Below are 72089 nucleotides of genomic sequence, written 5' to 3'. Positions count from 1 at the left end.
CCACCTTACCCCGCTGAGGGCAAGATTACGGTTGGAGCACAATTATTTGCAGGAGGAGCTCAAACGCGTACATGAGATTGTAGTATTTTATGTGCTCGGCTCTGCAGTGTTTAAATTACAGTGTTTAAATTACTGCAGTGTTTAAATTACTGCAAATTTTTTTGTGCAAACTCACAGTAATTTACACTCCCCATATTTTCTATGGTTGGCGTTGAGCATCAAAGTGCACTCATATTACAAGTTGGGATCTTTTGAACATTTTATGCTCAAAGTTTGGGCTGAGAAAAAAGTTGCACTAAGTACCCCTAAATCTCCACTTAGCTCACCTCGAATCACCCAGCTACACTTTTAACCCCTAAACTATTAACCCCTAAACCACCACATAGCCCATCACAAATCACCCCGCTACACTCAACCCTAAACTGCCACATAGCCCACCGCAAATCACCCTGCTACACTATTAACCCCTAAACCACCACATAGCCCACTGCAAATCACCACACTAACATTAACTCCCTAATCACCAAAATCCCTATCGCAAAATACCCCCTAACCTATTAACCCTCTAACCTTCATAGCCCCCATTGAAAACATACCACCTAATCTCAAAAAAACTATCATTACAGAAAATAAAAAGAAAACAATTCCGATAAAAAAAAAGTAAGACCTATCCTAAAACTAAAGTCCCCTTAAAAAAGCCGACTCCTAGAAACCCCTAAATTAACACTAAAACCTACTCTAAAAACTGCCCTGAAGACCGCCGCCATAGATGAAGAGGAGCACCCCTGGAGCTGATCATGTAGGAGTTGAATTCAAGTTAGGCGAATAGAAACTTTGGGGTTCAGCGTTAAGATTTTTTTGGGTGGGATTTTTTTTTATTAAAAAAAGAACTGTAATCACTTTAGGGCAATGCCCTACCCTGTCCTTTTCACTGCAATCTTTTTTAGGATAGTTTTTTTTTTATATTATAATTTTTTAGAATAGGGACTTTTTTTTTATTGGACAAAAGAGCTTAATCACTTTAGGGCAATGGGGCAATCTTTTTTTTTATGGTAGTTTTTTTTTTTTTTTTTTTTTAAATAGTTTTTTTACTGGCAAAAAAAGCTATAACAACTTATGCCCTTGCAGTTACCAATTTTAGAAAGAAGACTGAAAGAAATAGCTTTATAGATTATTCCAGCGCACACAAAAAGAGCTGGAAAGAAAATATCCCGTATAGCCAGTTCCTCCGTATGCGTAGGAACTGTACTCATGAAAACAATTTCCAGTTGGAATCAGAAATATTAGAAAATAAACTAATTTGGAAAGGCTATGACAAGAAACTTTTGGGAGATGCATAAAGAAAAAGCTCTACAAAAAGGATAGGAAAGATTTATTGATAAATAAGAAAAATTAAAATAGTAACTACTCAAAAAAGAAGGAGGGGGAGACAACTATAAGATTCATAACAACATATAATGAGGGAGCAAAACAAATTAGAAAGATCCTCAATAAACATTGGTCCATCTTAAAGGCTGATCCCATTTTAGGAAGCCAATTAGGAAACAACCCAGAGTTAACATTTAAGAAAGGGAAAAATCTTAAAAACATTTTAGCCCCTAGCAGATTGAAAAAACCAATGGAAAACAGTATTAATAACTCTAGTTGGCTGACGGGTAAGAAACAACTCTATTACATTTACGAACTCTGATCACTCACAACAGTTTAACATCAAGATTAGGAGCAATTGTCATTCTACATATGTAGTGTATCTCCTTGAGTGTGGGTGTGGCCTGTATTATATAGGCCGCACGAAAAGAAAAATAAAGAGGAGAGTATATGAGCATGTAAATAATATTAAAGAGAAATATCCCAAACATAGTGTGCCCAGGCATTTCATGGAGGCACACAACTGTGACCCCAGTAGCTTACGTATACAGGTCATAGATTGGGTGCCCCCTAAAGAGGGTAACAGACTCCTCAAACTGCGTAAATTAGAAACTCTTTGGATCTATAAGATGAAAATGTTTGACTCCATTGGGGGATGAATATTGACATAGATGTGGCAGCACACATGTAAGCACATGACAGACAATATCCCTGTATATACGCATCAGTTAGGATGTTAGCACATTCAAACTAGAATTCTGTATTAAGTTGCATTTAAATTAGCAGATTTTAGCAGATAATTTTAATGTATGGTTCATCATTTTTTAGCATGCACAGGTTATTTTATACTGTGCTCCAGTTCATTCTTTTTTTAATATCTCTCACATGTTTTTAAGTTTTATACAATTTATTGTTTTAAAATATTATGAAATGATAATCATTTTGTGTATATTTTTAAGTCATTTTGTCTTGTAATTCTATGTATCCTTTAATGTATGGATCGGAAGCCAAATAGTTAAACCTGGATTGCACACAGAAAGGGGTGTGCTATCCAATAATTGAGGTAAAAATCTGATTGGTTAATTAAATCCATATATAGAACAACATTACAGTTATACTCACCTGTCCTCTTGAGAAAGCCCGTTCGTTAAACGGGAGAAACGCGTTGATGTTGAAATACACACCGCATAGGTGAAATTTTGAATGTACCTGTTATAACCGTTTGCTGTGGGGGTCCAGCTACCACTTCGAGGGCTTGTGGCTATTGGTCCGGTCAGCATCGAGTTGTACATCTTTTTATCTGCCTTTTAAATTGGAATCTTGTAAGTGTTATCCTATTTGTGTGTCAATTGTTTCTTTGTTAAATAAACACACTTGAATCCGATGCGCTCTTTGTTTTTTCTTCTATGATTATGCCCTGAAAGGGCAAACATTTTTGCCAGTTAGGTTTTTTAGCATAGAAATTTTTTAGATAGGAAATTTTATGTAATGCAAAATAGCTATGATTAATTTAGGGAACTTCCTGACAAATGCTCTTTTCAGTTAAATTTTTTTAATATTTTTTTTTATAAAATTTTTATTTTTGGGGGGTTACTTTGGTTTTAGGATAGGGATTTTTATGAAAAATAGCTACAATCACTTTAACTAGGGCACTGCCCGACAAAAACCCTTTTTAGGGCGATTTTAGAATACATTTTAGTGTTTAAGGGTTTTTCTTTAGTTGTGGGCTTTTTAAAGGAGACTTTAGTTTTAGGATAGGTCTTGTTGTGTTTTCTTATTTTTGTAATGGTAGTTTTTTTTAGTTTTTTTTAACTAACGGGGTGTTAGGTAAGGGTGTTGGGGTTAGGGAGTTTATAGCGGAGGGCTATGTGGCGGTTTAGGGGTTAATAGGGTAGTGGGGTAATTTGCAGTGGGCTATGTGGCGATTTAGGAGTTAATAGTGTAGGGAGTTTATTGCAGTGGGCGGTATATAGATAGATATAGATATATAATATGTATTTATAATAAATAGAACATCTGCTATGTGAAAAACAGAGAAAATGTGAAATATTCATATTTCATGTCAGGTTAGCACACTTTGGTTAAACGTGATTGGGTTGTGTGACTCTGGTTGTTTTTCGGTCTTTATTAAAGTCTGTGAGGAATATCTTAAAGTGGTCGCAATGTTCTAACTTCTGCTTTTTGCACACGTAGGGTTAGTGGCTTAAACAAAAAACGTTTTACTTTCAACTTGTAATACTCGTGCAATGCGCGCAAAAGCTTACCACTAGCGGAGTTAATGCATGAGCAGGAGCGATAAATAGCGCTCCACTCATAATCTAGCCTATAATTGGGTATACATATTCATGTATATGTTAAAATGATATATTTATCTATAAATATATTTATTTAGCCAAAGATTAACTCAGCTAATTAGTCCCTAAGGGGGCAAGACAATGATCCAATAAGAACAGAGACACCCCCCAGCTATATTTTGAATGGCTAGAGACATTAGGGGTGGAGTGAAAGTTGCAAACAAAAAAAACAACACAGATTGGGAACACAAGCTGAGAAGCTCTCTCACAATTTTTCTTGGGCACAAGCTTACTTTCTCTTTGCTGTCTTGCTGAGAGAAGATTACCTGCTCACCTCACTAAGCAGCAAATAACTGATTCCCCTAGCACTATTTTTACTTACTCCATTGAACAGATGATCGTTTGCTGAAACAAAAAGGGCACTTTATCAAGGGAACTGTTACAATGTTCTGAACTCAGACACTCTACAAAGAGAGACATCATTCCACACAGGCCCAGCAGTCACAAAGGGAGCACACAGCCTCCCATATTGAGCATAAACCAGTTTTCCATATTACATAATTGGGTATCGATAAAGTATATAGTGATTAATTATTGTATCAGTTGTTACATTTAGAAAATTATTTTAAAATAAGAATTAGGCAGTTGATAAAACTTATCCGCCAATAGTTGATGCCTTACTTAGCATGACCAACCCCTAATTCCTACTGTAGGAGATATTAATTAATTGTATGATATTGGTATAAGGCCTTGAAACTTTATATTGATATGTGTGTATTTGGAAGTCCCTTGAGTTATAATAAGTAATGATGGTAAAAAGATGTGATGTTAATTTCAGTTTAATATCTAATATTATTATTTATTTATAAAGCACCAACAGATTCTGCAGCGCTGTCCATGGATCCATGGGTCCATGGGTACAAAGATAAAAGTACAGTAACAATACAATACAAAGAGACACCCAAGTTTAACAAACCAATACAGGGGGAATTGAGGACCCTGTTCCCGTGGGAACTTACAATCTAGATGGGTAGGAGGATGAGAAACAGGAGGTGGGGACAGCAAAGGTTGTGAATGATGTTAGTGTGGAGTTAGATGAGGGCAGCTATTAGGCAAGTGGAATTCATTTGTTACTGATTTGGAGATAGACTTCCCTGAAAAGAAAGGTCTTTAGGGAGCGTATAAAGGAGGAAAGGTTTAGGGGAAAGTCTGACAGCTTGAGGAAGTGCATTCCATATGGTAGGTGCAGCACAAGAGAAGTTCTGTAGTCTAGCATGGGGAGGAGGGTGATGGTGCAAAATGCAAGGAGCAGGTCATTTTTGGATCTTAGGGGGCGGGCTGGAGTATATTTGTTGATGAGTGAGGACAGGTAGGGGGGGCTGCATTGGTAAGGGCTTTGTAGGTCAGGGTGAGAATTTTGAATTTAATTCTGCTGTGAATGGGAAACCAGTGAAGGGACTCGCAGAAAGGTGCAGCAGATACAGAGCGTCGGGATAGGTGGATTAGCCTAGCCAGAGCATTTAAGGATGAATTGAAAAGGGGAGAGGGCGGGAGAGAGGGAGGCCAGTTAGTAGGTTATTACAGTAGTCAAGTCAGGAAATTATTGCGTAGGTGGTTGCGACAGGATGAAGAGAGCAATTGGATGTGGGGTATGAAGGACAGATTGGAGTCAAATGTAACTCCTAGGCAGCAAACTTGGGGTGATGGGGAGATATTGGTGTCACCAACAGTGTTTGAAAAGTTAGAAACCGGGGTAGAATTAGAGGGGGGGGGGGGGTTAGAAGGAGCTCAGTCTTGGACATGTTGATTTTTAGGTGGTGAGAGGCCATCCAAGAAGAAATGCCAGATAAGCAGACACTAATGTGAGAAAGGACAGAAGGAGAGACTGCAGGGGTGGATAGGTAGATCTGAGTATCATCAGCATAGAGGCGATAATTGAAGCCATAACTACTGATAAGTTTACCCAGTGAGGAAGTATAAATAGAGAAGAGTAGAGGACCCAAAACAGAGCCTTGAGGTACTCCAACAGACAGAGGCAATGGATAGAAGGAGTCGCCAGCAAAGGAGACAGAAAAGGACCTATTAAAGAGATAAGAGTGGATCCAGGAGAGGGCAGTGTCAGAGAGCCAAAGGGAGCTGAGATGGTTATCTTATGGGTAATATTTACCTGTGCACTGAATTACTTTAATATTGTTAAAAAAATATTGGTGTTTGTGTGTTGGGAAACCCTTGAACGACACTAGAGGCTAAAAGTGTGTTTTAGACTTTTAACTTAATATTTTACGCTAGTCCTAAAGCCGTGTACACGGACATTTTTTGCAGTACAGCAGTCTCACCCTTGCTCTCTCTCCCCCTCTCTTTTGCTCTCTCTCTCCATCTCTTTTGCACTCTCTTCTCCCCTCTCTTTTGCTCTCTCTCTCCACTCTCTCTTTTGCTCTCTCTCTCTCTCCCCCCTCTCTTTTCCACTCTCTCTCCTCCCCCTCTCTTTTGCTATCTCTCTCCCCTCTCTCTTTTGCTCTCTCCTCCCCCCTCTCTTTTGCTCTCTCTTCCCCTCTCTTTTGATGTCTCTCTCCCCCTCTCTTTTGCGCTCTCCTCCTTCTCTTTTGCTCTCTCTCTCCCCCCTCTCTTTTGCTCTCTTTCCCACTCTCTTTTGCTTGCTCTCCCCTCTCTTTTTTGCTCTTTCCCTCTCTTTTGCTCTCTCCCCCCTCTTTTGCTCTCTCTCTCCTCCTCTTTTTCTCTTTCTCCCCTCTCTTTTGCTCTTTCTCCCCTCTCTTTTGCTCTCTCTCCCCTCTCTTTTGCTCTCTCTCTCTCCCCTCTCTTTTGCTCTTTCTCTCCTCTCTTTGCTCTCCCTCCTCTCTTTTGCTCTCTCCCTCTCCCCCCTCTCTTTTGCTCTCTCTCTCCCCCCCTTTCTTGTGCTCTCCCCCATTTCTTTTGCCCTCTCCCCTCTCTTTTGCTCTCTTTCTCTCTCTCTTTCCCTTCTCTTTTGCTCTCTCTCTCCCCCCTCAATTTTGCTCTCTCTCTCCCCCTTTCTTTCCCCCCCCTCTCTTTTGCTCTCTTTATCTCTCTCTCTCTCTCCCCTCTTTTTTTTGCTCTCTCTATCTCCCCTCTCTTTTGCTCTCTTTATCGCCCCTCTCTTTTGGTCTCTCTCCCCTCTCTTTTGCTCTCTCTTCCCTATCTTTTGCTCTCTCCCTTATCTTTTGCTATCTCTCCTCTCTCTTGCTCTCTTCTCCCCTCTCTTTTACTCTCTCTCCTCTCCCTCCCTCTCTCTCCTCCACTCTTTTGCTCTCTATCTCCTCTCTTTTGCTCTCTCTCCCGCACTTTTTTGCTCTCAAAATCCAATTGTCACAAGGACAGAAAGTGATGTGAAATTTTCTGAACAGGGACACAGATAACAAAACAAACTTTTCCCTATGCTATCCAAAACTAAAAAAATGTTTGGCTAGAGTTTCACCTAAAAAAAAGTACTTGTTCCAACTTACATACAAATTCAACTTAAGAACAAACCTACAGAACCTATCTTGTTCGTAAACCTGGGGACTGCCTGTATAGGATGTGGCTGTCCTATGAACTGTTCAAATATTTGTGTGACTAATTCAGTATATTATATAGGGGTTCTTTAGCAAACGCCTCTCTTTTGCTCTCTCTCCCCCTCTCTGTTGCTTGTTCTCTCTCTCTCCCCCCCTTTCTCTCTCTCCCCCCCCTTTCTCTCTCTCTCCCCCCCCCCTTTCTCTCTCTCTCCCCCCTTTCTTTTGCCCTCCCCCCCTCTCTTTTGCTCTCTTTCTCGCTCTCTCTTTTCCCTCTCTTTTGCTCTCTCTCTCCCCTCTATTTTGCTCTCTCTCTCCCCCTCTCTTTTGTTCTCTCTCTCCCCCCTCTTGTTTGCTCTCTCTCCCCCATCTCTTTTGCTCTCTCTCTCCCCCCTCTCTTTTGCTTGCTCTCTCCCCCTTTCTTTTGCCCTCCCCTCTCTCTCTTTTGCTCTGTGTCCCCCCTCTCTTTTGCTCTCTCTCCCCCCTCTCTTTTGCTCTCTCTCTCCCCCTCTCTTTTGCTCTCTCTCCCCCTCTCTTTTACTCTCTCCCCCTCTCTTTTTCTCTTTCTCTCCCCCCTTTCTTTTGCCCTCTCGCACCCTATTTTGCTCTCTTTATAACTCTCTCCCCTCTCTTTTGCTCTCTCTATCTCCCCCCTCTCTTTTGCTCGCTCTCTCCCCCTTTCTTTTGCCCTCCCCTCTCTCTCTTTTGCTCTCTTTCCCCTCTCTTTTGCTCTGTCTCCCCCCTCTCTTTTGCTCTCTCTCTCCCCCTCTCTTTTGCTCTCTCTCCCCCTCTCTTTTACTCTCTCCCCCTCTCTTTTTCTCTTTCTCTCCCCCCTTTCTTTTGCCCTCTCGCACCCTCTTTTGCTCTCTTTATAACTCTCTCCCCTCTCATTTGCTCTCTCTATCTCCCCCCTCTCTTTTGCTCTCTCTATCTCCCCTCTTTTGCTCTCTCTCCTCCCTCTCTTTTGCTCTCTTTCTCCTCTTTTTTGCTCTCTCTCTTCTCTTTTGCTCTCTCTCCCCCCTCTCTTTTGCTCTCTCTCCCCTCTCTTTTGCTCTCTCCCCCTCTTTTGCTCTCTCTCCCCGTCTTTTGCTCTCTCTTCCCTCTCTTTTGCTCTTCCCCCCTCTCTTTTGCTCTCCCTCTCTCCCCCTCTCTTTTGCTCTCTCCCCTCGCCCCCTCTCTTTTGCTCTCTTTCCCCTCTCTTTTGCTCTCTCCCCCTCTTTTGCTCTCTCTCCCCTGTCTTTTTCTCTCTCTTTCCTCTCTTTTGCTCTTTCCCCCTTCTCTTTTACTCTCCCTCTCTCCCCCTCTCTTTTGCTCTCTCCCTCGCTCCCTCTCTTTTGCTCTCTCTCCCCCCCTCTCTTTTGCTCTCTCCCCCTTTCTTTTGCTTTATTTCTCTCTCTTTCCCCTCTCTTTTGCTCTCTCTCTCTCCCCCCTCTCTTTTGCTCTCTCTCGCCCCCCTCACTTTTGTCCTCTCTCTCCCCCCTCTCTTTTGCTCTCTCTCCCCCCCTCTCTTTTGATCTCTTTCCCCCCTCTCTTTTGCTCTCTCCCCCCTCTCTTTTGCTCTCTCTCCCCTCTCTTTTTGCTCTCGCTCCCCTCTCTTTTGCTCTCTCTTCCCTCTCTTTTGCTCTCTCTTCCCTCTCTTTTGCTCTCTCCCTTATCTTTTGCTCTCTCTCCCCTCTCTTTTGCTCTCCCCCCCTCTTTTGCTCTCTCTCCCCTCTCTTTTGCTCTCTATCCTCCCTCTCTTTTGCTCTCTCTCCCCCACTCTTTTGCTCTCTATCTCCTCTCTTTTGCTCTCTCTCCCCCCACTTTTTTTTGCTCTCTCTCCCCCCTCTCTTTTGCTCTCCCCCGCTCTCTTTTGCTCTCTCTCCCCCCCTCTTTTGCTCTCTCTTCCCCTCTTTTGCTCTCTCCCCCCTCTTTTGCTTTCTCTCCCTCCTCTTTTGCTCTCCCCCCCCACTTTTTGTCTCTCTCTCCCCCCTTCTTTTGCTCTATCTCGACCACTCCCGCCCGGCCACACCCGCTCCTGTCTTGCCACGCCCCCATCTCATCGCTCCCGCCATGGCCGCTTCCGCCCACCCTCTCTCCCCCCTCTCTTTTGCTCTCTCTCTCCCCCCTCTCTTTTGCTCTTTCTCTCCCCCCCCTTTCTTTTACCCTCCCCCCTCTTTTGCTCTCTTTATCTCTCTCGCTCTCTCTCTCTCCCCCCTCTCTTTTGCTCTCTCTATCTCCCCTCTCTTTTGCTCTCTCCTCTCTTTTGCTCTCTTCCCTCTCTTTTGCTCTCTCTCCCCTCTCTTCCCTCTTTTTTGCCCTCTCTCCTCCCTCTCTTTTGCTCTCTGCTCTCTCTCCCCCACTCTTTTTGCTATCTCCTCTCTTTTGCTCTCTCTCCCCCACTTTTTTTGCTCTCTCTCCCCCTCTTTTTCTCTCTCTCCTTCTCTCTTTTGCTCTTGCTCTCTCTCCCTCTCTCTTTTGCTCTCTCCCCCCCCTCTTTTGCACTCTCTCTCCCCCTCTTTTGCTCTCTCTCCTCCCTTTTGCTCTCTCTCCCCTCTTTTGCTCTCTCCCCCCCTCTTTTGCGCTCTCTCCCCATCTCTTTTGCTCTCTTCCCCCCTCTTTTTGGCTATCTCTCCCCCCTCTATTTTGCTCTCTCTCGACCATGCCCACTTCCACCCAGCTACACCCGCTCCTGTCCTGCCACGCCCCTATCACATCGCTCCCTGTCTAATCCTAACGGCCAGGTATGTTTGTCCTCACGTAATCTCTACTGTACATGATTACATCTGGCAAACATAGCTGGCTTTTTATTATATAGGATGTGGCAGTCCTATGAACTGTTCAAATATTTGTGTGACTAATTCAGTATATTATATAGGGGTTCTTTAGCAAACGCTGCTGGATTGGTTTTAACATATTCTAAAGCATTTTAAGATTATATTTGATTTGAGTCACTTTATATTTATTGATTAAAGGGGCAGTCAACTCAAATGTTTTTTGTTTAAAAAGATAGCTAATCCCTTTATTACCCATTGCCAAGTTTCGCATAGCCAACACAGTTATATTAATACACTTTTTACCTCTGTGATTACCTTGTATCTAAGCCTCTTATGACATCCCCCTGATGACATGACTTTTTATTTATTATCTATTGACTTGCATTTTATCTAATTAGTGCTGCGTTGTGCAGAACCCCCGGGCATGAGCACAGTGTTATCTATATGGCCTACATGAACTAGCAGTCTCCTGTTGTGAAAAGCAAATAAAAATGCATGTGAATAAGAGGCTGTCTATAGTGGCTTAGAAACAGGATGAAATTTAATATAATAATGTTGGTTGTGCAAAGCTGGGGAATGGGTAGTACAGGAATGATCTATCTTTTTAAACAATAACAATTTTAGTGTTGACTGTCCCTTTAATGTATTGAATTGCTAGCATAAAGCTTTCTGATTGGTGTACTGGACTTATATAAAGAAATTGTCAGATAATTATATTGTACATGCTAGTAACGCTATTAATCTGTCGCACCACAGTAAAGTTTTAATTGTAATATTTGGCTCACAATCGTTAATCGAAATTTGGTAATAAGACATATTCTGTTAATTGGTTAATGCCACTGATTTATTTTGAAGTACTTGTTTAATTATTATTTCTAATTACCTAATCAGGTTTGGTTATCAAGAGTGCATAATACCATCTTCGTAAGTTTAGTTTAGCAGACAACTAAGTTGAAATTAAATTAATTTGAATAATTTATAAATTGTTTGTATCTTATTAATGCTTTATTAAATGTGTTCTATATTTTTATTATAAGTTATTCTTCATTTGCATAATAATCATTTTGCTCTGTTTCCTAATAACACCTAGCAGAACTTAGTAATTGTTAATTAGGGTTAAATATTAATAATTAATAATAATTTTATTATTCTATTAATAAACATCCTAAAAGCTGAGAAAATATCTCAAAATAAAAAAAGACATAATGACTGCAAATACGTTATGGTGTTAAAGTGTTTAATGTAGGGATCCTACTTCAGGGAAGATTCATTCAGTTGCTTTGTTTTCCAAGAAGCTCTCCAGTACAGAATTAAATAATGATGTTGCTTATAAGTAGCTGTATGTCCAGTTTGAAGACTCAATTTGAGGTAAGGTTGTTTGGGTATTTTTTCCCCAAAGCCTCACTCCAAAAATACTAAACAGAATGCTAAATCTCACCAGTTTCTTCAAGATAAGGAGACTACAGTGAAAAATAAGCCTATTATTTCTACTCGTAAAGTCCTGGCCCAAATCAACATCTCTGTACTCAGAAAGTTAAATGCTTAAAAAATGTCTGCATAGGTCCCTCAATCTGCCTAAAAATGTGTTCCTTAGTCTTTACGTTAGGAGATAAATCTATGGGTGTGATGTCTTCTTTCTAGGCATCCATTTACAAGTCTGGTGGCTATCCCTTCTTAAGGACACTGAGAAATAGGTATCTACATGTATCACATGTACCTCTAACAACGTTCCTCGATCTTCACCATTATACCTTCTAAAACCACTACCTATATCTAAATGGCCCTGAACTCACCTGGCAATGGACATATCACTAAACTATCTCACTTTAAAGAAAATACTGATAAATGGGTAGTGTTTGATCAGTTCTACATTATGGCCCACCTTGTTTCTCTGTCCAAGTTATCCTCTGTTTAAGAATTAGCAGTTTCAGATAGAGGCTCCCAGTTTGTGTGTGATTTTAGGCAGCTGCCTTTGTGCAACAATATTAGGAATCACCATTTCCTTCTCTTCTGCATACCATCTTTAGACTAAAAGACAGGCAGAGAGAACCAATCAGAAGTTTGAGGCTTAACTACGAACATACTCTTCTGCCTTACAATTTGCCTTCAAAATGATCTAATTTCCTTCTTCTGTTAGAAATGGTCCACAATGCTGGTTGGCAATCTTCTCTTCTGGGTACCTCATTCTATGTAGCCCATGGCTATTAATTAACAACCTTCCTACTTGAATCCTCATCTAGTGAACTATCCTCAGACTGTTGGATAGCCTTTCTAGTTGCACATTGGTGTGGTGAGTACATCAGGACTTTTTTAAGTTATCGGGTCATTATAAGTGGTTTGCTGATCGCAAACACTTCCACTTATCTACTGCCTGGGTGATTGTGTAAGGCTGTCTAGACACTTAGAAGGTGTTGGCACCAAAAGAGAGTACAACACAGTAGACAAGATATAAAGCACAGAGAGTAATCAGATGTAATCCTTAGCATTAATCAGCTGTACCTGGGGAAAATAGTGTCATAAAAAGCCATATTCAGGCTATTAATTGAAACACGCAGAGCTTATAATTACCCAAAAAATCCTCTAGCCCATTTTTTTGCATTGATTGTTTACTATTAATTTATATATATATATATATATATATATATTTTTTTTTTATTGAGGTTTCAGAAAAACAGAGCAAAAACAATTTTTTACAGACAATTGTGGGAGAGACACGTGGAGAAAGAATGCACAAGACAAAACATTATCACCTAATCTAGTAAACAAGATAGAGCCTGCAAAGTACATGAACTATTATAAAATCAACCTCAGTTTTACTTTTTAGAAATTCCACTCATGGACATTTGTGAACTATTTTAACTTAGTAGGGGGAAGCTAATGGAACTCAAATGGGCACTCTTGGGCCATCTATGGAGAGAAAAAACAATAGCGCCACATGGCCCAATATTGTTTGGTCCGGAACTGGAAGATCTTATAGTAATGAATGAACTCACATTTAATAGAGCACCTCAATTAGTGCTAGATAAGCAGTCTGGGATCTATTCGGTCACCCAGAAGACCAACTTCCTGCACAGGAGCTGATGTCTGTATAGACAAAAAGGAGACACAGGTGCCTATATGGCCTAGTATTGTAGGTGCAAGGATATAGATGCAAACAAAGAGAAGAATGATACTCACAATGGATAAAGCACCTCTTGTGATGCTATAGAGGCATGAAGGGGTCAATTCAGTCACCCAACAGACTTGTGGCCAGACATCCAAGTGGATTCAGTGGTACAGATGGATCCCACAGTGGACAGAAAGGAGATATTCCTCAGGAAAAGGCAAAAATATATATATCCCAAAAGAAGATATACAGCAAGTGTTCAAATGTTAAAAATGACTTTAATAAAAGTAATAAAATCACAGGCAACGCGTTTCTCAGCCAGTGGCTGTTTCATCAGGCTTCATAAAATGTTTACTGAACACTTGCTAAATATACCCTAAGCCTAAATCAATTGATATTGAACAGGTGATAATGGGAGAGGTCAACTTAATTGGTAATGTGATCCCAACCAATCAAATGGGACCAAAATAGAACACACATTTTACAATAAACAATAAACAGTCTGATATACAATACATAATCATAATTTTCAAACATTCCAAAATGATATTAATCATATTATATTTCATTTATATTTCATTTAGGCAAATGAATTTAGTAGAATTTAAAAAGTCATACCTTATTGTGAGTGAGATGTTGTGTAAAGACTGGGTGATTCTGAGTGACATGCATAATTTAGTTTGATCAGAACGCAACAATTCCAATATTAGTGAGCCATATAAATTTAGAGTAGGTGTTCTAGTCAGCTGTTACCTAGTAGTTGCGTGTAATTTGAATTAAGCGCCGACAAAGTCGGCGTCCACAGGTATTTAGTGCGCATAATCAACCTCAAACATCTATTACCCAATTACTACGTGCGCTCAAGAGTAGACGTCAACGAAATCGGCGTCCCAAGGCGCTAAGTGCGCATGACTAGCCTCAAAAATTCTATCATATCAAGATCGCTCAATGGCCAATACAATACAAATGTGTGGCACTAGCTGATAGGACTAAAACAATTTGGGGGCGTAGACAATAACCTCCGTAATATGCCCTTCTGATATATACAATGTGAACAATAACTAGGAACTAGAAGGTCGAGCCAATATCGCACCAACACTGGGACCAAAAAATAGGAGAGCCCCAATGAGCCAAAACACTAAAGTTATCTAGTGGAGACAATCCCACTGCCACTCGTTCCGAAATGGATCCGTCTAAAATCGGACGAGCTCTAACACAGCAGTGATAGCAAAATAGCGGAGATCCCCAGCAGAAATAGTAAAATAGCGGAGACACCAGCAGATCACATAACCAGCCACAGCTTGTCAGGACAACGTTTGATCGCGAACTGGGGTGTACTTATGTTGATCTAATAATACCTGTTTCCTAATAAAACAACACATCATGTGTAGAATACACCGCGGGATGTGCAGTGTAATTGAAGGGCACATTAGCACAAAGTCCTACATTTCAAAAGATCAGACTGCACAAATTCCTAACATATAAGAATATGATTGTGATAATTATAAATATAAAAAATAGAGTGGTATAAAGGGTGAAGATATATTGTAACACCAGCCTCAGTACTATAAACACTAAACATTACTGAAGCTATATTCTCATAGCTTAACCAAACAGAGCTTCAAATAAATCGCTTACCACCTAAGGATATTGACAGATAAAGTTGTCCTATTGCCCATAATAGCAAGGAACTTGAGTGTCATAATGAGTAGGCACAGTGCAGGAACTTATATATCATAATGAATTGGCACAATACATGACAATTTACTCATTAGAACGAGATATATCTAATGTTAGCATTGATAACTAACATATATCTGAAGGAAAAAATAGGGGGGTATACTACTATCTGATTGGAAGTATAATAAATAAGGAGTATAAAAAGGGGAAATATAGAATAGAGTGAGATGATAGAACAGTCAAATGCAGTCAGTGTTGACACACTGATCTAGAATGAGTAAACTCATTATGCCTTGAATATATCTAAATAAAACCAATAGTTATGGCCATTCAGTCTATATACAGCTCATATGCGAATGGCTAATGAGAGGGAAAGAGCTACTACCAATCTATATAAGGTATAATATGAGTCATATCTATTATGACATGATATTCATAACTTAATGAAAAACTAATGGTGATGAGTAGTTAATTACATTGTTCTAGAACAAGCCCATAATAACGGACTCCTAATGGGCTCATGAGTTACAAATCTGATGCATACATGTATACATACACATTCTAGATCAGTGTGTCAACACTGACTGCATTTGACTGTTCTATCATCTCACTCTATTCTATATTTCCCCTTTTTATACTCCTTATTTATTATACTTCCAATCAGATAGTAGTATACCCCCCTATTTTTTCCTTCAGATATATGTTAGTTATCAATGCTAACATTAGATATATCTCAATCTAATGAGTAAATTGTCATGTATTGTGCCAATTCATTATGATATATAAGTTCCTGCACTGTGCCTACTCATTATGACACTCAAGTTCCTTGCTATTATGGGCAATAGGACAACTTTATCTGTCAATATCCTTAGGTGGTAAGCGACTTATTTGAAGCTCTGTTTGGTTAAGCTATGAGAATATAGCTTCAGTAATGTTTAGTGTTTATAGTACTGAGGCTGGTGTTACAATATATCTTCACCCTTTATACCACTCTATTTTTTATATTTATAATTATCACAATCATATTCTTATATGTTAGGAATTTGTGAAGTCTGATCTTTTGAAATGTAGGACTTTGTGCTAATGTGCCCCTCAATTACACTGCACATCCCGCGGTGTATTCTACACATGATGTGTTGTTTTATTAGGAAACAGGTATTATTAGATCAACATAAGTACACCCCAGTTCGCGATCAAACGTTGTCCTGACAAGCTGTGGCTGGTTATGTGATCTGCTGGTGTCTCCGCTATTTTACTATCTCTGCTGGGGATCTCCTCTATTTTGCTATCACTGCTGTGTTAGAGCTCGTCCGATTTTAGACGGATCCATTTCGGAACGAGTGGCAGTGGGATTGTCTCCACTAGATAACTTTAGTGTTTTGGCTCATTGGGGCTCTCCTATTTTTTGGTCCCAGTGTTGGTGCGATATTGGCTCGACCTTCTAGTTCCTAGTTATTGTTCACATTGTATATATCAGAAGGGCATATTACGGAGGTTATTGTCTACGCCCCCAAATTGTTTTAGTCCTATCAGCTAGTGCCACACATTTGTATTGTATTGGCCATTGAGCGATCTTGATATGATAGAATTTTTGAGGCTAGTCATGCGCACTTAGCGCCTTGGGACGCCGATTTCGTTGACGTCTACTCTTGAGCGCACGTAGTAATTGGGTAATAGATGTTTGAGGTTGATTATGCGCACTAAATACCTGTGGACGCTGACTTTGTTGGCGCTTAATTCAAATTACACGCAACTACTAGGTAACAGCTGACTAGAACACCTACTCTAAATTTATATGGCTCACTAATATTGGAATTGTTGCGTTCTGATCAAACTAAATTATGCATGTCACTCAGAATCACCCAGTCTTTACACAACATCTCACTCACAATAAGGTATGACTTTTTAAATTCTACTAAATTAATTTGCCTAAATGAAATATAAATGAAATATAATATGATTAATATCATTTTGGAATGTTTGAAAATTATGATTATGTATTGTATATCAGACTGTTTATTGTTTATTGTAAAATGTGTGTTCTATTTTGGTCCCATTTGATTGGTTGGGATCACATTACCAATTAAGTTGACCTCTCCCATTATCACCTGTTCAATATCAATTGATTTAGGCTTAGGGTATATTTAGCAAGTGTTCAGTAAACATTTTATGAAGCCTGATGAAACAGCCACTGGCTGAGAAACGCGTTGCCTGTGATTTTATTACTTTTATTAAAGTCATTTTTAACATTTGAACACTTGCTGTATATCTTCTTTTGGGATATATATATTTTTGCCTTTTCCTGAGGAATATCTCCTTTCTGTCCACTGTGGGATCCATCTGTACCACTGAATCCACTTGGATGTCTGGCCACAAGTCTGTTGGGTGACTGAATTGACCCCTTCATGCCTCTATAGCATCACAAGAGGTGCTTTATCCATTGTGAGTATCATTCTTCTCTTTGTTTGCATCTATATCCTTGCACCTACAATACTAGGCCATATAGGCACCTGTGTCTCCTTTTTGTCTATACAGACATCAGCTCCTGTGCAGGAAGTTGGTCTTCTGGGTGACCGAATAGATCCCAGACTGCTTATCTAGCACTAATTGAGGTGCTCTATTAAATGTGAGTTCATTCATTACTATAAGATCTTCCAGTTCCGGACCAAACAATATTGGGCCATGTGGCGCTTCTGTTTTTTCTCTCCATAGATTGCTGTTTCTGGATCCTGGCCTGGATCATCACAGATAGCTGCCTCCATCCTCTATAGAGACTTTTACTTTATTTACCACTTTTGTTTGCCTATTTTGTATTATATTGTTAATGGTTAACATTGGCTAAACACTGTATATTGTATGATATATAATTTGTATCACATTGTTATTGGTTAACACTGGTTAGCACTGTATATTATTATGAAATATCACTATTTTATGATTTGTTATTATTTAGTTTAAAGTTAGACAATATATGATTATTGTCCATTTTTGACCATTAGTGTCTCCTCCACTCATACCTTTATCACTTCACTCAATACCAATCTGTTGGTTACCTCTCCATATTCACATTTAGGGCGCCCCCTCACTTTCATTTGATCACTCTTGGGCCATGGTGCTATGTTACAGGCTTAACTATAAAGTGAATCATATTCATAACGGCCACTTTTGGACCCTGGAATATATAAATAATGTAAAAAACTAGGCACATCTGGAATACATCAAATGCTACAATAAAATGATGTACATTGAAGGATGAATCTTTAGTGGGGTCTATAGTAATGGGCTGTAGTAGACTAACTAGCAAGTTTATGTCTGTATTATATAAATAGGGAAAATAAATATGCAGTTCCGGCCGCAGACAGCACATCATCCTCTGTGTAGGATATTCATACAACCATAAAGTATAACTTAACTATAGTTATAAGTGGTACATAAAAAATAAAGACTTGGCAGTAACATGAGAATTATACTTTGTAATACTACTGTCCTGTATACAATATGAAGGTATGTTAAACTAAATAGGAACAGATTAACTGCTACTTTCAGTTACGACAAGATTGTGCCTAAAAAATAAACTATTAAGGGGGCTCAGTTTTCAGCTAGACACCATAATATAATTGTCGACTGAATATTAAAGTTCTCCTTAGTATCCATGTAGTAGGTGTAAGCAGATATCAATGCTGCCTAGTATACTAACTAGGCCTTGGTTTAGATTCTGACCATACCCAACCCATTTAGATTAGGAATTACACAGTATTTAAGGTTTTTAAGGGCAACATGCCCGTGTTTGAACTTAGTAGCTAGGTAAATCAATGTTATCAAGTAATGTTATCAGGTAGATGGGAATCGGTATCCACAGGAATCTCTTAGTTTATCAGAAGGAACTTCATCATTATAAAAAAAACTCAGGACAGTGGGTTAGACTGTTTTGGCCGCTTTCTCCTGCATCTGGTCACCTGAGGTGTCAGGCCACCCTTAGGCCACGGTATCATTGGCAGTAGTCGTGTCGCAGATATAGCCAGAGTATCAGGTAAGCCAGCAACGGTATGGGAGGACAGTGAGGATATCTCAGCTCTCGTTAAGGCATCCGGAGGTGCTACTAGGGGTCTGTCCTCATCTTCCAGCATATCAGGCTGGGGTCGAATGCTGAATCCACTGGAGATCAGATAAGCCAGTTTCTGGTAATGCTCCTCTAGTAAAGAGCATATTGTAGCTTTGAATGATCGAATGTTGAGTGCCATAGTAGAACGTTTTTAAGAAGACAGCTTAGCAAGCTGTTATAACCGGATCACAAGGGGGGTGTTTAGATGACGGTCAGGCCTTATTCTAGGCTGCCACTGTGTACCACACCGTTCCAGTACAAGGTTGAAGGTGGCTGCACTATTTAGGTCAAATTGTTCAGTGGGGTCTATAGTTTAAATGTATTACACTCTCGATCCTGGATGGTGCCGTAGTCGGGCAATAAGCTATGGATATATCAGTCCAACTCTTCAGCCCCTGAAGTAAGCGACCATCATGGCCGCCGCCCCGAAGCATCCCCTACTATTAATTTTATTGTTTCAGATCATCTAAACTGGACATCCCAATAACTAAAATCATCTTCTTGGCATATGTTTTTATTTATTTTTTATAACATGCTGGTGCCAATTAAAGGGATAGTAAACCCCAACATTTTCTTTTATGATTCAGATAGAACATACAATTTTAAACAACTTTCTAATTTAATTCTATTATCAATTTTTCTTTATTGTTATCCATTGCTGAAGGGACAGCATTGCACTACTGACAGGAAGCTGAAAATATCTATTTAGCCAATCACAAGAGACAAATGTGTGCAGGCAGTGGAACTAATTAGCAGCAGCTCCCACTAGTGTATGATATGTGTATTACTTTTTTTTAACATGGGATACTAAGAGAACGAAGCACATTTGAAAATAGAAGTGAATTTAAAAGTGTCTTAAAATGACATGCTCTATCTGAATCATGCAAGTTTAATTTTGACTTTCCTATCCTTTTAAGTTTTCCTGAGCACCTATTTGTAGATACACAGAGTAGTTTAACCTCTTTTTGCATAGGTATATATTCTATAATGTTTTCTTCTAATGCTTTAGAAAAGCTTATCAATGTTATTTTTAACTGAATGCACTAAATCAACAAGAACTTTAGATAAATAATGTGATAGTCTTTTCAGAGTCATTATACAATACCTCAGTGAGAGAAATTCATGGGTTATCTTGAACAGATACCCTGTTTCACAAATTCACACTGAACGCCAAAAAGTGATTAATTCGATTATTGGTTTATTACCACGCGACAAACTAACGTAAAATATGTTAACACCATAAATCTCAAAACCAACCCACAACATACAGATGGTCTTCAGCTTCCTGAAAGTGCAAATGATCTGTGTGTCATTTCCATATTATTGGTACAGACTCAACGTCTCCGCCCTTTGCTGCTCCCGGAACCAGCAGCGTGAGAGCTAAAATCATATGTCCCACAAGCTCATGTTGAAAGCTCTGCCCCTATGCACGGATATTTGGCAGCTGCCCTTTGCTTGGCAGCTGTATTGCTGTTTCGCCAGGATTTCAAAAGCTTTACCTCCCTCCCCGGGCTCAGCTTCCTCTTCCCGGATCAGTGCACAGATGCCGACCGCAGGCTTCTGAGCAAGGAGGAGCTGTCACTGCACCACGGAGGACAGGGCAGCCCCGGCACGTATCTGGCTATTCTGGGTGAAGTGTTTGATGTGCAGAAGGGACACAAACACTATGGGCCCGGGGGCTCTTACAGCTTCTTTGCAGGTATTAGTACTAGGTCGTGCTGTTTTAGAATGGAAGGACGAGCAAAATGGGGTTGGAATTCATAGTTTTATAACTGGGAATCAATATGACTGGTATAATACTGTGTGTAAAATAACTAAATAAATGTGATTTTTCTATATTCCGTTAGCTAAGTGCTTAAAGGGACAGTCTACTCCAGAATTGTTTAAAAAGATAAATAATCCCTTTATTACCCATTCCCCAGTTATGCATAACCAACATTGTTATAGTAATATACTTTTTACCTGTGTGATTACTTTGTATCTAAGCTTTTGCAGACTGCCTCCTTATTTCAGTGCTTTTGACAGACTTGCATTTTAGCCAATCAGTGCTGAGTCTGACTCCTAGGTAACTTTACCTGCGTGAGCACAATGTTATCTATATGACACACATGAACTAATGCCCTCTAGTGATGAAAAACTGACAAAATGCATTCAGATAAGAGGTGGCCTTTAATTGTTAAGAGATTAGCATATGAGCCTACCTAGGTTTAGCTTTCAACTAAGAATACCAAGATAACTTAAATAAAACTCCTTAGGAGTGAGCACAATGTTATCTATATGACATACATAAACTAACAGTGTCTAACTGTGAAAAACAGTAAAAATGCACTGAGATAAGAGGCAGTTCAACGGCTTCGAAATTTGCAAATAAGCCTACATAGGTTTAGCTTTCTACAAATAATACCAAGAGAGCAAAGCAAAGTTGATGATAAAAGTAATTTGGAAAGTTGTTTAAAATTGCATGGCCTATCTGAATCATGAAAGTTTAATTTTGACTTGACTGTCCCTGTAAGGTTTTAATATCCCAGTACAGAAACTACTACTTGCCTACTTTTACAATAATGGCAGTTTTCTTTTACAGGAAAAGATGCTTCTCGAGCCTACGTGACTGGCGACTTTAGTGAGAAAGGCCTTGTGGAAGATGTGTCGGAACTGTCCCCTCTTGAGATGCTGCACTTGAACAACTGGCTTACCTTTTACCAAAATAATTATATTACAGTTGGTGTGTCCCTTGTGTTTTTTTGTGTTTTTAAAAAAATAAAAAAAAAATTTAGACACAAAATCTAGTTAATTAAAATAGAGCAATGAAAACAAGCATTATAAAGAATAAACTATATATTGGAAAAAAATGTTTTGGCAATAAATGTAGCCCATGACGGACAAATACACCAGTGCCTAAATTATGGCATCTACTGTTCTGCGACTGTAATCAACAGATCAAAGTTAATTTGGTATATTTATATTATTTTACCTGGCAACCGGTGTGCAATGCACAAAGTTCAAAAGTTTAACAACATATAAATAGATAAGACTTATCCTCTATTACCTGGCGAGCAGTAAGATATGTGTGTGCTGTCTTTTTGTTTGCAGTTTACGCTTTCATTTATCCTGTTGTAAGTAAAAGAACTTGCACAATGAATATTAAAATAACATTGTAGCCAAAAGAGACAAAAGTAAAACGTTTTTTTTTATATATAAATCATAAGCATTAGTTTGGTGAAAATAATGCAGTCATGATTTGGTGCCTCAGGGCCTGGGCCGCTTTTTAGTCTTTAGGGAACCAATGAATTCTGTATTGTACCAACTAATTTTTCAGTAAAATATCAGGGTGTCTGTCCATTAACTGTAGTTTGACCGTGGGACATTCAGTTAGGGTAGCTATCAAAAATAAATACATAAATCTAGCACCAAATGATGTAATTTATTTCATGTTTTGAAATGGTCAAGTCAGAGTCATTGCAATGACTCAGTTGGGACACGAGTCCAAAGAGAAGTCTGTGAAACAGAGCCCTAGAACCACGGTCCTCAAGTACCCCCAACAGGCCAGGTTTTCATTATAGCTGAACCAGTGCCTCGTGGGGTTACTTGAGGAGCTCAGTTGAGAAACAATGCCCTAGAACATCAGTGGACAGGAATGCTTATATTAAGTGATTGCTGCTGAGGAACATACCATTAGCTGGTAAATTTCCCAAAAGTCCCTTAAAGTACATTTTTTGTGTTATTTGTCTTATTTATTTGTAGTTGACTATCATATTTATGTCATATTAATGCAGGAATGTGGACTTTGAAAAATGTTTTTTACATTGTTTCCATTAAAGTGCATAACTACATAATTAACATATTGTATTATGTATTGAAAGTAGTAAGTATATGACAGACTGTGGACTTATGTAAAATACTGTATATAATTCTGGTAACAAGTTTTATTCCTTTTTTTTAAGGTAAACTCATAGGTAGATTTTATGATGAAGATGGAAATCCAACAAAAGCTCTAGAAGATGCCCTAGCAGTTATTGATGTTGGCTTAAAGTTGAAAGACCAGAGACAGGAAGAAAATAAACAATTTCCACCATGTAACTCCGAATGGAGCTCAGGAATTAGCAAAGTTTGGTGTTCTAGAAACAGGTATGTAACGCAGTCCTCAAGGCAATGAATTGCATGTCAGACATTACCTCAGAATTTCTATTTTAGCTGAATATAGTTTTAACTAAAGCAATTACGCAGTTCCAGAAACCTTCTTAGGGGGGCAAACACTTCTGGGTTTAGTTGCAGTTGTTCCAGGTTAGGGACAGAGTGGATGGAGGTGTAGTTACAAGGTCTTCTTGCAGGTGTTCTGGGTATGGTTGCCAGCTGTCATAGGGTGACTTTAACTCACTAAACTGCAGCTAAATCTACTGCTGATGTTGCAGTATTCTAAACACACCCGTTCTCTGGAGCTGTATTTACAAAGAGTATCCAGAAATAAAAGTTTTTGCCAAACAGAGATCCTTCTAATAAGAACACCTACATATGTTTCACCCTTGGGGGTTTCTCCCAGGCTATTATTAGTAATTTGACTTTTTTTTTACCTTCCTCCTCTGCCCAATGGGGGGGGGGGGTGCAAAATAGAAAATTGGGGGTGCTTTTCCACTCCTTGCTTTGCCCTAGAACTTCCGCTGCTGTGGAAATTCAGCTTTAATAATCCACTTGCAAGAATTTTACTCAAATTATGTAAATTATCTGGTTTCTATATGTTTCTTAATAAATCAGACCTCTTTAAAAAAAAAAAAAATACCTTATGTAAAATAACAAAACTATGATACTGATAAATTAGGGGAATATATTGGAAAGAAAGTAACGGCCCTTCAAGATTGGTTTCAATGTCAAACTCAGGCTTATATTCAATTTGCTACTGTATGTGGCCAAAAATGATGGGTTAATTGGGGATATCAATGGAACCTGAAACATTACATTTCAATGTTTCATGTTTTGCTTTAGTGTGTACGTTCAAAGTTGTTTGGGAAAGATGCAAGTGTCTAAATAACTGCTTGTTCTTGATTCGCTGAACGTAATGAATTAATTTTGCACATTTTTAACCAAGACGCTAGTTGCCTCGCATAATGACAAATGTAAACAAGCCCGTAGACACGTATTTTGATTGGACGCGACAGAGCAATAGATTTCTTCTAGCGAGGGGGGCCGGTGGGGGAACGCGATGCATATAAAAGTAATTGATTAATTTACATTACATTTCACATACACTTCATTAAGAGAAAAAACATATGCAAATTTATTGTGCTGCAAACTATTTATTATTGACAGATGACAGAACTGAGTTTACCATCCCTTTAAACACCATTGTTTTTGTTCTAAAAAGAGGCCAATCTTAAGATCCATATTCATTCCTTGGGGATACATAGAATCAAGTCTATGTATCTCCCAGGCTTCTTTTCTTTAAAGGAATAGTCTAGTCAAAATTAAACTTTCATGATTTAAATGCAGTTTTAACCCCTTAAGGACCAGGCATTTTAGACAAAAACTTCCTCAAATATATATATATATATATATATATATATATATATATATATATATATATATATATATATATATATATATATATATATATATACGATTTGAGAAGCGCTCTACCAGGAACGAACAACAGCTCATCAGCTGGTTCTATGGCTATTTACCACCCTGGAGCAGCCTCTTTTAGACCAGTGTGCTTTACACAGAGGAAAACTTTCCTGAAGTAAATTAGTCTGATCCCGCCAAATAAGGTCAGTCCAGCCCCGAAATACCAGGCAATTCTCCTCTGAACAATGAACATGACAACCCCAGACGATCGTTTCAGCCTCCTATGGGCCTTGTCAGTGAGGTGCAGCCACATTCCTCTAAGCACACTGAGCAAGGAGTCCACGTCTGGTTTCCCCCATCACCCATAGGGAGACTTCCCCAGGGTCATATTAATTTGCATACAAAGTGAGAAACTCTCTACCAGGAACGAACAACCGCTCATGGAGGAAACCAGACGTGGACTTCTTGCCCAGTGTGCTTAGAGGAATGTGGCTGCACCTTACTGACGAGGCCCATAGGAGGTTGAAACGATCGTCTGGGGTTGTCATGTTCCTTGTTCAGAGGAGAATTGCCTGGTATTTCAGGGCTGGACTGACCTTACTTGGCGGGATCAGATTGATATACTACAGGAAAGTTTTCCTCTGTGAAAAGCACACTGGTCTCCGGGTGGTAAATCGCCAAAGAACTAGCTGATGAGCTGTTGTTCGTTCCTGGTAGAGTGCTTCTCTCTTTGTATGCAAATATAAATATATTGCATGCCACCATTTCACCGCCAAATGTGATCAAATTAAAAATAAATTGTTAATTTTTTTCATAATTTTAGGTTTCTCACTAAAATTATTTACAAACAGCTTGTGCAATCATGGCACGAATGGTTGTAAATAGGGTTGCACCGATACCGATACTAGTATCGGTATCGGTACCGATACCAAGTATTTGCATGAGTACTTGTACTCGTCTAAATGCACCGATACTTAAACCGATACCTCCACTTCCTACCCATATGCTATCTTGTGACGTTTTTTCAAACTGCATGTTCCCATTTCATTTTAAGATGGAGTGGAGACTAAACTAAAAATTGTTTACTGTTGTTCTGCCAAAACAAATTGTTGTTATTTGTATTATTGTAGGAGAGATCACTGTACCTCGTTCAGACAAACCCCTGAAGTACTGGGCAGTTAATATACTGAGATTTCTAGCACTGGCTAAAATGGCCCAAAAATATCTTTCTGCCCCATGCAGTAGTGTAGAAAGTGAAAGCCTGTTCAATTTAGAGTCGAACCTCCTTACTAATAGCTGAACATGCAGAGATGCTTCTGTTTTGTTCCTTAAAAAGAACTTGCCACTAAGTTTTGAAAAAACTATTCTTATTGCTTGATTGCCTTTTTTACTGCTAGTTCTCATCTTGCACAATTATGTTCAAAACATACTGTACTCTGAGGAACATCCATACCCTTAGATTATATAATTGCAGGAAGAGTACTCATAGGACAAATTAGGTTAATTCCAATGAACACTCATCCTGCAATTATAGGACTAGATTTAGATTACATTTGATTGGTAAGCTTTACCAATGCTCTGTTCAAATTTCCAATTCCATAGACTTTAATGGAGTAGGGCATGTAATGAGATCATTGGTAAAGCTTGCCAGACAAATGTAATGTAGCCTATAGTGTTATTCCCCATGATTAAACAGTGCACTGTTCTATTTTTTACTGTATTGCACTTTTGGTTGGTTGTAATTTTATATTTGTTATTTATTGCTGTTATTAATATATTTTATTGTAATATTTTTATTTATAAACATGTTCTGTGAACTTTGTGACAAATAAAACTGTTTTATTATTTCATAATGTCTTTTGAATTACAGCCCTCTATAATTATAAAGAAGGCTGAAGAATCTTAAAAAGTTAGTCTGTATTGTGCTTGGTAAACTGTCACATGACAGTAAAAAAAAAAGTATCGGTAATTGGTATCGGCGAGTATTTGAAAACAAGTATCGGTACTTGTACTCAGTCTTAAAAGAATGGTATCGGTGCAATCCTAGTTGTAAATGCTTCTCTGGGATCCCCTTTGTTTAGACATAGCAGACATATATGGCTTTGGCATTGCTTTTTGGTAATTAAAAGGCCGCTAAATGCCGCTGCGCACCACAGTTGTATTATGCCCAGCAGTGAAGGGGTTAATTAGGTAGCTTGTAGGGTTAATTTTAGCTTTAGTGAAGAGATCAGCCTCCCACCTGACACATCCCACCCCCTGACCCCTCTCTTCCCTCCCCACCTCACAATTGTAATCGCCATCTTAAGTATATAAATATTCTGCAGTGTTGGATCCCCAACAGCTCTCTAACCCTCCCCCAGTTTGCTGCAAATTAGGCAAAACATTTTTTAAAAATTTAAATAACCTTTTTTTTCTGTAGTGTAGCTGCCCCCCCTCAATACCCTACCATCCTCCCAGATCCCGTTATGGCAACGGATCCCACATAGGATCCCCCCACCTCCCTCTTTCTCCCTCAATGACGCATGTATTTTTATTTATTTTTTGGATTCCCTGTAGCGTGTTGTAGCGGTCCAACCCGCCTCCTACAGTGATGGGCCACCCACCAACGATCGGCACCACCGCTGTCCGATGCAGAGAGGGCCACAGAGTGGCCCTCTCTGCATTGGTAACTCTGCAAATCTATTTCTGCAGTGCCCCACTCGGCAGAGAGAAGCCCAGGACTGCAGCGACGGTCCTTAAGGGCATATAGACCAGCGTCGTACAGGGTATGGCATGGCGCTGGTCGTTAAGCAACTTTCTAATTTACTCCTATTATCAATTTTTCTTTGTTCTCTTGGTATGTTTATTTGAAAAAGCAGGAATGTAAGCATAGGAGCCGGCCCATTTTTGGTTCAGCACCTGGATAGCGCTTTCTGATTGGTTTCTAAATGTAACCACCAATTGGCAAGCGCTACTCAGGTGCTGACCCAAAAATGGGCTGGCTCCTTAGCATACATTCAAATAAAGATACCAAGAGAACAAAGAAAAATTGATAATAGGAGTAAATTAGAAAGCTGCTTAAAATTGCATGATCTATCTGAATCATGAAAGTTTAATTTTGACTAGACTATTCCTTTTATAAGTTCCCTCTATTGCCTCCCCGGCTTAGTGGAGGAACATAATGATAATCTGGGGCCCGATACAATATGCAGCGTCGCCCGCAAAAGCCGGCGACGCCAAATTTCGCTTGGGTTTGGTATCCTATATACGGCGTAACCTAGAAGTTACGCTTGTATATTTCTGCCTTTGGCCATAGTTTTTTGGCCCATAGACAGGTATACCAAACCCACGCAGTTTGGTATCCGATATACAGCGTAAGGACTTACTTGGCGAAAATAGAGAAATCTTACTCCATTTTCATCTCGCCACAAATTACAGGAGTAGTAAGCCTTACGCTGAGTATTGGAGCCCCGTAACTCCCTAAACTGGCTGCAGAATAAAACCTAACGCATGCGCAATGTCTATCTACCTGTCAACCGCAATCCCCCGCCGCAATCCCTAATAAAGTTTTTAACCCCTAAACCACCATTCCCGGACCCCGTCGCCAGCTACATTAAATGTCTAACCCCCTAATGTGATCCCCCTACACCGCAGCCACCACCTATATTAAAATTATTACCCCCTAATGTGAGCCCCCTACCCCGCCGCCACCTATTTTAACTACATTACCCCCTAATGTGAGCCCCCTACCCCGCCGCCACCTATATTAAAATGATTAACCCCTAATCTAATCCCCCTACACCGCCGCCACCTATATTAAAATGATTAACCACTAAACCTAAGTCTAACCCTAACACCCCCTAACATAATTATTATTAAAATAAATCTAAATAATATTAATAATATTAACTAAATTATTCCTATTTAAATCTAAATACTTACTTATAAAATAAACCCTAAGATAGCTACAATATAATTAATAATTACATTGTAGCTATTTTAGGGTTTATATTTATTTTACAGGTAACTTGGTATTTATTTTAACTAGGTACAATAGCTATTAAATAGTTAAGAACTATTTAATAGCTACCTAGTAAAAATAATTACCAAATTACCTGTAAAATAAATCCTAACCTAAGTTACAAATACACCTACACTATCTATAAATAAATAAACTACAATTATCTAAACTAAAATATAATTAACCCTTTCATGACATAGGCAATTGTTCAAGTTCTGAACGTAAACGAAACCTTGAATTTCAGCTATATGTCTTTTCAACCATAATTTACCCCTTTCACATTAAGTGCACCCACACTAATTATATATTGTTTTTTAGAGGACAGATAGGGCTTTCTTTTGGCATAAAAGATTTATTTCTCAACTATAATTTTATATAAAAAAAATCAAAGTAAGTGTGAGAAATTAAGAAATTTGAAGCTTTCCAAATGATTTTATTGTGAATATCATCATCCTGATATATGTTACTGCAATAAAACACCCATACTTGTGTTAAGCGATGTCCCATGAGTATAACGATACCCCCCATGTACAGGGTTTCTGAGTTTTCTGGAATTTACAAGGCCCAACATACGGCCTACCCATTTACATAGAAATCTGGCACATTCATTTTCTGGGCTTAAGTTGCCTTTCATACATTATAGCAGCCCAGGAATGAAAATGACCCCATCATGGCATACCATTTACAAAAGTAGACACCCTAGGGTATTCCAAAAGGGCCATGTCACGTCTTTTTGTGAAGCCCCTTAGTCACAACACCTGGCCAAATGTAGTGGTCATTTTTGTTGTATGCGTTTTTTACACAAACACTGCACTTTGGCTGTTTCTGTCGTCAAGCTTTTATGTTTTACTGCTATAAAACACACATATTTGTGTTTGTCAATGTCCTACGAGTACAACAGTACCCCCCATGTACAGGTTTCACGGGGTTTACAGGAGTTACTGGGCCAAATATGGGGTCTGCCCATTTCAGTCTTTATGCATGGAAATTTGGCACCTTAATTTTCTGTGCCTATGTCCTCTTTGAGACATTATAGCAGCCCAGGAATGAAAATTACCCCATCATGACATACCATTTTCAAAAGAAGACACCCTAGGGTATTCCAAAAGGGCCATTTCACATCTTTTTGTGAAGCCCCTTAGGCATAACATCTGGCCAAATGTAGTGCTCATTTATTTTTAATGCGTTTTTTTCACAAACACTGCACTTTGGCTGTTTCTGTCATCAAGCTTTTATGTTTTACTGCTATAAAACACACATATTAGTGTTTGTCAAGGTCCTACGAGTAAAACAGTACCCCCCATGTACAGGTTTTATGGGGTTTACAGAAGTTACAGGGCCAAATATGGGGTCTGCCCATTTCAGTTTTTATGCATGGAAATTTGGCACCTTAATTTTCTGTGCCTATGTCCACTTTGAGACATTATAGCAGCCCAGGAATGAAAATTACCCCATCATGGCATACCATTTTCAAAAGAAGACACCCTAGGGTATTCCAAAAGGCCCATGTCACATCTTTTTGTGAAGCCCCTTAGTCACAACACCTGGCCAAATGTAATGGTGATTTTTTTTGCATGCGTTTTTTGCACAAACACTGCACTTTGGCTGTCTCTGTCATCAACCTCTTATGTTTTGCTGCTATAAAACACACATATTAGTGTTTGTCAAGGTCCTACGAGTAAAACAGTACCCCCCATGTACAGGTTTTATGGGGTTTACAGAAGTTACAGGGCCAAATATGGGGTCTGCCCATTTCAGTTTTTATGCATGGAAATTTGGCACCTTAATTTTCTGTGCCTATGTCCTCTTTAAGACGTTATAGCAGCCCAGGAATGAAAATTACCCCATCATGGCATACCATTTTCAAAAGAAGACACCCTAGGGTATTTCAAAATGCCCATGTCACATATTTTTGTGAAGCCCCTTAGTCACAACACCTGGCCAAATGTAATGGTGATTTTTTTTGCATGCGTTTTTTGCACAAACACTGCACTTTGGCTGTCTCTGTCATCAACCTTTTATGTTTTGCTGCTATAAAACACACATATTAGTGTTTGTCAAGGTCCTACGAGTAAAACAGTACCCCCCATGTACAGGTTTTATGGGGTTTACAGAAGTTACAGGGCCAAATATGGGGTCTGCCCATTTCAGTTTTTATGCATGGAAATTTGGCACCTTAATTTTCTGTGCCTATGTCCTCTTTGAGACATTATAGCAGCCCAGGAATGAAAATTACCCCATCATGGCATACCATTTTCAAAAGAAGACACCCTAGGGTATTCCAAAAGGCCCATGTCACATATTTTTGTGAAGCCCCTTAGTCACAACACCTGGCCAAATGTAATGGTCATTTTTTTGCATGCGTTTTTTGCACAAACACTGCACTTTGGCTGTCTCTGTCATCAACCTTTTATGTTTTGCTGCTATAAAACACACATATTAGTGTTTGTCAAGGTCCTACGAGTAAAACAGTACCCCCCATGTACACTTTTTATGGGGTTTACAGAAGTTACAGGGCCAAATATGGGGTCTGCCCATTTCAGTTTTTATGCATGGAAATTTGGCACCTTAATTTTCTGTGCCATGTCCTCTTTGAGACATTATAGCAGCCCAGGAATGAAAATTACCCCATCATGGCATACCATTTTCAAAAGAAGACACCCTAGGGTATTCCAAAAGGCCCATGTCACATCTTTTTGTGAAGACCCTTAGTCACAACACCTGGCCAAATGTAGTGCTCCTTTTTTTTTGTATGCGTTTTTTGCACAAACACTGCCCTTTGGCTGTTTCTGTCATCAACCTTTTATGTTTTACTGCTATAAAACACACATATTTGTGTTTGTCAATGTCCTAAGAGTAAAACAGTACCCCCCATGTACAGGTTTTATGGGGTTTACAGATGTTACAGGGCCAAATATGGGATCTGCCCATTTACATAGAAAATTGGCACATTCATTTTATGGGCCTTTGTCCTCTTTGAGACATTATAGCAGCCCAGGAATGAAAATTACCCCATCGTGGCATACCATTTATAAAAGTAGACAACCCAGGGTATTGAAAAAGGACTATGTTTAGTCTTTGTTTGTAGCCACTTAGTCACAACATCTGGCCAAAAGTAATGTTCATATTTCAGTTTTAGTTTATCACAAAAACACTGCCTTTTTGCTGTTTATATCATCCTTTTATGTTTTACTGCTATAATACACCCATCTTTGTGTTCAGCGATGTCCCATGAGTACAACAATACCCCCTATGTACAGGTTTTATGTGGTTTTAGGAAGTTACAGCGCCCAATATAGGGTCTGCCAATTTGCATGGAAATTGGGCACATTGATTTTATGGACCTTTGTTGCCTTTGAGACAGTATGGCAGCGCAGGAATGAAAATTACCCCACCATGGCATACCATTTGCAAAAGTAGACAACCCAGGGTATTAAAAAAGGACTATGTTTAGTCTTTTTTTGTAGCCACTTAGTCACAAAACCTGGTCAAATTTAGTGGTCATATTTTTTTATTTGCTTTTTTCACACAGACTTTGCAGGTTTTCTATTTAGATCAACATCATTATATTTTTTACTGCTATAATACACCCATATCTGTGTTCAGTGATCTCCCATGAGTGCAACAATACCCCCTATGCACAGGTTTTATGTGGTTTTAGGAAGTTACAGGGCCCAATATAGGGTCTGCATAGAAATTTGGCACATTGATTTTCTGGCCCTATGTTGCCTTTGAGACAGTATGGCAGCCCAGGAATGAAAATTACCCCCCTCATGACATACCATTTGCAAAAGTAGATAACTCAGGATATTCTAAAAGGAGTATTTTAGTTGTTTTGTATAACTTATAATGGCCTTAGAGTGGATGGGCTTAACATATAAAGGGACAGGACAAGGTCAGGGGATTTATGAAGTTAGGAATACAGAATAATAAAATAAAATAAATTAGGAACACATACAGATTGCTTTCAAATTAAAAGTTTAACTCTGTGTGATATATTCGAAAGCAATCAGTGATACAGAGGCCAGGTTGAGAGGGGCAGTCAGGGCAATGGTAACTAGAATCCCTCCTCCCTCCTTTTTTATAGCAGACTGCATCTTTTCTGGGGTGTTAATTTGCAGGCAGTGGGGGGGATCCTAGTGGGAAAATGCCTGCCACAGAGTCGCTCAACATTTTCAGATTGAACAGTGGGAGGATTAGGGGTCTGGTTAAACAAAATATCAGATGTTACATTTAACACAAATTCCAAAAAAGTATAAGTTTTCCCTGTGCCTGTTTTTTTGTACAGCACATATGCATTATATACTGCGATCTGCATAATATAAAAGGCTACTTTTTTGTACCAAGTTCTAGTTTTTCTTTGAATTAGATATGGCTGCAGGCACCGGTCAGCTAAATCTACCCCCCCCATGTTTTTGTTGTACTCCACAATGCACTTTGGCTTTCGGATCTGTGCAGATCTTCCCTTCACAGACACTGGCACTGTAGCTTCATCGTGCATTGTGGAGAGCATGTACACATCTTTTTTATCAGTGTACCGAAGGGCCAGTAGCTCATTGTGGCGTAAAGCTGACGTTGTGCCCCTACTTTTTTTTCCATATGTCAGCTTCTGGGGGAAACCTTTGCAATTTTTTCTTGTTGTGCCACAGGCCACGGTTTCAAAATAAAACAAAAATTTTAATAGCTCTGTGCTGGTGTAAAAATTATCGAGCCACAAATGGTACCCTTTATTTAGCAGGGGAAGTAGGAGATCCCACACAATTTTCCCACTTGTGCCAACTGAATCTGGGCAGCCAGGTGGATCCAAGTGGCTATCCTTTCCCTGGTAGATGCGAAATGCCCAGGTATACCCAGTACTGCATTCACAGAGCTTATAAAATTTTACCCCATAGCGGGACCTCTTGGATGGTATATATTGCTTGAAAAGCAATCTCCCCTTAAATTTCATGAGGGACTCATCAATGCAAATGTCCTGCTCAGGTATGTAAACTTCTTTAAATTTTTGGGACAGGTGGCTTATCAGGGGCCTTAGTTTATATAACCTGTCATGCAGGGGGTCATTTTTGGGGGGGCACTTGGTATTATCATTAAAATGGAGAAACCGCAGCAATTGTTCATATCTGTCCCTCTTCATAACCCCTGGAAAAAGAGGGGTAGCCAGGATGGGGTTCTGGCTCCAGTATGAACGAATGCTGGGTTTCTTCACAATCCCCATTATTAATGTCAGGGCCCAAAACTTTTTAATCTCTGGTATGTCAGTGGGATGCCAGGTATTTTTTCTGACATACAGAGATTGGGGATTTTTGGACAGATACTGGCTGGCATATAAATTTGTTTGAGCAACTATATGCTCAAACATGGTATCTGTCAGAATCAGGGACATATAGTTTATTGGCTCACATACTGGAACATCACTTATTATGCCAGGAGTCTCAGTAAATTCTGGCATTTCTGGGGCAGTGAAATTTGGGGGTATCCAATTTTGGTCATTTGTGCGACGCCTCCTTTTAGGTGGCGGGCAGGGAGCACCAGCATCAGATGTATCACTCAGGGGCTCTATATCTGATGCCGTAAGGGTTGCGCTGTCAGACAGAGCAGAGAGGGTTTCACTCCCTGAATCTGCGGCAAGAATGGCATAAGCCTCTTCTGCTGAATAGCGTGCCATAAGGGATTTTTTTCAGTACAAATTACCACTTCACCACCACCAATTACCACTTCACCTTCCCCAAAATCCCACTAAACCACCCCAATTACCACCTCCCAATTACCACCCACCCTATTCCCTATTTATTTATTTTTTTAAATTATGATTTTTTCTTTATATATATATATATATATATATATATTTTTTTTTTAATAAACTAAAAAAAAAAAGGAACTGGGAAGGGTAGTGATTGGGAACAGCAGGGAAGGGGTTAATAATAACTAAAGATCCCCACAAATAAACTTTTGGGCACTGATCAAAGCCCTGACAGGCTGATCACTGTGATATTAGGCTGATCACAGTAGCAGCTCAGTGATCAGCAGCAAAAACAATATATATATATATTGTAACCCCCACAAATAAACCCCCAACGCTTTTGATCAACACTGATCAAAGCCCTAACTGGATAACAAAGTTATATTAGGCTGATCACAGTAGCAGCTCTGTGATCAGCAGCAAAAAAATATATATATTTTGTTTGTAACTATATTTTTTTCTCCCTCTCCGCTTTCTACAGCACACACCAACACTAAACTGTCTTCCTCTCTCTCTCAGATCGCACTGAGAGCAGAGAGGAAGCGGATACACTTGTAACAGCCAATGATTCCACTCATTGGCTGCTACAGTGTTACAGGGCACAATCGATACACCCCCTCCATGCTGATTGGATCCTGGAGGAGTGCCAGAGGTGCTAGGCACATCCCCCAACCGGATCCACAACAAACAAAATAACGGAGGGGGCACAGGAGCTGAAAACCGTTATGCCGTTCTATTCCGTCATAACGGCTCTAAAGCCCAGTGTAATTATGACGGAATGGAACGGCATAACGGCGTTAAAAGGTTAAATACACTAAACTAAATTACAAAAAAAACAAACACTAAATTACAAAAAATAAAAAAAAGATTACAAGAATTTTAAGCTAATTACACCTAATCTAAGCCCCCTAATAAAATAACAAAGCCCCCCAAAATAAAAAAATGTCCCTACCCTAAACTAAATTACAAAAAGTAATCCGCTCTATTACCAGCCCTTAAAAGGGCCTTTTGTGGGGCATTGCCCCAAAGTAATCAGCTCTTTTACCTGTAAAAAAAAAAAAAGAACAACCCCCTCCCATTACAACCCACCACCCACACACCCCTACTCTAATACCCACCCTATCCCCTCCTTAAAAAAACCTAAGTCTAACCCCCAAGTGCTCCTTACCTGTCCTGAAGACCGGCGGAGAAGGTCCTGTTCCAGGCGGCGACCTCTTCTTCTTCCATGAACCAGCCGGCGCGGAGCGGAGGAGTTGAAGACCGATGACCGCAGAGCTGAAGACCGTCCTCTCTGGAACTGAAGATCGGCGATGCAGGAACTGAAGATCGGCGACGCTGGAACTGAAGACCGTGGAGCCATGGAGCGTGGAGGATCCTCTTCATATAATCGCCGCCGTACACTGAATAGGAATTCAAGGTACGCTATTAAAAATGGCGTCCCTTGAATTTCTATTGGCTGATTTGAATAGCCAATAGAATAAGAGCTACTGTAATTCTATTGGCTGATAAGAATAGCCAATAGAATTATAGTAGCTCTTATTCTATTGGCTATTCAAATCAGCCAATAGAATTAAAGTAGCTCTCATCCGATTGGTTGATTTGAATTTGAAGGCTCAAATCAGCCAATAGGAATTTAAGGGATGCCATTTTTAATCGCGTACCTTGAATTCCTATTCAGTGTACGGCGGCGATCGTATGAAGAGGATCCTCCACGCTCCATGGCTCCGCGATCTTCAATTCCAGCGTCGCCGATATTCAGTTCCTGCATCACCGGTCTTCAGTTCCAGAGAGGACGTTCTTCAGCTCCGCGGTCATCGGTCTTCAACTCCTCCGCTCCGTGCCGGCTGGTTCCTGGAAGAAGAAGAGGTCACCGCCTGGAAGAAGACTTCTCCGCCTGGAACAGGACCTTCTCCGCCGGGACATTTATTTTATTTTGGGGGGGCTTTATGTTATTAGGGGGCTTAGATTAGGTGTAATTAGCTTAACATTCTTGTAATCTTTTTTTATTTTTTGTAATTTAGTTTAGTGTATTTAATTATATTTTAGTTTAGATAATTGTAGTTTATTTAATTAATTTATTGATAGTGTAGGTGTATTTGTAACTTAGGTTAGGATTTATTTTACAGGTAATTTGGTAATTATTTTAACTAGGTAGCTATTAAATAGTTATTAACTGTTTAATAGTTATTGTACCTAGTTAAAATAAATACAAAGTTGCCTGTAAAATAAAAATAAATTCTAAAATAGCTACAATGTAATTATTAATTATATTGTAGCTATCTTAGGGTTTATTTTATAGTTAAGTATTTAGATTTAAATAGGAATAATTTAGTTATTATTAATATTATTTAGATTTATTTTAATAATAATTACGTTAGGGGGTGTTAGGGTTAGACTTAGGTTTAGTGGTTAATCATTTTAATATAGGTGGTGGCGGTGTAGGGGGATTAGATTAGGGGTTAATCATTTTAATATAGGTGGCGGCGGGGTAGGGGGCTTACATTAGGGGGTAATGTAGTTTAAATAGGTGGCGGCGGGGTAGGGGCTCACATTAGGGGGTTAGACATTTAATGTAGCTGGCGGCGGGGTAAGGGCTCACATTAGGGGGTTAGACATTTAATGTAGCTGGCGGCGGGGTAGGGGGCTCAGATTAGGGGTTAATATATATAATATAGGTGGCAGCGGTGTAGGGGGCTCACATTAGGGGGTGATACAGTTAATATAGATGGCGGCGGGGTCCGGGAGCGGCGGTTTAGGGGTTAATATATTTATTGTTAGGAGTGAGAGGGGGGGTTGCGGATAGAGGGGTATATGTGTCGGGCTATGTTTGGAAGGCGTGTTAAACAGTAACGGGAGATTTAATATTTTAGTCAGTTTTTGTAGGCGGTGGCAGTTTCTAAAGTGCCATAAGTCACTGGCGACTCCAGAAATTTGTACTTACGCAGATTTCTGGACATCGCTAGTTTGTCAGACTTACGGCACTTTAGCAACTGCCGGCGCCGTATATGAGATAGCTAGCTGTGCGAGCTGAAACTACGGGCGGCGCAGGTTTCCACGCTTGCGCCGAAACCTGCGCCGTATATCGGATCGCGCCCCTGGAGTCTAAGGCCTAGTTTCCATTCCTATTGTACACTGTTGTTAACAACTATTGTTTCCATTATACTGTATGGATATGTTTCATGTTATCACCAGTTCCCACGCATTACACCAATAATGGAAACTTGCAGGCCCATTTATCAAGCTCCGTATGGAGCTTGAAGGGCCGTGTTTCTGGCGAGTCTTCAGACTCGCCAGAAACACAACTTATGAAGCAGCGGTCAAAAGACCGCTGCTCCATAACCCTGTCCGCCTGCTCTGAACAGGCGGACAGGAATCGCCAGACATCAACCCGATCGAATACGATCGGGTTGATTGACAGCTCCCTGCTGGCGGCCGATTGGCCGCGAGTCAGCAGGGGGCGGCGTTGCACCAGCAGCTCTTGTGAGCTGCTGGTGCAATGTTAAATGCGGAGAGCGTATTGCTCTCCGCATTTAGCGAGGTCTTGCGGACCTGATCCGCAGTGTCGGATCAGGTCCGCAAGACCTTTGATAAATGGGCCTGTAGGCCTAAGCTGGAGAATAGAATGTCCAGTTAAAAGTGATTGGCAGCTGTTGCTCAAATATCCTTTTTCCTTATATTTAGTTTTACAATGCTCTTTCTAGCTTTTAGTGTCATTCTGCTATGTAAATAATCCCACATCATTATGTGTATAAGGTATAGAAAACAAAATAAGTATTATAGCAGGTATAATAACCCTTAATGAAAATATTTTACCAGCTCTAGGGTGTCTAAAATATTCTACTCTATTAAGTAATGTTGCAGTTTGACCTTCCCGAGCAGAGATAACAGTAATATATACCAATGTGTTTGATAATGCACTTCTCTTATCTGCACTAACAGGTTTATTGTGCAAATTTGCAGACATCTTGTAGGCTGGCAGAGGGGATTCTGAAAAGCTATAACATCATAAAACATCAGCAGAGCAGTTATATATTCTAATGTATTGGATTGGGCACCCTTTAAATTGAACCCAATTAGAAGATTGTTCTAATTTTATGCTACAACTAAACAGTACTGGATATATATATATTTACAGTATTTTGAAAGATGATAATTTTGTAAGTTTACAAGTAGGTGTTACTATGTTAAAGGGACATGAAACCCAACATTTAACTTTTTCTTATATTTTTTTGTTATTCAAATAGAGCATGGGATTTTAAACCACTTTCCAATTTACTTCTTTTATGCAGTTTGCTTCCTTCTCTTGGTATTTTTTTTTTTTTGGAAGGAGCAGCTATGCACTACTGGGAGCTATCTGAAGACATCTGGTGAACCAATGAAAAGAGGCATTTTTGTGCAGCCATCAATCAGCTGATGCTAACTCCCAGTAATGCAGTGCTGATCCTAAGCTTACCTAGATATGCTTTTAAAATAAAGATACCAAGTGAATAATCCAATTTAGATAATAGTAGCAAATTGGAAAGTTGTTTCAAATCACATGTTCAGTCTGAATCTTGAAAGAAAATTGGGTTTAATGTCCCTTTTTAAAGATATCCATTGTTTTGTGCTGTATAGGAGTAAATGCAGTGAGCGCTTTCACACAAGTGCTGGTTTTACTGCTTGCTATGTGATGTCTCTAATTACTATACCATAGAATATATAGGAATAGTCCTAGAATTGAAATCTGTGTTCTCCCCAGGACATATTTCAAGGGACACGAAAGCCAACATTTTTCTTTCATGATTCAGATAAAACAAACAACTTTCCATTTTACTTCAATTATCAAATTTGTGTCTTTCTTTTGGTATCCTTTTGTTAAAGGAGAAGCAATGCACTAGTGGGAGCTTGCTGAATACATAGAGTGAGCTAATGACAGAAGGCCACCAGTCATCATTTGGCTACCAGAAGTCCATTGCTGTTCCTGAGCCTACCTAGGTAGACATTTCAACCAAGGATACCAAGAGAACTAATTAAATAGAAATAAATTGGAAAGTTTTAAATGTGCATGCTCTATCTGAATGATGAAAGTTTGATTTTGACTTTACTGCCGCTTTAATGGGCAAACCACCTGATGTCACTGACCACCCAGGTTAAATTTAAGCCAGTATTAAAAGCTAAAATTAAGTGGGAGCACGTCCGGGGCGGCGGGAATGTTGAGTCAAAATTAGAAGCTCTGTTTAAAGTTTGGGTAATTCGGATTATCCAAACTCATGAAGGTATAATCTAGATTTTATTAAAGACACAGAGGCGATTATTTTGCTTTAAATACAAATAACTGTCAATATTTGGAAAAAAGACAGTATAAAACAGTGTACAGACCAGTGACCAATAGAAATGGAGAACTGGTTAAACTAGATCAAAGTGACCAATCATCTTGATAATAGAACCTATAAACTGTCCAACATCAAACAGAAAATGCTCTTTCTTGGCATCTGTTGAAGGGAAAACAAAGTCCATGATGGAAAAATAACTCCAACCAAAAAGGCAACAAAAAAATACTGAAGAGGAGAATCCTGAAGAAAAATTCCATCCACAAGGAAATATCCAAACGATGTGAAGAATTTGATAACCAACTGGAACTTTGCAGAAGCTGTAATGAACTTGATTGAAGTGATGACTTGCCACTCAAATGAGAAGGAACAAAACCACTTAAAACGATATCCTGGTTATAGATTGGTAACTAAAACAAATGTACAATAAATAAGATTGATAATACATATAAAGTGAGGGAAAAATACACATGAATGAAGAGGAGGGAAAATAAGTCTCTATGTCTTTAATAAAATCTAGATTTTACCTTCATGATTTAGGATAATCTGAATTTTCTTACATGACCAGAGACTCATATTTTGCTAGTTTAAAGCAACTAATCCTCTAAGAGAATGAGCGGAAAAAGACAAATCAATACCTGCTTCACTCATAACCCATTTAACCCACCTGGCAATAGAGGTAGACGACACAGGATGATGAGGAGTTACACAAGATAACAAAAGTTGTTTAGAAGAAGAAGTACAATAGGAAGAAGTTCTACGTTCATATTCCTTGAGACATAAAACCACACAGAGAAGAGGTTCAGAAGGTAAATAAGGATAGAATATAGAAGTTGAAAAGGATTTAATTATTTTAGAGATAAAGAAAGTGACACCTTCAGGAGTGAAACGTTTAGAGTTAAAATCCAAAGCTCTCACATCAGAAACTCTACGAAAAGAGATTAAACATAAAAGAGTAGCTAATTTGGCAGAAAGTTGTTTTAAAGATAACAATTCATTAGAAGGCCAAGATTTAAAAAGAGAAAAAACAAGGTCAACATCCCAAAAAGAAGAGTATTTGGGAGTAGGAGGTCTTTTAAGTTTAATATCTTTCATTAATTTACAGATTAGAGGGCATTGGCCAGCAGGAAAATTATTAATAAAAAAGTGTTTAGCAGAAATAGCAGATCTAGAAACATTAATAGTCCTATATGCTAATCCTGAATCAAAAAGAGAAGTAAGAAAATTAATAATAAAAGTTACATCAACTGAAAGGGGATCCAAACTTCTCTCCAAGCACCAGCCAGCCCATCTGGACCATGCAGAAAAATAGCATTTTTTGGTGCCAGGGAGTCCTGAAGGAGCGCCTTCGCTTGCTGTGATAAGCCTTGGAGAGGTGAAGATTGCCCGAAATTGACCAAGCAATGAGACTAAGAGATCCGTGAACGATAAGATTGTGAGGAAGACCTTCTAGATCTGACAAAAGAAGAGGAAAAAGAGGAAGAAGAACAGGATGGTTGACAGACAACTCTAGAAGGGATGGCTACCAAGGTTGAGATGGCCAAAGGGGCATGATTAGAAGAATTGAAAGGAGATCCTGTCGGACTACTGAGATGGTCCTCTGAATCATGGAAAATGGGGGAAACGCATACGCTGTCTGAAGAGGCCAGGGGTGGAGAAATGCATGCATCGCCAAGGCATCTGGATCTGGACGCCAACTGAAATAAGGAGAAATCTGAAAATTCAGTCTCGAAGCGAACAGATCCATCGAAAAGGGTCCTCTGAGAGACTGAAGTGAATGAAAAACTTGTGTGAACTTTCCAATCGCTCGAGTCTGTCAGATAACGAGAACCCCAATCTTCTGCGACATTTGATAAACCTGGAATATATTCTGCTTTGACAGAAATATTTCTGTCCAAGCCAAGGTGAATGAAATCTTTCGTAATCGATAAATCTCTCGATTTTGTACCACCGAGACGATTCTGATAACGTACTGAGGAAATATTGTCCATTCTGAGTAAAATGGACACTGGCAAAGAATCTTTGACAAAACTCTTGACTGCAAAAGAGCCTGCCAAAAGTTCTAAGCAGCTGATATGAAAAAAAAATTCCTCTGAAGACCATTTTCCGCCCGTGATTGAAGGGCCGCAACAAGCTCCCCAGCCCGAACGACTGGCATCTGATTCTATAATTTAAATCCGGAGCAAAAATGGCCCTCCCATTCCAAGCTTCTATATGGGAGAGCCACCACGAAAGTTCTTATTTGGCTTCTGAAGATAGAGGGATCAAGTGGGAATATGAAAGACCTTTCTGAAGATAAGATTTTCAAACGTTGAAGTTCCCTGTAATGAAGAGGAGCAGGGAAAATAGAATAGCCTGAATAGAGGATGAGAGTAACCCAACTATTCTGGCTATAGTCCTGATGGGAACCAAAGATAAAGAAAGAGTTTTTGAAATTTCTTTCTTGATGTTCACAATTTTCTCTCTGGGTAGACTGAGTGCGGAATTCAATTTGTTTATTTGAAAACCCAAAAAGGTTAAAAATTTGGTAGGAGAAAGAACTGATTTCTCTTTGACTAAGAAACCCAAATTTTCCAGAATATAAATAGTAAGCTGGAGCTGAGAATTTAGAATGACAAAATATCAAAATATCGTCTAAATAGATAAGACAAACTCCACGTAAACGAAGCCAAATAATTATAGGTTTCGTTCATTTGGTGAAGATCCAAGGAGCCGAGGACAGGCCAAAAGGCATACAAGTGAAACTCCAAATTTTGCCTTTCCAAACAAAGGTGAGAAAATTCCTGTGTTCCTGAGCTACAGGAACTGTAAGATAAGCATCTGTCAGATCTAATCTGACTAAGTAAACATTGTCTAGAAGGCAATCTCTGAGAAAATGAATACCTTCCATTTTGAAATGTTGATAGACAACGAAGGCATTTAAGGATCTTAAATTTAGAGGATTTAAAGCAGGTTCTATGGCTTGTTTTGATAAAAGGTTTGATATTTCGTCTTGAACCAAAGTGCTGTCTGAAACTGAAAATTTTATTGGAAGAGGAAGAGAATTTTGTACAGGAGGAGAAATAAAATCTATAAAAAGCCCTGAAATGGTTTGAAGAATCCATTGATCTGTTGTTATGAGGTTCAAATTGTGAGCATAAAAAGCAATTCTGCCTCCTATAATGTTTTGGGAAGAAACATGAAAAGGAAGGAAAAAATGTACCTTGAGGGGAACAAGATATTTGCCTTGACGGTTGAAATCTTGGATTCCATGGTCTCCCTCTGGAAGGGAAGAAACCAGAGTGTTCTGGATTCTGGAACTGTCTGTATTGAAATTGTTGTTGTTGTTGATTTGCGAATTGATTCGCATATTGAGAACGATTGGGGTATGATGTACGACCGGAAAAACGGCCTCTTCCTTTCCCGGCCTGATCAGAAAAACGATCTTGGTAGAAGATTTTCTTCATAGATGTTCTGACCTTTATTTAAGTTAGAAAATGTGTTGACATAACTATTTAATTCTTTGATGAAAGTATCTCCAAATAATAAACTATTAGTGTTTGAATGAATTTCATTAACTGCGAAATCACAAACTCTAGGGTCAATGCTCCTGAGAATATTTTTTCTACGCTCAGTATACATAGCCGAATTGGCATTGCCTAGAAAACTAAGCATTCTTTGAAGCCATTCTCTAACAATGACTAGGTCTAATAATGTGTTACCATAGACTGCCTGTTCTGATAAATCAAAAAGTTTGGATAAAGGACCTATTGAATCCAACATTTTATCCTGGCATATTTTCCATGCCCTATCCATCCCTTTTTTAAGTTTAAAACCTGGGGAACCTATACATTTTAATATCTTAGGCTCAACCTCCGGAGAACAACCTGCGTTATTAGGGAGAATAGGTCTGGGGCATGCTGCCCTCATTTTGTTACGATAATCTCTTTTTAAAGGCTGACGTAACTGAAAGTCAATAAAATCTGCTATATCTGAAGATGGACAACACTCTGCTGATCTTGGATGATGTAAATAATCAGCATTAAATCTAGGATTACCTAGGCAATCATAAAAAATGTTCTCTTCAGAATCAAATTAAAGGTGTTTAGTTTTCTTTAAACATTTTTTAACTTTTGGAAAGGCAGTAGAATCCTCAGAAGAAGGTTGAGTTAAAAAAATCATTATAATTAACTGAATCCAAGGAGGAACCAGAATTATATTCAGTAGGCTAATAAATGTCTAATCCGTCTTTATTGGCCAAAGCCTCTCCCATCAGTGACCTCTTGGGAGTAGATGACTCAGCAGGAGTTTTTCTGCCTTTCCTGCAAGGAACAAAAGAGCCAGAAGCAAGCTAGCGAGACTTTTTAACCAACTTTTTGCTCGCTTTAATAGCGCTGGAAACAGTTCTTTTCCTTTTAACAGCCTTTTTTTAATTAGATTTATTAATTAAAAAGGTAATTTTTTCTAACATGGAGTTTATTGAAACATCAATAATTTTTTGTACACCTTCAGAGTTAAGTGGATTCACCTCAGAAATCTGAGACATTCTGAACAGAATGAAAAATATAATATATGAATAAATTAATACATTTTTTAAAAACAAAAAGGTATAACTAACTAATATTTTATAACAAGGATTGACCCAAAAGATACACAACATTTAATAAGACTAAAAAAATAATTTAGACACCAAGAAAAAATTATTTAGTTAAAATACAACTTAAATTTTTTTTCCAAAATAAATGACACTAGATGGATACATATATATTTATATTTATCTTTATATATATATATATATATATATATATATATATATATATATATATATATATATATATATCATATAGAATGGCACCCACCAACCATCCACAACCGCCCAGTGCACCACTAGATAAACATCCAGTAACTCACGTGTGTATCCAGGATTAGCAACTTCCTCAATGGTTACACAAGCAGGCATCACACAGGCACAAATTCTGCTTAAAAAACTTTTATAACCAAGAATAGTATTGGCCCAAGCCATGACGTTTCAGCTCCCGATGGAGCCTTTATCAAATGGAGTCCAGAAGTGATAAAAGCTTTTTAAGCAGCATTTGTGCCTGTGTTGCATGCTTGTGTAACCATTGAGGAAGTAGTTAATCCAGGATACACACATGAGTTGCTATATATCTTGGATAATACAAGTAAATTGGAAAGTTTCTTAAAACTGCATACTCTTTCTGAATCGTAAGTTTATTTTGACTTGAGTGACCCTTTTAATTTTAGATCAGGTAGAAACCTGTATTGTCATTTTACTGGTGTATACATACAGTATCTCACAAAAGTGAGTACACCCCTCACATTTTTGTAAATATTTTATTATATCTTTTCATGTGACAACACTGAAGAAATGACACTTTGCTACAATGTAAAGTAGTGAGTGTACAGCCTGTATAAGAGTGTACATTTGCTGTCCCCTCAAAATAACTCAACAGACAGCCATTAATGTCTAAACCATTGACAACAAAAGTGAGTACACCCCTAAGTGGAAATGTCCAATTTGGGCCCAATTATGGCCCAATTAGCCATTTTCCCTCCCCGGGGTCATGTGATTCATTAGTGTTATAAGGTCTCAGGTGTGAATGGGGAGCAGGTCTGTTAAATTTGGTGTTATTGCTCTCACACTCTCTCATACTGGTCACTGGAAGTTCAACATGGCACCTTATGGCAAAGAACTCTCAGAGGATCTGAAAAAAAGAATTGTTGTTCTACATAAAGATGGCCTAGGCTATAAGAAGATTGCCAAGACCCTGAAACTGAGCTGCAGCACGGTGGGCAAGACCAAACAACGGTTTCACAGGACAGGTTCCACTCAGAACAGGCCTCTCCATGGTCAACCAAATAAGTTGAGTGCATGTGCTCAGCGTCATATCCAGAGGTTATCTTTGGGAAATAGACATATGCGTGCTGCCAGCCTAGCTGCAGAGGTTAAAGGGGTGGGGGTCAGACCATACACCGCACACTGCATCAAATTGGTCTGCTTGGCTGTCGTCCCAGAGGGAAGCCTCTTCTAAAGATGATGCACAAGAAAGCCTGCAAATAGTTTGCTGAAGACAAGCAGACTAAGGACATGGATTACTGGAACCATGTCCTTTGGTCCAATGAGACCAAGATAAACTTATTTGTTTCAGATGGTGTCTAGCGTGAGTGGCAGCAACCAGGTGAGGAGTACAAAGACAAGTGTGTCTTGCCTACAGTCAAGCATGGTGGTGGGAGTGTCATGGTCTGGGCCTGCATGAGTGCTGCCGGCACTGGGGAGCTACTGTTTATTGAGGGAACCATGAATGCCAACATGTACTGTGACATACTGAAGCAGAGCATGATCCCCTCCCTTCGGAGACTGGGCCACAGGGCAGTATTCTAACATAACGACCTCAAACACACCTCCAAGATGACCCCTGCCTTGCTAAAGAAGCTGAGGGTAAAGGTGATGAACTGGCCAAGCATGTCTCCAGACCTAAACCCTATTGAGCATCTGTGGGGCATCCTCAAAGGTAAGGTGGGGGAGCGCAAGGTCTCTAACATCCACCAGCTCTGTGATGTCTTCATGGAGGCGTGGAAGAGGACTACAGTGGCAAGCTGTGAAGCTCTGGTGAACTCCATGTCCAAGAGGGTTAAGGCAGTGCTGGAAAATTATGGTTGCCACACAAAATATTTAAATTTTGGGCCCAATTTGGACATTTAGGTGTGTACTCACTTTTGTTGCCAACGGTTTAGACATTAATGGCTGTGTTTTGAGTTATTTTGAGGGGACAGCAAATTTACACTGTTATACAGGCTGTACACTCACTGCTTTACATTGTAGCAAAGTGTAATTTCTTTAGTGTTGCCCCATGAAAAGATATAATAAAATATTTACAAAAATGTGAGGGGTGTACTCACTTTTGTGAGCTACTGTATGTGGTTAAAGGGACAGTTCACCCAAAAATTTTCTCCCCTTTAAATTATTCCCAATGATCCTTTTAACCTGCTAGAGTGTATTAAATTGGTTACAAGTAGCTCATTTACTCCTATTTCAGCATTTTAAATAGCTGATTTAGCCTGTGGTATTGCCACCTATACTGAACAAATTAATACTGGAGTATAGGCTATTGAATAGCCTAAGTATACACAGCCAGCAGAAGAGATTACACTCTCAGTGGGATGCTGGATAGTTAACTAATAAAATGATCATTTTCCATTGTTCTCTCTATGTATTGAGCTTTGGTGTTCCAGCCAAATAAAAGATAAGGAAGCAAGTCTGTTTACACAAACTTAGAACATAATGAGATCTGATATCTCCTTTAAGTTCAACCCATTGTAATAGGTTGTGGTTTCAAAGCACAAAATCGGCTACTTCATATCCACAATCCTACTAGGAGGGGCAAAGTTTCCCAAACCTCAAAATGCCTATAAATACACCCCTCACCACACCTATAATTCAGTTTAACGAATAGCCAAGTAGTGGGGTGTTAAAGAAAGGAGTAAAAAAGCATCAACAAAGGAATTGGAATAATTGTGCTTTATACAAAAAAATTCATAACCACCATAAAAAGGGTGGGCCTCATGGACTCTTGCCAATATGAAAGAAATTAATTTATCAGGTAAATTCTTACATAAATTATGTTTTCTTTCATGTAATTGGCAATAGTCCATGAGCTAGTGATGTATGGGATAGCAAATACCCAAGATGTGGAACTCCACTTGAGTCACTAGAGAGGGAGGGATAAAAATAAAGACAGCCAATTCCGCTGAAAAAAATTAATCCACAACCCAGATCATAAGTTTTAATCTTATAAAGAAAAAGAAAAAAAACTGAAACAGCTGCCTGAAGAACTTTTCTACCAAAAACTGCTTCTGAAGAAGCAAACACATCAAAATGGTAGAATTTAGTAAATGTATGCAAAGAAGACCAAGTTGCTGCTTTGAAAATCTGATCAACTGAAGCTTCATTCTTAAAAGCCTAGGAAGTGGAAACAGACCTAGTAGAAAGAGCCGTAATCCTCTGAGGCGGGGATTTACCCGACTCCAAATAAGCTTGATGAATCAAAAGCTTTAACCACGAAGCCAAGGAAACCGCAGAAGCTTTTGACCTTTCCTAGAACCAGAAAAGATAACAAATAGACTAGAAGTCTTCCTGAAATCTTTAGTACCTTCAACATAATATTTCAAAGCTCTCACCACATCCAAAGAATGTAAGGATCTTTCCAAAGAATTCTTAGGATTAGGACACAAGGAAGGGACAACAATTTCTCTACTAATATTGTTGGAATTCACAACTTTAGGTAGGAATTTAAATGAAGTCCGCAAAACCGCCTTATCCTGATGAAAAATCAGAAAAGGAGACTCACAAGAAAGAGCAGATAATTCAGAAACTCTTCTAGCAGAAGAGATGGCCAAAAGAAACAACACTTTCCAAGAAAGCAATTTAATGTCCAAAGAATGCATAGGCTCAAACGGAGGAGCCTGTAAAGCCTTTAAAACCAAATTAAGACTCCAGGGAGGAGAGATTAATTTAACGTCAGGCTTGATACGGACCAACGCCTGTATAAAACAATGAATATCAGGAAGTTTAGCAATTTTTCTGTGGAATTATCCAAACCATCCTAAAGAAACTGTAAAATTCTAGGAATTCTAAAAGAATGCCAAGTGAATTTATGAGAAGAACACCATGAAATGTAGGTCTTCCAAACTCGATAATAAATCTTTCTAGAAACAGATTTACGAGCCTGCAACATAGTTTTAATTACTGAGTCAGAGAAACCTCTATGACTAAGCACTAAGTGTTCAATCTCCATACCTTCAAATTTAATGATTTGAGATCCTGATGGAAAAACGGACCTTGAAATAGGTCTGGTCTTAATGGAAGTGGCCAAAGTTGGCAACTGGACATCCGAACAAGATCCGCATACCAAAACCTGTGTGGTCATGCTGGAGCCACCAACAGCACAAATGATTGCTTCATGATGATTTTGGAAATCACTCTTGGGAGAAGAACTAGAAAAATATAGGCAGGTTGATAACTCCAAGGAAGTGTCAATGCATCCACTGCCTCCGCCTGAGGATCCCTGGACCTGGACAGGTACCTGGGAAGTTTCTTGTTTAGATGAGATGCCATCAGATCTATTTCTGGAAGCCCCCACATCTGAACAATTTGAAAAAACACATCTGGGTGAAGAGACCACTCTCCCGGATGTAAAGTCTGACGACTGAGATAATCCGCTTCCCAATTGTCTATACCTGGGATATGGACCGCAGAAATTAGACAGGAGCTGGATTCCGCCCAGGCAAGTATCCGAGATACTACTTTCATAGCTTGGGGACTGTGAGTCCCACCCTGATGATTGACATATGCCACAGTTGTGATATTGTCTGTCTGAATACAAATGAACGATTCTCTCTTTAAGAGAGGCCTAATCTGAAGAGCCCTGAAAATAGCAGGGAGTTCCAAAAAATTGATTGGTAATCTCGCCTCTTGAGATTTCCAAACCCCTTGTGCTGTCAGAGATCCCCAGACAGCTCCCCAACCTGAAAGGCACGCATCTGTTATGATCACGGTCCAGGTTGGACGAACAAAAGAGGCCCCTTGAACTATACGATGGTGATCTAACCACCAAGTCAGAGATAGTCGAACATTGGGATTTAAGGATATTAATTGTGATATCCTTGTATAATCCCTGCACCATTGGTTCAGCATACAAAGCTGAAGAGGTCTCATGTGAAAACGAGCAAAGGGGATCGCGTCTGATGCTGCAGTCATGAGACCTAAAACCTCCATGCACATAGCTACTGAAGGGAATGACTGAGACTGACGGTTCCGACAGGCTGCAACCAACTTCAATCGTCTCTTGTCTGTTAGTGTCATAACCTGTACCTTTAAATATTTTTGTAGCTCTTTTGTGTAAAAACCGAAATAAAATGGTTAATTACCTCGGTTTATACAAAGTGAGACAATGCTATTAAGTAATTGTGTTGCTTATATGAATACAATTTTGATATTCAATAAGATTTATACAGGTAATATGTATATGATTTAGCAAGGCAGAATGTGAGAAAAACCTCGGATGTAAAAGTTAGGTTTATGAAATCCTTAAACTCAGATGAAGATAAAGAGGATTCAACAGGGAATGGTCTCATATAAAATATATTTCACGCACTCACAACAGCCATACTAAAATATATACAGCAGCATCCATACAAACAGTTCCGGTATTCAAATTGCAATAGGTGATAATTTAGACCTGATTGACCGTTATCCAGGAATATACAAGAGAACAATTTATGAATGTCACAAGTATTGAGTACAACGTTACCAATCTGTAGCGTGGAAAGTGGTACTTTAAAATAAAAGTCTGGAGACTGCAGCGGCCAAGAGTGAAGCAGAGCGTGACAACTCCTTTGAGAGCGGTATCCGCTGTGTGAGTGCGGCAAGGGCGAAAAGGAAATGTAGATCCGGTTGCTCAGGAATCTTGTAAACAGGAACTCCGTGTAAAAAATAGGTTAGTTTGGAAACAAGCTGAAATTACAAAGTTAGGAACACTTTGAAGAATCAATAGCAACAATTCTCAATATAGATTTGACCTGAGGATAAAGTTAGGAATAAGTGTTAGGATTAACACATATGGAAACAACTTCAATTTTCAGGCAATGATGACCTGGAACTGCTTCCTTAAATAGGCCTGTGGTTCAAGAGGAAGTGAAGGATTTAAAGGTATATCACATGTCCCCAGTCTCAGGGAATCACCCCCGGGGATTCCAAATGGGGTTTGGATGGGTATCTTCTATGGAAGATGTGAATAAGTTTGGGAGAGTGGATGTCTTTATGATTTTGCCATGAATTTTCTTCTGGACCATATCCTTTCCATTTTATGAGATACTGTAATCTACGTCTAAAAATTCTAGAATCTAAAATAGCCTCTACCTCATTCTTCATGATCATCTATAGATACTGGTGATGGTGAAGGACTAGACGTAGATGGTTGAGATTTGTAAGGTTTTAGTAGTGAGATATGGAACTTAGGGTGAATCTTATATTCATTGGGTAACCTAAGCCTAACAGCATTGGAGTTAATTATTTTATCCACAGAGAAAGGTCCCAAGAACTGGTTAGCCAACTTTTTACAAGGTACTTGTAATTTTAGATTTTTGATAGAGAGTAATACTAAGTCACCAATCTTGTATTCAGGACCCTTTCTATGTTTTTTATCGAAATACTTCTTTTGATACTCCTTTGCTGTGGCGAGATGATTCTTGAGAGTCTTTAGTCTTTCCAATAACTTGGAAGAAAATTCCAAAGCTTTAGGTGAATTCACTATTTTACTTGATATGGTAATAGTATTCGGATGGTAACCATAAGTGGCAAAGAATGGTGAAGTCTTTATGGAGGCTGATCTAGAGTTGTTATATGAGAACTCAGCCATAGAGAGGTAAGCAGTCCAATCGTCCTGTAAGTGTGAAATGTAGCAACGTAAGTAATGTTCTATAGTCTGGTTGAGTCTTTCAGTTAACCCATTTGTCTGTGGGTGAAAAGCGGTAGAGTAACGTGAGTCTATTTTTAACAATTTACATAGTGATCTCCAGAAAGAGGAGGTAAATTGTGTGCCCCGGTCAGTAATAATGTTAGATGGAAGGCCATGTAATCTAACAATTTGGTCAAGGAAAACCTTAGCTGTTGTCATAGCTGTTGGTAACCCCTTTAGAGGTATGAAATGGCTTAATCTCGTCAAATGGTCAACAACTACCATAATCGTATTGTACTGTTCGGAATTGGGTAATTCTACAATAAAATCCATGGCTATAGTGCTCCATGGTTTATCAGGAATGGGCAGTGGTGTTAGGAGACCTATAGGCTGTTTGTGGTCTGATTTATTGCGAGCACAATTATCACACTTTGATACATATTCATATATAAATCGATTCATCCCAGGCCACCAAAATCTCCTTCTAGTAAGTTCAATTGTCTTCTGGATACCAGTATGCCCAGATAGAACATTATCATGAGAATGCGTCAGGATGGAATTTCTGATACTTTCAGGGATGTACAATTTGGAATTGTGGTAATATAAACCTGTCTGTGGATCTCTATTACAATTTTTTGGAGAAGTGTTTTCTTGTTTTAGTGCTTTAAGAATATCTTCTTCAATGGGAGTTAAAATCCCTATGATCTTTTCAGCAGGAATAGTAAGTTCTGGAGTGTCTTGGGGTGCAGTTTCATGTATGCGAGAAAGTGCATCTGCTTTTTTATTCAAAGTTCCTGGCTTGTATGTAATTTGGAAATCGAAGCGGTCGAAGAAAATGGACCACCTTGCTTGACGAGCCGATAAGGTTTTATTTTTCTTTAAATACTCCAAATTTTTATGGTCAGTGAATATCAGAAACGGAACTTTGGATCCCTCTAGAAGATGTCTCCAGTGTTCTAGAGAACTTTTTATAGCTAAGAGTTCTTTATCCCCCACACTATAATTAATCTCCGGACTTGTAAGCATTCTAGAATAAAATGCTATAGGATGTGTCTCTGTTTTCTCACTGTTTTGTTGTGAGAGGACTGCTCCTATTCCGGTACTGGAGGCATCTACCTCTAGTAGGAACTTTTCTTGATAATCTGGTATGGATAATATTGGAGCAGTAGTAAACAAGGTTTTGAGGTGGTTGAAGGTGTCTTGAGCTGAGTCGGACCATCTGAATCTTTGTTTAATGCTAGTCAATTGAGTTAAGGGTCTAATGACTGTAGAAAAGTTTTTTATGAATTTTCTGTAAAAATTTGCGAAACCTATGAATCTCTGTAAAGATTTTACAGAGGTGGGAACTGGCCAATTCTTTATGGCTGCTACCTTGTCAGGGTCCATTTGTATTCTGTTTGGAGTGATAATATATCCTAAGAACTTGATTTCAGAGACATGAAATTCACATTTCTCTAATTTTGCATAGAGCTTGTGTTCTTTTAAACGCATTAGGACCCAACGCACATGCTTTTCATGTTCTTCTGCTGTCCTGGAATATATTAAGATGTCATCCAAGTAGATTATGACACAGATGTCCATTAAGTCATGGAAGATTTCATTGATAAAATGTTGGAATGTAGCGGGGGCGTTACTGAGTCCAAAAGGCATGACATTGTATTGGAATAAGCCGTATCGGGTTCTAAAAGCAGTCTTCCATTCATGTCCTTCTTTTATTCTTATCAAATTATATGCCCCTTTAAGATCCAATTTAGTGTATATTGTGGCTTCATGCAATCGTTCTAGAAGTTCTGGGATCAAGGGTAGAGGATATCTGTTCTTTATAGTAATGTTGTTTAATGCTCTATAATCTATGATGGGTCTGATGGTCCCATCTTTATTGCGTACCAGAAACATGCCAGCCGCAGCGGGAGATGTGGAGTGTGTAATAAACCCTTTTCGGAGGTTATCATCAAGATAAGATCTTAGATAGACTAATTCATCTTGTGATAGGGGATATATTTTCCCATGGGGTATTTGGGAGCCGGGAATTAAATCAATAGGACAATCGAAACTTCTATGGGGAGGAAGATTTTCTGCCTCCTTTAAATCAAACACCTCTGCCAGGTCCTGATAAATAAGGGGAAGTTCATTTTCAATTGACAAGATTGTTTGATAGGGGTAGCATGTTTTTGAACAGTAAGAGGAGTTTAATGATATTTCTGTCTTAGTCCAGTCAATAGTGGGATTATGGTTTTGTAACCAGGAAAAACCCAGAATTAATGTGTGTAAATGTATAGGTATCAGGTCAAAAGTAAGATATTCTGTATGACCAGTACTAGTTGTAAGTAAAATAGGGATTGTTTGGTGAGTTATGGGACCTTGTTGTATTGGTGAACCATCAATAAGTCGAACTGAAACTGGGTTAGGTTTGCAAATTATAGGTATTTTATTAATCTTAACATAGTTTGAATCTATGTAGTTTCCAGAAGCACCTGAATCAATCAGAGCACTAGTACGAATGTTTTTCTGGTCCCACTGTAAAGAAAGATTTAAAGTCAGTTGGGTAATTTTTGAAATATGAAAAATATTTTGTGTCTTTGTAATCTTACCCTTCTTCTGTTTTAACAAAAGAGGACAGTTGTTGACTGAGTGTTCCTTTTGGCCACAATAGAGACATAAATGCTCAGATCTTCTTCTGGCCTTTTCTTCTGGTGATAAGGGTCCCTTGATGGTTCCTATTTCCATGGGGGTCTGGTTTGCTGAGCCTCTTTCCTGTGTGGATGTATAGGTAAAAGATCTTTTACCAGTAGGATCATATGTGGTCTTCTCAGCCCTCCTTTCACGCAACCTTCGGTCGAGTGTTGTACTCAGTTTAATCAGTCCATTTAAGCTATCTGGTATTTCCAGGCGGGATAGCTCATCTTTGAGCATTTCAGAAAGACCAAGTCTAAACTGATTTTTTAGACTGATCTCATTCCATTCTGAATCGTCAGCCCACATTTGGAATTCAGTTATGTACTCCTCCACATTACGTTTTCCTTGTTTAAGGGATCTTAATTTTGTTTCAGCATTTATTTGAGTGTGGGTATCCTCATACAAAGCGGCCATAGCATGAAAGAAGTCCTGCAAAGAATCCATAATGGGGTGATTATGTTCAAAAAATCTATTTGCCCAGGTGCGGGGCTCCCCCTGGAGGAAGGATATGGTGGTGCAAACTTTTATCCTGTCTGTGTGATATGTTTTAGGTCGCAGAGAAAATAAGAGATTGCATGCATTTTTAAAATCTCTGAACTCACTGCGTTTACCTGTGAATGGTTGAGGATAAGAAATATAAGGTTCTGGGTTTTCAGAGCTTTTGGTTGGCATACAGTCCTTAACCAAGGTTTTTAGTGTTTTGTTTTCACTTTGAACCTCTGTTAAAGCTCTTGCTAAATACTCTAGTTTTTGATGTATGTTTGAAAATTCGTTTTTTATTTCATTAGGATCCATATTAACAATAATGTCTCCAAAAAAAAAAACGACAATTACTTTTATAGGCCTGAAAATTCTGTCATAACCTGTACCTTTAAATATTTTTGTAGCTCTTTTGTGTAAAAACCGAAATAAAATGGTTAATTACCTCGGTTTATACAAAGTGAGACAATGCTATTAAGTAATTGTGTTGCTTATATGAATACAATTTTGATATTCAATAAGATTTATACAGGTAATATGTATATGATTTAGCAAGGCAGAATGTGAGAAAAACCTCGGATGTAAAAGTTAGGTTTATGAAATCCTTAAACTCAGATGAAGATAAAGAGGATTCAACAGGGAATGGTCTCATATAAAATATATTTCACGCACTCACAACAGCCATACTAAAATATATACAGCAGCATCCATACAAACAGTTCCGGTATTCAAATTGCAATAGGTGATAATTTAGACCTGATTGACCGTTATCCAGGAATATACAAGAGAACAATTTATGAATGTCACAAGTATTGAGTACAACGTTACCAATCTGTAGCGTGGAAAGCGGTACTTTAAAATAAAAGTCTGGAGACTGCAGCGGCCAAGAGTGAAGCAGAGCGTGACAACTCCTTTGAGAGCGGTATCCGCTGTGTGAGTGCGGCAAGGGCGAAAAGGAAATGTAGATCCGGTTGCTCAGGAATCTTGTAAACAGGAACTCCGTGTAAAAAATAGGTTAGTTTGGAAACAAGCTGAAATTACAAAGTTAGGAACACTTTGAAGAATCAATAGCAACAATTCTCAATATAGATTTGACCTGAGGATAAAGTTAGGAATAAGTGTTAGGATTAACACATATGGAAACAACTTCAATTTTCAGGCAATGATGACCTGGAACTGCTTCCTTAAATAGGCCTGTGGTTCAAGAGGAAGTGAAGGATTTAAAGGTATATCACAGTTAGAGACAAAGTCATGGATACTGAATCTATTTGGAAACCTAAAAAGATTACCCTTGTCTGAGGAATCAAAAAACTTTTTGGTAAATTGATCTTCCAACCATGTCTTTGAAGAAACAACACTAGTTGATTCGTGTGAGATTCTGCAGAACTAGAACGAAGACTGAGCAAGTACCAAGATATCGTCCAAATAAGGAAACGCCGCAATACCCCGCTCTCTGATTACAGAGAGAAGGACACAGGGAACCTTTGAAAAGATCCTTGGAGCTGTTGCTAGGCCAAAATGAAGAGCAACAAATTGGTAATGCTTGTCTAGAAAAGAGAATCTCAGGAACTGATAGTGATCTGGATGAATCGGAATATGAAGATATGCATCCTGTAAGTCTATTGTGGACATATAATGCCCTTGCTGAACAAAAGGCAGAATAGTCCTTATAGTCACCATTTTGAATGTTCGTATTCTTACATAACGATTCAAGATTTTTAGATCCAGAACTGGTCTGAATTAATTTTCTTTCTTTGGGACAATGAACAGATTTGAATAAAACCCCAGACCCTGTTCCTGAAAAGGAACCGGCACAATTACCCCAGAAGACTCCAGGTCTGAAACACACTTCAGGAAAGCCTGTGCTTTCTCGGGGTTCACTGGAATGCGTGAGAGAGAGAAACTTCTCACAGGCGGTCTTACTCTGAAACCTATTCTGTACCCTGAGAGACAATGTTCTGAATCCAATGATTTTGGACTGTATTTATCCAAACATCCTCGAAAAATTTTAGTCTGCCCCTACCAGCTGAGCTGGAATGAGGGCTGCACCTTCATGCAGACTTGGGGGCTGGTTTAGAGCTCTTAAATGGCTTGGATTTATTCCAGACTGAGGAAGGCTTCCAATTGGAAACAGATTCCTTAGGGGAAGGATTAGGTTTCTGTTCCTTATTCTGTCGAAAGGATCGAAAACGGTTAGAAGCTTTAAATTTACCCTTAGATTTTTTATCCTAAAGGTAAAAAAGCCCCCTCCCCCCCCCCCCCCAGTAACAGTAGAAATTATAGAATCCAACCGAGAACCAAATAATTTATTACCTTGGAAAGAAAGAGATAGCAACGTCGATTTAGAAGTCATATCAGCATTCCAAGATTTAAGCCATAAAGCTCTTCTAGCTAAAATAGCTAAAGACATATATCTAACATCAATTTTAATTATATCAAAAATGACATCACAAACAAAATTATTAGCATGTTGAATTAACTTAACAATGCTATACATATTATGGTCTGATACTTGTTGCGCTAAAGTTTCCAACCAAAAAGTTGAAGCAGCTGCAACATCAGCCAAAGAAATAGCAGGCCTAAGAAGATGACCTGAACATAAATAAGCCTTCTTTAGATAGGATTCAAGTTTCCTATCTAAAGGATCTTTAAAATAAGTACTGTCTTCTGTAGGAATAGTAGTACGCTTAGCAAGAGTAGATATGGCTCCATCAACTTTGGGGATCTTTCCCCAAAACTCCAATCTATCAGTAGGTAAAGGATACAATTTTTTAAACCTTGAAGGAGGAGTAAAAGAAGTACCCAGTCTATTCCATTCCTTTGAAATCATATCTGAAATAGCATCGGGAACTGGAAAACCTCTGGAATAACAACATGAGGTTTAGAAACCGAATTTAAACGTTTACTAGTTTTAGTATCAAGAGGACTAGACTCCTCTATATCTATCTAAAGCAATCAACACTTCCTTCAATAAAGAACGAATATACTCCATTTAAAAAGATTTGTCAGTGTCAATATCTGAGGCAGGATCCTCTGAATCAGACAGATCCTCATCAGAGATAGATAAATCAGTATGTTATCGGTCATTAGAAAATTCATCAACTCTATGAAAAGTTTTAAAAGACCTTTTACGTTTATTAGAAGGCGTAATGGCAGACAAAGCCTCAAGTATGACGATCACAACTGAAAATATTTTTTGGGGCCAAAAACATCCGCAACAAACATGAGCGTCATAGATGACGCAACCTTGTGAAAAGACTCGGTGTCAACTGAGACGCCGGAAATGACGAATTGCGTAAACAAACATAATTCTCGCGCCAAGAATGACACAACAAATTATAGCATTTTGCGCTCACGCGAGCCTAATACAGCCCGCAATTTAGAGAAAAGAATCAATTTGAAAACCTCAGGTAATTTTTTTTTTTTTTAATGCATTTCCCAAATATGAAACTGACAGTCTGCAAAAAAGGAAATATACTGATAAACCTGAATCATGGCAAATATAAGTATAAACATATATTTAGAACTTTATATACAAAGTGCCAAACCATAGCTGAGAGTGTCTTAAATAAAAGAAAACATACTTACCAAAAGACACTCATCCACATATAGTAGATAGCCAAACCAGTACTGAAACGAGAATCAGTAGAGGTAATGGTATATGAGGGTATATCGTCGATCTGAAAAGGGAGGTAGGAGAAGAAATCTCTACAACCGATAACAGAGAACCTATGCAATAGATCCCCGTGAGGAAAACCATTGCATTCAATAGGTTATACTCCCTTCACATCCCTCTGACATTCACTGTACTCAGAGTAAACGGGCTTCAAAAATGCTGAGAAGTGCATATCAACGTAGAAATCTTAGCACCAACTTACTTCACCACCTCCATAGGAGGCAAAATTTGTAAAACTGAATTGTGGGTGTGGTGAGGGGTGTATTTATAGGCATTTTGAGGTTTGGGAAACTTTGCCCCTCCTGGTAGGATTGTATATCCCATACGTCACTAGCTCATGGACTCTTGCCAATTACATGAAAGAAAACAATTTTACTGTGTACTGTCCCTTTAAGTATATCTTTAGTTGTTAACATATTTTCAGTTATAAATGTTCTAAATCTATATGTAGTGCTCTTTTCTTGGTCCACAAGCAACCCCATGACTTGTTCTAATCCCTCCAGTATGTTTAGTTACATAATTTACATTAAAGGGATAGGAAAGTCAAAAACAGAATTTATGCTTACCTGATAAATTACTTTCTCCAACGGTGTGTCCGGTCCACGGCGTCATCCTTACTTGTGGGAATATCTCTTCCCCAGCAGGAAATGGCAAAGAGTCCCAGCAAAGCTGGCCATATAGTCCCTCCTAGGCTCCGCCCACCCCAGTCATTCGACCGACGGACAGGAGGAAAAATATAGGAGAAACCATATGGTACCGTGGTGACTGTAGTTAGAGAAAATAATTCATCAGACCTGATTAAAAAACCAGGGCGGGCCGTGGACCGGACACACCGTTGGAGAAAGTAATTTATCAGGTAAGCATAAATTCTGTTTTCTCCAACATTGGTGTGTCCGGTCCACGGCGTCATCCTTACTTGTGGGAACCAATACCAAAGCTTTAGGACACGGATGAAGGGAGGGAGCAAATCAGGTTACCTAAACGGAAGGCACCACGGCTTGCAAAACCTTTCTCCCAAAAATAGCCTCCGAAGAAGCAAAAGTATCAAATTTGTAAAATTTGGCAAAAGTGTGCAGTGAAGACCAAGTCGCTGCCTTACATATCTGGTCAACAGAAGCCTCGTTCTTGAAGGCCCATGTGGAAGCCACAGCCCTAGTGGAGTGAGCTGTGATTCTTTCAGGAGGCTGCCGTCCGGCAGTCTCATAAGCCAATCGGATGATGCTTTTAAGCCAAAAGGAAAGAGAGGTAGAAGTCGCTTTTTGACCTCTCCTTTTACCAGAATAGACAACAAACAAAGAAGATGTTTGTCTGAAATCTTTTGTAGCCTCTAAATAGAATTTTAGAGCACGGACTACGTCCAAATTGTGTAACAAACGTTCCTTCTTTGAAACTGGATTCGGACATAAAGAAGGTACAACTATGTCCTGGTTAATATTCTTGTTAGAAACAACCTTTGGAAGAAAACCAGGCTTAGTACGCAAAACTACCTTATCTGCATGGAACACCAGATAGGGCGGAGAACACTGCAGAGCAGATAACTCTGAAACTCTTCTAGCAGAAGAAATAGCAACCAAAAACAAAACTTTCCAAGATAGTAACTTAATATCTATGGAATGTAGAGGTTCAAACGGAACCCCTTGAAGAACTGAAAGAACTAGATTTAGACTCCAGGGAGGAGTCAAAGGTCTGTAAACAGGCTTGATCCTAACCAGAGCCTGAACAAATGCTTGAACATCTGGCACAGCTGCCAGTCTTTTGTGTAGTAAGACAGATAAAGCAGAGATCTGTCCCTTTAGAGAACTTGCAGATAATCCTTTCTCCAAACCTTCTTGTAGAAAGGAGAGAATCTTAGGAATTTTTATCTTATTCCATGGGAATCCTTTGGATTCACACCAACAGATATATCTTTTCCATATTTTATGGTAAATCTTTCTAGTTACCGGTTTTCTGGCCTGAACCAGAGTATCTATCACAGAATCTGAAAACCCACGCTTTGATAGAATCAAGCGTTCAATCTCCAAGCCGTCAGCTGGAGGGAGACCAGATTTGGATGTTCGAATGGACCCTGAACAAGAAGGTCCTGTCTCAAAGGTAGCTTCCATGGTGGAACCGATGACATATTCACCAGGTCTGCATACCAAGTCCTGCGTGGCCACGCAGGAGCTATCAAGATCACCGAGGCCCTCTCCTGTTTGATCCTGGCTACCAGCCTGGGAATGAGAGGAAACGGTGGAAATACATAAGCTAGGTTGAAGGTCCAAGGTGCTACTAGTGCATCTACTAGAGTCGCCTTGGGATCCCTGGATCTGGACCCGTAGCAAGGAACCTTGAAGTTCTGATGAGACGCCATCAGATCCATGTCCGGAATGCCCCATAATTGAGTTAGTTGGGCAAAGATCTCCGGGTGGAGTTCCCACTCCCCCGGATGGAATGTCTGACGACTCAGATAATCCTCTTCCCAGTTTTCCACACCTGGGATGTGGATCGCAGATAGGTGGCAGGAGTGATCCTCCGCCCATTGAATTATTTTGGTCACTTCTTTCATTGCCAGGGAACTCCTTGTTCCCCCCTGATGATTGATATACGCAACGGTCGTCATGTTGTCTGATTGGAATCTTATGAATCTGGCCTTTGCTAGCTGAGGCCAAGCCCTGAGAGCATTGAAGATCGCTCTTAGTTCCAGAATGTTTATCGGGAGAAGAGACTCTTCCCGAGACCATAGTCCCTGAGCTTTCAGGGATTCCCAGACCGCGCCCCAGCCCACTAGACTGGCGTAGGTCGTGACAATGACCCACTCTGGTCTGCGGAAGCTCATTCCCTGGGATAGATGGTCCAGGGTCAGCCACCAACGGAGTGAATCTCTGGTCTTCTGATCTACCTGAATCATTGGAGACAAGTCTGTATAGTCCCCATTCCGCTGTTTGAGCATGCACAGTTGTAATGGTCTTAGATGAATTTGTGCAAAAGGAACTATGTCCATTGCTGCAACCATCAACCCTACTACTTCCATGCACTGCGCTATGGAAGGACGTGGAACAGAATGAAGAACTTGACAAGTGCTTAGAAGTTTTGACTTTCTGACATCTGTCAGAAAAATCCTCATTTCTAAGGAATCTATTATTGTTCCCAAGAAGGGAACTCTTGTTGACGGAGACAGAGAACTTTTTTCTATGTTCACCTTCCATCCGTGTGATTTTAGAAAGGCCAGAACGATGTCTGTATGAGCCTTTGCTTTTGACAGGGACGACGCTTGTATTAGAATGTCGTCCAAGTAAGGTACTACTGCAATGCCCCTCGGTCTTAGAACCGCTAGAAGGGACCCTAGTACCTTTGTGAAAATCCTTGGAGCAGTGGCTAACCCGAATGGGAGGGCCACAAACTGGTAATGTTTGTCCAGAAAGGCGAACCTTAGGAACTGATGATGTTCTTTGTGGATAGGAATATGTAGGTACGCATCCTTTAGATCCACAGTAGTCATAAATTGACCTTCCTGGATAGTGGGTAGAATCGTTCGAATGGTTTCCATCTTGAACGATGGTACCCTGAAAAATTTGTTTAGGATCTTCAAATCTAAAATTGGTCTGAAAGTTCCCTCTTTTTTGGGAACTACGAACAGATTTGAATAAAATCCCATTCCTTGTTCCTTTATTGGAACTGGGTGTATCACTCCCATCTATAACAGGTCTTCTACACAATGTAAGAACGCCTGTCTCTTTATTTGGTTTAAGGATAAGTGAGACATGTGGAACCTTCCCCTTGGGGGTAGTTCCCTGAATTCCAGAAGATAACCCTGAGAAACTATTTCTAGTGCCCAGGGATCCTGAACATCTCTTGCCCAAGCCTGAGCAAAGAGAGAGAGTCTGCCCCCTACTAGATCCGGTCCCGGATCGGGGGCTACTCCTTCATGCTGTTTTGGTAGCAGCAGCAGGCTTCTTGGCCTGCTTACCCTTGTTCCAGCCTTGCATCGGTTTCCAGGCTGGTTTGGGTTGTGAGGCATTACCCTCTTGCTTAGAGGATGCCGAATTAGAAGCCGGTCCATTCCTGAAATTGCGAAAGGAACGAAAATTAGACTTATTCTTGGCCTTGAAAGGCCTATCTTGTGGAAGGGCGTGGCCCTTTCCCCCAGTGATGTCTGAGATAATCTCTTTCAATTCTGGTCCAAATAGAGTTTTACCTTTGAAAGGGATGTTAAGCAATTTTGTCTTGGATGACACATCCGGTGACCAAGACTTTAGCCAAAGCGCTCTGCGCGCCACGATTGCAAACCCTGAATTTTTCTAAAATAAGAGTTAGCCAACTTAAGTGCGTGAACTCTGTCCATAACCTCCTCATATGGAGTCTCTCTACTGAGCGACTTTTCTAGTTCCTCGAACCATAACCACGCTGCTGTAGTGACAGGAACAATGCACGAAATGGGTTGTAGAAGGTAACCTTGCTGTACAAAAATCTTTTTAAGCAAACCCTCCAATTTTTTATCCATAGGATCTTTGAAAGCACAACTATCCTCGATAGGAATAGTAGTGCGCTTGTTTAGAGTAGAAACTGCCCCATCGACCTTAGGGACTGTCTGCCATAAGTCCTTTCTGGGGTCGACCATAGGAAATAATTTCTTAAATATAGGGGGGGGAACAAAAGGTATGCCGGGCTTTTCCCACTCCTTATTCACTATGTCCGCCACCCGCTTGGGTATAGGAAAAGCGTCGGGGTGCACCGGAACCTCTAGGAACTTGTCCATCTTACATAATTTCTCTGGAATGACCAAGTTGTCACAATCATCCAGAGTAGATAACACCTCTTTAAGCAGTGCGCGGAGATGTTCTAATTTAAATTTAAATGTCACAACATCAGGTTCAGCTTGTTGAGAAATTTTTTCTGAATCTGAAATTTCCCCATCTGACAAAACCTCCCTCATGGCCACTTCAGATTGATGTGAGGGTATGACAGAACAATTATCATTAGCGCCCTCCTGCTCTTCAGTGTTTAAAACAGAGCAATCGCGCTTTCTCTGATATGTAGGCATTTTGGATAAAATATTTGCTATGGAGTTATCCATTACAGCCGTCAATTGTTGCATGGTAATAAGCATTGGCGCGCTAGATGTACTAGGGGCCTCCTGCGTGGGCAAAACTGGTGTAGACACAGTAGGAGATGATGTAGTATCATGTTTACTCCCCTCATCTGAGGAATCATCTTGGGCAATTTCATTATCTGTGGCAGTACTGTCCTTACTTTGTTTGGACGCTATGGCACAATTATCACACAAATTTAAATGGGGAGACACATTGGCTTTCATACATATAGAACATAGCTTATCCGAAGGCACAGACATGTTAAACAGGCTTAAACTTGTCAATAAAGCACAAAAAACGTTTTAAAACAAAACCGTTACTGTCTCTTTAAATTTTAAACAGAAAACACTTTATTACTGAATATGTGAAAAAGTATGAAGGAATTGTTCAAAAATTACCAAAATTTCACCACAGTGTCTTAAAGCATTAAGAGTATTGCACACCAATTTTCAGAGCTTTAACCCCTAAAATAAGCCGTTTACAAATGTAACCCCTATACAGTCCCAGCTATAGCCTTTGCTGTGACCTAACCAAGCCCAGAGGGGAATACGATACCAAGTGATGCCTTCTAGAAACTTTTCCAGCTACTTTCAGATCCTCACACATGCATCTGCATGTCTTGCTCTCAAAAACAACTGCGCAGTAATGGCGCGAAAATGAGGCTCAGCCTACAACTGGGAAGGCCCTCCCTGACTGGAAAAGGTGTCTAACATAGTGCCTGCCGTTAAAAAACGTTCCCCAAGTTTATAAATGTGAATTATCAGCATAAACATGTATAAAATGCTCAAATAAAGCAATCGATTTAGCCCATAAAAGTGTCTACCAGTTTTATAGCCCATATTAAGCCCTTTATTCTGTTTGCTTGACTAAGAAAATGGCTTACCGGTCCCCATGAGGGGAAATGACAGCCTTCCAGCATTACATGGTCTTGTTAGAAATATGGCTAGTCATACCTTAAGCAGAAAAGTCTGCTAACTGTTTCCCCCAACTGAAGTTACTTCATCTCAACAGTCCTATGTGGAAACAGCAATCGATTTTAGTTACTGTCTGCTAAAATCATCTTCCTCTCACAAACAGAAATCTTCATCCTTTTCTGTTTCAGAGTAAATAGTACATACCAGCACTATTTTAAAATAACAGACACTTGATAGAAGAATAAAAAACTACATTTAAACACCAAAAAACTCTTAACCATCTCCGTGGAGATGTTGCCTGTGCAACGGCAAAGAGAATGACTGGGGTGGGCGGAGCCTAGGAGGGACTATATGGCCAGCTTTGCTGGGACTCTTTGCCATTTCCTGTTGGGGAAGAGATATTCCCACAAGTAAGGATGACGCCGTGGACCGGACACACCAATGTTGGAGAAATTAAATTTGCATGATTCAGATAGAGCATGTCATTTTGACACTTTTTAAATTCCCTTTTATTTTTAATAAAAAGAATACGAACATATACTACACGAATGGGAACTAGCTGCTGATTGGTGCCTGCACATATTTGTCTCTTGTGATTGGCTAACTAGATGTGTTCAGACAGCTGCCAGAAATGCAATGCTGTTCCTTTTGCAAAGAATAACAAGAGAATTAAGCAAATTTGATAATAGAAGTAAATTGGAAAGTTGTTTAAAATTGTATGTTCTATTCAAATCATGATAGAAAATGTTGGGGTTTCCTGGCCTTTTAAGTATTAAGACGTCATTCTATTTATTTAGAAAGAGGTTTAGCATATTGCTGATATATTTACTTAATGTAGACACTTTTTCAGTATTGCCTATTTTGATATTATGTATATTCTGTATTACACTTTTAAATTATACTGTATTGCATTGCTTGATGTCTGTATTTATATTCAAACCTCAATAAAAATGAAACATTTAATAAAAAAGCTAAAATTAACAAGTATTACATGTTCTCAATGTTTGTTACACAAATTATCATTAAGCCAATATATGTTAAATTATGTGCTTTGAATAGCTTAAAGGGACAGTCCACTCCGGAATTTGTATTGTTTAAAAAGATAGCTAATCCCTTTATTACCCACTCCCCAGTTTTGCATAACCGACACTGTTATATTAATACACTTTTTACCTCTGTGATTACCTTGTATCTAAGCCTCTGCAGACTGCCCCTTATCTCAGTTATTTTGACAGACTAGCATTTTAGCCAATCAGTGCTGACATAAATAACTCCAAGGGAGTTAGCACAATGTTATCAATACGACACACAAGAACTAACAGTGTCTAAATGGGAAAAACTGTCAAAATACATTTAGGTAAGAGGCAGTTCAACGGCTTAGAAGTAAGCATATGAGCCTACCTTGGTTTAGCTTTTCACAAAGAATACCAAAAGAACAAAGCAAATTTGATGATAAAAGTAAATTAGAAAGTTGTTTCAAATTGCATACTTTATCTGAATCATGAAAGTTTAATTTTGACTAGACTGTCCCTTTTAAGTAACATTTAGAAATAAAATATAATGATTTAAAGGGACAGTCTACACCAGAATTTTTATTGTTTTAAAAGATAGATAATCCCTTTATTACTCATTTCCCAGTTTTGCATAACCAACACAGTTATAATAATATACTTTTAACCTCTGTGATTATCTTGTATCTAAGCCTCTGCAAACTGCCCCTTTTTTCAGTTCTTTTGACAGACTTGCAGTCTAGCCAATCAGTGAAAGCTCCCAGATAACTTCACGTGCACAAGCACAGTGTTATACATATGAAATATGTGAACTAACACCCTCTAGTGGTGAAAAACTGTTAAAATGCAATCTGAAAGAGGTGGGCTTCAAGGTCTAAGAAATTAGCATATGAACCTCCTAGGTTAAGCTTTCAACTAAGAATACCAAGAGAACAAAGCAAAATTGGTGATAAAAGTAAATTGGAAAATTGTTTAAAATTACATGCTCTATCTGAATCATGAAAGTTTATTTTGGCCTAGACTGTCCCTTTAATGCCCAACTGACTACTCCATAATTACAGCTGGCTGGCAAAGTGTTCTGTGGAGAACACTGGGAATGAAATAAAAACGAGCATTAGTTGTGTCCATTTAATACTTGCTTTACAATTTTCGCTTTAGTTTCAGTCCTACCTGTAATCATTATTTGTATTTTTTATTTATATCATTACATTAGCTCTTAAAACCACTAAGGGCCAGAGTGGAGCGAGCAAGAGATATTGTGTTTTTGCGTTAGTGTGCGCGCAGGTTAAATTGTGCTGGTATTACAAGTTGAAAGTAAACACAATCGCTTGAGCACAATTCAATTTAATGTTTGATGTGTTAGCGAGTCCTCAGAATTGTGGTTTAATTGTTTTGCAAAACAAAAAGTTCTCACAAAACACTTCAAAAATACATTACAAAGTACAGTTACACTCAATAACACCATCTAATAAAAATTATAAAAAAATATTGCACAAAAAAGTTATGAGGTCTCAGGTGTTAGACGAAAAAAAAGGCAAGAGCAAAAGGGTTTTATTTTATTAATACATAAAAAAAAATATATATATAAATAAAATAAAACCCTTTTGCTCTTGCCTTTTTTTTCGTCTTAACACCTGAGACCTCATATCTTTGAGCCCGTATAAATTTTTTGTGCAATATTTTTTTAATAATTTTTATATACATAATGTTGGGTTTGTGCACGAGTAGGCTATTAGGTTTTTATCCCACTTTTTTTTTTTCTCCATTGACTTCTATGAGGAAAAAGGTTATCGCGTGTGCTATATTCTAAGTTTGGCTCTTAGCGTGAGAATGATAACTTTTTACTTTCGACTCGTAATACCAGTGCAACCCGATGCGCGCAAAACCTTTATTTCTAGCGCAATTAGCACTCTAGCAAAATCGCTAAATAGCACTCCACTTGTAATCTGGCCCTAAGTGATTCGATAAATGAAAAAGTCAGCCTCTAAAGTACTGGCTGATGGTTGATGAGACAAAGGTTTCTGATTACATGCTGTGACCTTGTAGTTCCTGTGGAATAGTCTGACATTAAAGTGGCCACAGTATTTTACTTTATTGTAGCTAAATGTGAGACCTTCAGATAGTACTGGCATAAAAAAAGCAGATTGCATAGTGGGATCTACAGTATATTGTGTTTCTTATTTGTTAACAAAGAGAGGATTTTTAGGCCTTTACCTGTTTTATTGAGACTCTTACTTAAAAATAATTACCAATCTATTTTCAATTCACTGTATAGTTGGTTTTCTTTTTGTCTTTGTTTTATCTTCACAGTGGTGGAATAACCCGGGACTGGGTTGGTGTTCCCAGGAAAATGTACATTGCTGGTTATGATGGCTATCGTTGCGTGTGTGTTAGAACTTCTGGACCTCCTTATGAAAAAACTTACTCTACTGACCACAGAGACCGTGGAGATCTTGATAACCCCTCTTTAAAGGAATATGAAGACTGCAATCCACAGTTTGAATGGTGTTTTGTTAAATAATATGGACTAACTGCATCCTTGATATTTAGAGCTTATTACAGGCATTTTTTTGTATTCTCTTTATTTCTGATGTTATTTCATTTGTCTCAGACATTTATTTGCATTTGAAATGAGCAAAATAGCATTTAAATAAAACAATGTAATATGTTTACTTTTCTAAATACATCTGAAATTCATACAGTTTAAATATTATAAACCTGTTAAATGTTTAATTTTATGTGAGCTTTTTTTAAGATGGCATTTTTATGCAATTGTATGGCTCTTACTAATTTTAGCAGGTATTAATAGGATTCAGTATTTTTTTCTACCCACATCCATATAATCATTAAAGGGCATAAAACACTAATGGAAAATTGGACTATTAGGCCATAACATAACATCTTTTAAAATTGTATCTGTTTTTTTTTTTAATTCAATTGTTTTATTGAGAGTTTCTAAAGATATACAATGAATATCAAGAACATTTGAATGCTGACATTAACAGTTAGGACTAAAACAACTTGCAGAGATTACCCTTAAAGTGTCAGTAAACCTAAAACATAATGTTAAATAATTCTGCACATAGTGCAGAATTATATAACATTATTTTAGTGCTATTGTTATAAAAGCTTTTTTCCCCTTTGAATTTTTTAAAAATATGCCGCTTTTACAGACCCGCTCTCTGCTGAGCGGGTCTGTTTTTTTTTACTCAGCGCATCAGGCTAGCTGTATAGTCACAGCCCAGCCCGACCGCGCCATAGCATTAAGTGCAGCTCGCTCCTGCTCTGTCTGACACAGGACTGTTGAGTACCGGAGAACTTCAGTTGGGGGGAACAGTTTGCAGGCTTAACTGCTTAAGGTATGCTCAGTCACTTTTTTTCTAACAAGACTTGGTAATGCTAGAAGACTGACAGAAATCCCCATGTGGGAAGGTAAGCCATATTCTGAGACTCTGTATAGAAGGATGGCTTGGCTTAAATCACTGGTGGACATTGTTATGGGGAAAATCGATTATTTTTTTACTATAATCTGATATTTGCACAAGTGTTTATTATGTTTGGAACACTTTTTGGGGTTTTTATACGCCTGGCATAATTTTAGACACCTAATTTGGCTTAGGAAGGCCCCACAACTCCAGAGTGAAGAGGGAGGGGGCCTAATTTTCGCGCCTCAGTTGCGCAGTTCTTTTGCAAGACAGCTTCATGCAGCTTCACATTTAGAGTCCAGAGATTGCAGGAGGACTACAGGGAGGCTTATTTTCGTTCCAAAACTAATCCCAAAGGAAGGTAGGGCCACAGCAGAGACTGTGGCATAGTGCTGTAGTGTATTAAACCGGTGGCCTGCTTCAATTTGCTCCGGTTTGGGCAATAAGGGGTTAAATTGTCTTGAAACTTGGTGTGCAATCATTTCAAAGCATTAGGATCATATGGTGAAAATTTCATAAAGATTGGATGTTTTTTTGAGATTTGGTAAAAAAGTGTGTGCTTTTTATTATTTAAAGGCACAGTACCGTTTTTTCAAAAAGTGTATTTTTTGTATTTGAGTGCTATCTAAGTCTGTCTAACATGTCTGAGCCTACAGATAGACCCTGTTCTATGTGTTTAAAAGCCATGGCGGTACCCCCATTGCATTTGTGTTTAAAGTGTGCTAAGGTATCTAAACATTTTAATGACCATGCAGTGACACTTAAAAATGTAGCCCAAGATGATTCTTTGACGGAAGGTAATGAGGATAGTCCTCCTTCCTCTCCCCATGTGTCGACACCAGTTACACCCGCGCAAGCGTTGCCTAGTACCTCTAGCGCATTGTGCCCTATTACTTTACAGCAATTAGCAGCAGTCATGGATAATTCCCTTGCAGCATTTCTATCCAAACTGCCAGTTCTTCCAAAGAAGCGTGATAGCTCAATTTTAAGAACAGAGGATGAGCAATCAGAAGCTTTGGATGATTTATCTGTTGTACCCTCACAACACTCTGAAGTGGCAGTGAGGGAGGGTCTGTCCGAGGGAGAAATTTCTGACACAGGAAAAGTTTCTCAGCGGGCGGAGTCAGATTCCTTAGCGTTTAAATTTAAGCTGGAACACCTCCGCGTCCTGCTTAAGGAGGTTTTAGCTACGCTGGATGATTGTGACCCCATGGTGGTCCCAGAAAAATTGTGTAAAATGGACAGGATTTTAGAGGTCCCTGTATACACTGATGCGTTTCCGATCCCGAAGAGGGTGGCGGATATTGTGACTAGGGAGTGGGAGAGACCAGGTGTACCTTTTGTTCCCCCCCCCTATCTTTAAGAAAATGTTCCCCATAAATGACCCCAGGCGGGACGCGTGGCAGACAGTCCCTAAGGTAGAGGGAGCAGTTTCAACACTTGCTAAGCATACAACTATACCAATAGAAGACAGTTGTGCTTTTAAAGACCCTATGGATAAATAATTGGAAGGTTTGCTGAAGAAAATGTTTGTTCAGCAAGGTTTCCTTCTTCAGCCAATTGCCTGCATTATTCCTGTAACTACTGCAGCGGCTTTTTGGTTTGAGGCGCTGGAGGAGTCGCTCCAGAGGGAGACTTCATATGAAGAAGTCATGGATAGAATTCATGCTCTAAAGCTGGCTAATTCTTGTATCACTGATGCCGCTTTCCAATTAGCTAAGTTAGCGGCGAAAAATTCAGGTTTTGCCATTATGGCGTGAAGAGCGCTTTGGCTCAAATCATGGTCGGCTGACGTGTCGTCCAAAACAAAGTTACTAAGCATTCCTTTCAAGGGAAAGACCCTTTTTGGTCCCGAGTTGAAAGAAATTATTTTGGATATCACTGGGGGAAAGGGCCATGCCCTTCCACAAGATAGGCCGTTTAAGGCCAAAAACAAGGCAACTTCAGGAGCGGACCTGCTTCAACCTCTGCTGCCACAAAGCAGGAGGGTAACGCTTCACAGCCCAAAGCAACCTGGAAACCCTTGCAGGGCTGGAACAAGGGTAAACAGGCCAAGAAGCCTGCGCCTGCTACCAAGACAGCATGAAGGGGTAGCCCCCGATCCGGGACCGGATCTAGTAGGGGGCAGACTTTCTCTCTTTGCTCAGGCTTGGGCAAGAGATGTTCCAGATCCCTGGGCATTAGAAATTGTTGCTCAGGGGTATATTCTAGAATTCAGGGACTCTCCCCCAAGGGGAAGGTTCCACATTTCTCATTTGTCTTCAGACCAGACAAAGAAACAGGCGTTCTTACGCTGTGTAGAAGATCTTCTAAAGATGGGAGTGATACACCCAGTTCCAATTGCAGAACAAGGACTGGGATTTTACTCAAACCTGTTTGTAGTTCCCAAAAAGGAAGGAACTTTCAGGCCAATCCTGGATCTAAAAATTCTAAACAAATTCCTCAGAGTTCCATCTTTCAAAATGGAAACCATTTGGACAATCTTGCCGATGATCCAGGAAGGTCAATATATGACTACCGTGGATCAAAGGATGCGTACCTACATATTCCTATCCACAAAGATCATCATCAGTTCCTAAGGTTCGCCTTTCTGGACACGCATTACCAGTTTGTGGCCCTTCCTTTCGGGTTGGCCACCGCTCTAAGAATTTTCACAAAGGTGCTAGGGTCCCTTCTAGCAGTACTAAGACCACAGGGCATTGCAGTTTCACCTTACCTAGACGACATCTTAATACAGGCGTCGTCTTTTCACAGAGCCAAGGCTCATACGGACATTGTTCTGGCCTTTCTAAGGTCTCACTGGTGGAAGGTGAATGTCGAAAAAAGTTCTCTGTCCCCGCTCACAAGGGTTCCCTTACTGGGAACACTAATAGACTCAGTAGAAATGAAAATCTTTCTGACAGAGGTCAGGAAGTCAAAACTTTTGAATACTTGCCGAGTTCTTCATTCCATTCCTTGGCCTTCTGTGGCTCAGTGCATGGAGGTAATCGGTTTAATGGTTGCGGCAATGGATGTTGTCCCTTTTGCCCGAATTCATTTAAGACCACTGCAACTGTGCATGCTCAAACAGTGGAATGGGGATTATGCAGATTTGTCTCCTCAAATACAAATGGACCAGAAAACCAGAGACTCTCTTCTCTGGTGGTTGTCTCAGGATCACCTGTCTCAGGGAATGAGCTTCCGCAGACCGGAGTGGATCATTGTCATGACCGATGCCAGTCTGTTAGGCTAGGGTGCGGTCTGGGACTCCCTGAAAGCTCAGGGTCTATGGTCTCGGGAAGAATCTCTTCTCCCGATAAACATTTTGGAACTGAGAGCGATATTCAATACGCTCCAGGCATGGCCTCAACTAGCGGAGGCCAAATTCATCAGATTTCAGTCGGACAACATCACGACTGTAGCGTACATCAATCATCAGGGAGGAACAAAGAGTTCCCTAGCGATGAAGGAAGTAACCAAAATCATCAAATGGGTGGAGGATCACGCCTGCCATCTATCTGCAATTCACATCCCAGGAGTAGACAACTGGGAGGCGGATTTTCTGAGTCGTCAGACTTTCCATCCGGGGGAGTAGGAACTCCACCCGGAGGTTTTTGCTCGGCTGACCCAGCTATGGGGCATTCCAGAATTGGATCTGATGGCGTCCCATCAGAACACCAAACTTCCCCTTTACGGATCCAGGTCCAGGGATCCCAAGGCGGCATTGATAGATGCTTTAGTAGCGCCTTGGTCATTCAGTCTAGCTTATGTCTTTCCACCGTTTCCTCTTCTCCCTCGGCTAGTAGCAAGAATCAAACAGGAGAAGGCTTTGGTAATTCTGATAGCTTGGTATGCAGACCTAGTGGACATGTCATCGGTTCCACCATGGAAGCTGCCATCGAGGCAGGATCTTCTAATTCAAGGTCCATTCAAGCATCCAAATCTAGTTTCTCTGCAACTGACTGCTTG

The 72089-nt window shown here is 39.4% G+C and overlaps 1 protein-coding gene across 1 annotated transcript; it reads left to right on the top strand.

Annotated features, from left to right (window-relative positions):
• Positions 1–20174: 20174 nt before the first annotated feature.
• On the top strand, positions 20175–67398 carry LOC128653927 (neuferricin). The gene is made up of 4 exons (XM_053707502.1): positions 20175–20529; positions 21412–21552; positions 22772–22955; positions 67027–67398. The coding sequence occupies exons 1-4, from the start codon at positions 20256–20258 to the stop codon at positions 67235–67237; spliced, it is 810 nt and encodes a 269-aa protein (XP_053563477.1). The 5' UTR covers positions 20175–20255; the 3' UTR covers positions 67238–67398.
• Positions 67399–72089: the final 4691 nt, after the last annotated feature.

Source organism: Bombina bombina, chromosome 3 (assembly GCF_027579735.1).
Source record: "Bombina bombina isolate aBomBom1 chromosome 3, aBomBom1.pri, whole genome shotgun sequence".
Taxonomy (NCBI): Eukaryota; Metazoa; Chordata; class Amphibia; order Anura; family Bombinatoridae; genus Bombina; species Bombina bombina.
Note: the sequence above shows the minus strand (reverse complement) of the source record. Positions and strands in the feature narration are given on the sequence as shown.

What these genes read in the sequence shown, in the direction of transcription:
- LOC128653927 (XM_053707502.1), top strand. Translation starts at nt 20,256, where the DNA reads ATGCACGGATATTTGGCAGCTGCCCTTTGCTTGGCAGCTGTATTGCTG. An exon ending in CTCTTACAGCTTCTTTGCAG is followed by an intron (nt 20,530 to 21,411) that starts GTATTAGTACTA and finishes TTTCTTTTACAG; the next exon opens with GAAAAGATGCTTCTCGAGCC. An exon ending in GTTTGGTGTTCTAGAAACAG is followed by an intron (nt 22,956 to 67,026) that starts GTATGTAACGCA and finishes TTATCTTCACAG; the next exon opens with TGGTGGAATAACCCGGGACT.